The 72,089-nt window shown below is 35.3% G+C and overlaps 1 protein-coding gene across 1 annotated transcript; it reads left to right on the forward strand.

Moving 5' to 3' along the window:
* The first annotated feature begins 214 nt into the window (after nucleotides 1-214).
* On the forward strand, nucleotides 215-52,631 carry LOC120884049 (ATP-binding cassette sub-family A member 6-like). The gene is given in 41 exon segments (XM_040268525.2): nucleotides 215-358; nucleotides 737-894; nucleotides 1,394-1,496; nucleotides 2,769-2,973; nucleotides 4,899-4,997; nucleotides 5,000-5,056; nucleotides 6,390-6,493; nucleotides 7,388-7,614; nucleotides 10,944-11,085; nucleotides 11,636-11,821; nucleotides 12,369-12,516; nucleotides 13,684-13,852; nucleotides 16,360-16,418; nucleotides 18,742-18,852; nucleotides 19,437-19,612; nucleotides 20,784-20,903; nucleotides 21,148-21,286; nucleotides 21,961-22,051; nucleotides 23,629-23,768; nucleotides 27,333-27,449; nucleotides 28,712-28,895; nucleotides 29,287-29,453; nucleotides 31,490-31,623; nucleotides 32,885-33,022; nucleotides 35,317-35,424; nucleotides 36,344-36,517; nucleotides 36,742-36,855; nucleotides 39,636-39,755; nucleotides 41,101-41,178; nucleotides 42,289-42,380; nucleotides 43,260-43,386; nucleotides 43,957-44,074; nucleotides 45,130-45,221; nucleotides 45,648-45,832; nucleotides 46,361-46,436; nucleotides 46,512-46,606; nucleotides 48,441-48,560; nucleotides 48,741-48,881; nucleotides 49,986-50,065; nucleotides 52,208-52,263; nucleotides 52,390-52,631. Coding segments are annotated over 39 exon segments (4,887 nt in total). The 5' UTR covers nucleotides 215-358; nucleotides 737-894; nucleotides 1,394-1,400; the 3' UTR covers nucleotides 52,492-52,631.
* The last annotated feature ends 19,458 nt before the right edge of the window (nucleotides 52,632-72,089 follow it).

Here is a 72,089-nt window from a genome sequence, read left to right on the forward strand (position 1 = left end):
CTAGTACAATTTTCCTTATTTACCATTTCTCCCCTATCCCTGGAGTTGAAAGACTAGATGAACAAACTAGATGAACAAACATATTTTATTCTCAACCAATCACTGAATAGTCATTTCCCTGCAGAATAATTGGTTTAGGGGTTAAAAGGAGAGAGAACAAAACAAGTTCATCATGTGCCGCTTGGCTTGACTACACCCCTCTGTAGAAGCCAATCTGAGTAAGAACTGCTAGGAGTAGCCACCTACTTAGGTAATAAATGTAGCAGCAGCAATACATTTTAAAGTTTTCATTGTTACACTAGGTACAAGAGAACTGTGATTTGCCATTTCCAGAGGAGTTTTTCTAATTTTCCTGACAGTAAGTAAAGCTTTCTTTTTTTTTTTTTTTCCTGTAGTATGCCAAATATGTGGGTGGACACTGTTAAAATCATAATTTTTAGATGTTTTCATGTTGAAGACTTAATGACTAATTTTTTTCTATTTTTTTCCCAAACAACTTTTATCCTGTAAATATAACAGTAAAATATAGGAAAATAGCAAAATTTACTTCTGTTTTCACCAATAGAGAATTGCATAAATATTTTGATATGCAAATCTGAAAGAATAATTAAATTTGGAGATTATAAAAAACTGAAAAACAAAAATGACTTATGTTTGTTTGAGAACACTCCGGTGAAATTACTTTCCCATATAATTCATTCTTTCCTTCTTCTTCTTTTTAAAACTTGTTTCACAGTTTGTTTCCTGAATTATTCAGCGACTAACCTGAGAAATTTAAAGGAAATTGTTTTATTCTTCCTGTGTCTCAGAATCGAATTTTATGCACTTTGAGTCCTGATAGTGATCCCACAGCCTAATTTTTTTTTGTTAAAAGTTGTCCACTCCAATCTGAAGGTAAATACTACAAGAAAATATTTCACTGGGGTCATAAATAATGAATGTTACTTATTATTCACATGAACTGAAGTAATCTGAATTTTGACATTAATTTGATTAGCTTTGAGATTTTCATTAAAGTGCAAGGAGCAAGAAATGACTATTAATAGGAAGAGATATAATTTAATTATTCACATTATTGAATTCTACTATGAAAGGTCAAAAAAGTGAAGTTACAGGTTCTAAACTCAAATGATAGTTTTTCTAGAAAGTGTAGAATTCTGTTGCTGAAAAATGTGAAAACAAATCACTCTACCTCTCCACCATCTCTCACTCCCCCAGATAAAGTGAATATATGTGAGGTGAATCTTTAGTCATGAATTATCGCAATACAATTTTAAATCCTTTTTTTTTACAATTTTTAGAAGTAGTAAATATTTTACTCAAAAATATAATCATGATTTTTCTTAGTATGCTTATTTTTTCTGGTTTATTTCTCTTTGTTTATTTAATGAAGAGGCAAAATGAGAATAAGACAGATAAGTGTGTATCAGCAAACTCAAGCTCTTCTGTGTAAGAATTTTCTTAAGAAATGGAGGATGAAAAGAGAAAGTGCATTGGTATGTAAGACAGTTTGTCTCCTTCTCCAGTTTTATTTTGTTGCTTAATGATTTCAAATGTTACGCTTTAGATAACAGACCAGATATGTTGATTTTTGAGGTTGTCTCTAGTTGTATTTGTTTAATTGAAAAATGCATAACAGTCCTTGAAAAATAACCTAGATTTGTAAAGAGTAACAATACTACTCATATTTTTAAAGAGAAATTCAGTGTACTTTTAATTAAATGGTAAATTATATGAACAGTTAAAGCTACCGTGTTATCCACTTAGAATCAAGAAATTGAAATAAAATTGACCTAGCATAAATTGAGAAATGTTAATTTTATATTCTCATATTTAAGACTGTTAATTTTCTACCTAAAGATTATTTCTGAGAATTTTCAAGTCACACCACTATGGGTTTGCATCAGGCAGCAGGCTAACTGCAGGTAACTAGCCCAGATCTCAGTGGCTTAACAAAGAAAAGATTTGTTTCTCTCTTGTTGTAATCTGAAGGTTGTAGTGGAGAAGTAGGTTGAGTAGATGGTACAATTTTTCTACACAGTCATTCAGAGACCCAGGCTTCTTCTACTAGAGACTGGTTATCTTGCCAGGGCTTATAGACCTGCATGGAATCCTCTGCATCCAGTCAGTAGATGAGAAAAAGGAAGACTTGATATAGAGTATGGAAGGTTGTGTGAAGGTTCCCAAGCCAGGCTTGGAAGTAGCATGTTATCACTTCTATCCACATCCTACTGGTTGGAACTCAAACATTTGGTCTCACTTAATTTTAGGAGGCAGGGAACCTAGTCTAGCATGATATTAAAGGACAAAGAGGTTTTTGACATTGTGGATTCACTAGAGAGACTTAAAACTCAGTTCCTTCTTATTTCCTTTAGTTTTTGATATGAGGATATCATAACAGAGAAAACATTACTATTTGCCTCATGAACCCTCTCTGGAATACCCCATGGAATCTTGAATTGGCTGCCTAGGAGTTCAGAGATGAGCACTCAATTAGGTGTCCTGTTAGTTTCAAATGGCTTCTGAAGTAGTTCATGAATTAGTGCAAAAGTTTAGTTCTAGCATCTGAGAAGGATATATGTGGATATTAACTTAATATTTATCTTTTATTGGATTTTCCTTGCTTTGAAGAGTGGAGAATGGAAAGAGGCCAGCTATATGGGAAAACTGAAATTTGTCATCAACAGTTCTTTGATATTGATTGACTTTAAAGAAATTATCTAAGCTCGTCTCTTTCCTCCTCCTTCTTTTTGTCAAATATTTTATAGGAATGGGGCCTCCCAATACTGCTAGGACTGTATGTGGGTCTGCTTTCAGGAGTCAGAGAAAATGCCCAGTTACCTGAGATACCTCCTCAAGATCTGGGAAGGATAGACAAATTTAATATCTCTTCTATAATAATTGTGTATATGCCAATCTCTAACATAACGCAGAAGATAATGAATACAACAGCATTTGTTCCCTTAATGAAAGGTAGGTGTACTAATGGCAAGAAAGCATTACTGATATCAGTACATAATTTTTGAAAAGATGTATACATGTTAATTTGAGGTGACAATGATATATTCTGCTAACAATTTCAGCATCAAGATAGCATACAATTTTGTTAGGTTGTTTTTGGTGGTGGGGGGGGGCAGTCAGAACAATTAGCTTTGATGAGAGTTAGATTTAGGGAGGCCCACATTCCTACTGGAAAGTAATGAAACACCAGATTTATAATTTCATATTTGCAGAGTAATAAATGGGAGAAATATAACCATTGGTAAATATTTATGGTTTTAACATGGAAATACAATGATTAATATGTATTGCTCATAAACAAAAAACTCAGTAAAAGATTAGATATTAATTATATAACAGTAATCTCATAACTATGAAAAGATAGATAATTTGAAGATTGCTTTTTTCTACACATAGTATAATCAAAAGGTTGTTCTTTTCTGAATATAGTTCAATTCATAAACATCTTTAGAGGTCTTCATTTTAAATTATGTCTTTTTATAACCAAGATGAACAAACTGTATATTTTATTTATGAGCAAGCAGATTTGAATCTATTTACTCTTTTTCAAAATTTAAAAATTTTTATTTTTATTTATATATGACAGCAGAATGCATTTACAATCCTTATTACACATATAGAGCACAATTTTTCATATTTCTGGTTGTATACAAAGTACATTCACACCAATTCATGTACTTTGGATAATGATCATCACATTCCACCATCATTTCTAACTCCATGCCCCCTCCCTTCCCCTCCAACCCCTCTGCCCTATCTAGAGTTCATCTATTCCTCCTATGCTCCCTCTCCCTATACCACTATGAATCAGCCTCCTTATATCGAAGAAAACATTCGACATTTGGTTTTTCAGGATTGGCTAACTTCACTTTGCATTATCTTCTCTAACTACATCCATTTACCTGCAAATGGATTTCATTCTCTTTTATTGCTGAGTAATGTTCTATTTGTGTGTGTGTGTATGTGTGTGTGTGTGTGTGTGTGTGTGTGTGTGTGTGTGTGTGTGTGTATAAACTGGCTCCACAGTTTAGCTATTTTGAATTGTGCTGCTATAAACATTGATGTGGCTGTGTCCCTGTAGTATGTTGCTTTTAAGTCCTTTGGGTATAGACTGAGGAAAGGGATAGCTGGTTCAAATTGTGGTTCCTTTCTTAATTTTCCAAGAAATCTCCATACTGATTTCCATATTGGCTGCACCAATTTGCAGTCCCACTAGCAGTGTATGAGTGTACCTTTTTCCCCACATCCTCGCCAACACTTATTGTTGTTTGTCTTCATAATAGCTGCCATTCTGACTGGAGTGAGATGAAATCTTAGAATGGTTTTGATTTGCATTTCTCTAATTGCTAGTGATGATGAACATTTTTAAAATATATTTGTTGATTGATTATATATCATATTCTGAGAAGTGTCTTTAATACTTATTTTCTAACAAGTGAAGCTTCTGGTTGTTATAAATAGAGTTGTTTGTTATCTTGGTTTCTGCATAGGACAAAGGTCGTATAATTTCTTTTCTTTAGTGAATCTGGAATCTGGAATACTCAGCTGTAGAGTGACTACAATTGCCTCTAAGTTTTCATAACTTCATTGTATAATGTTGACTAATCCCACCATAATATTTTTTTGTATACATAAAACTTTCCCTGATGCCTGTCATTTAAAAAAAGAAAACACTTCATTCTCATATATATCTCCTGATTCTGGAATCTGAAGAATTAAAATAAAAATGTCCACTTGACTTTTATTTCAAGTTTGATTTAAATGGAAAATAATATTAGTGTTGAGACTAATAAAAACATGTGAAGACAGTTGAATATTTTGTGTTGAGGAAACTCAATTACAATTTTCTATGACTATTTTTACCTTATAATTTGCAGGAACGAGAATCATTGGGGTACCAGATAAAAAAGATATGGATGAAGTACTTTTTGAGTATTTCCCGCATGCAATGGGAATTATCTTTAGTGACACTTTCTCTTCAAGTTAAAAGTTTCTCGAAGATATGATGTTCCATTTTTGAGAGATGATTTAACAGGTGACTTTTCATATAAAATTTAATTATGTCTGTCTTCATGTTTTCAACATAGGAACAGGTGGGGATGGGCAATATAGATTTTTTCAATGGCACAGGAGAAAATAGAATAACATTTATTGTTGAACTTATTCCAAGATAAACTAGATAAACTAGCCTCTCAGTAGAAGCTGATTCTAAAAAAAAAAACCTGTAGAATAATTCAACATATATCTATTGAGCATGCATGTATATGACTGGAAGGATGCAGGTGTGATCAAGACTGACAGGTCTGCTGATGGGTCCATGATAGGTGAAATTCCAATTTATCAGGAAAGTCAGATGTTGAAGAATTAAGGACAAGTGCAAGGAAAGGTTCTTGTGGGGACTTAGACTGGTATTCCTGGTGAACTGTGGAATTAGGGAAAGGATGTTTAAACCAAGACCAGAAGACATTGCTTTCAGGGGGCAGAAAGAGGAAAAGCAAATGGGAAAGACCTGAAGGGAGAAAGGGGATCTCTTATTAGATCTCGAAGATACTGAAGAGGAATATGATGGGCAGAGGAAGCTGGATCGAGTCAGGTTGGATCTTCTGGCATCTCATAGACCTCAAGCATTGGATAGCCCTTGAGGTACTTCAGTTGAGGCAACGAAGGTTGTGATTAGGTTTCCAAGACTAAGATAGCATTCCTGATGCAGCCAGAGAATAGATTGTAAAGGACTCAGGGAGAATGTAATGAATCCTGCCAGTGAGCTGACAGGTGGCTGAGCTGATGCTGGAGGCAGCTGAAAGGGAGAGAGGGCAAAAGATTAGAAGACCCTCTAGGAAGCAGAAGCAATGGGACTAGTAGAATCAGTTCTTTCCTACTCATGCTAATTGGGACAGGGGATGGGAGAAAAATCATACCCACCACAAAGTATGACAAAGCCAGGTTATAAGATAAAGAACTCAAGAGCTATTTTATATATCTTATATATAGCTATCAGGAAAGACCTGTTTGATGAAGTTACTTGAGAGGAGATCAGGATGAAGAAGTGAGCCATACGTCCATCTAAAAGGAGAACATTTGAGTGCAAAGAAAGTTGTAGGGCTGGGGTGTTTTTAATATTTTGAGAAATAGCATGGAACACAGTGTTTCCTTTTATTTACTTTTTGTTTTCTAATATCTTCTATGAATCTGTGGTCTTCATGAATAAAATTACCTTTTTTAAACTTTCATATGCTTATTTCTTCTGTGTAGTTAAATATTCTGACTGGCAAAGTCTCCCCTGTATTGTCTTCTCTTAGATTCTTGCTTCTTAGTGTCCAACAGTCTTTGTCCCATACTGATGGTTATTCTTTTCTTTGTGCTTACAGATCATTGTTGGGAAATATATGATGAATATTCATGTGTATTGTCCAGATACTGGGATAGAGGATTTGTGACTTTGCAGACTATCATTAATGCTGCTATTATAGAAGTAAGTACCCACCTGAGAAGGTCTAATGTTCAATGTAAACTAATCCCAAGGGCATCATGATTGTTGTGAAAGTTGATGCTTTTAGTCCATTTATGCTGTGATTTATCAACTACCTGAGACTGGGTGATTTAAAAAGAACAGAAATTTGTTTTTCACAGTTCTGGAACCTGTAAAATGCTAGATCTAAGTGCTAGAAAACTGAGAGTCTATGTTCCTCACAGATGTCACCATCTAAGTGTTCTCACATGGTGAAAGAGCAGAAGGGCAGAAAGGGCCTTAGTTGGTTCCCCACAGGCCTTGATAAGGCACTAATTCATCCATGAGGGTAGTACCACATTCATGAGGATAGTTATCTAATCACTTCCCACAAAGGCCTACCCCTTATATCATCACAGTGATGAAGTTGCAATGTGAATTTATAGAAGGGTCCCATTCAAACCAAAGCGGTGATGTATACTCAGGTTTTCATATAATGAAGCAGGTGTTCAGACAAGAGAACACTGCCTATTTTTAGACTTGTTTTTTGGTACTAGGGATTGAACCTAAGGGTGCTTAACCACTGAGCAACATCCCTAGACCTTTCCATTTTTTTTTTTTCTTTTGAGACAGTGTCTCCCTATGTTGCAGACGCTGGCTTTAATTCAAGCTTCTCCTGTCTGAGCTTCCAGAGTATTTTCAAACTTTTAGTTTTTTAGTAGTTCTAAAATCACAGTAAACTGCTGGAATTTACAGAGAGGTCCATTTTACTAGTCACTCATTTTCCCCTAATGTAAAATCTTATATAGTAACAGTAGAATATTGAAATTGTTATAAGTACAAACTGCAACACTGATGCTGATTTCACCAATTTTGTTTCTTAAATAAAGATTCATATTTTTTTAAATCCTTCTTTAGGTCACAACAAATCACTCTGTGATAGATGAGTTGATGTCAGTCACTGCCATAAATATGAAGACATTACCTTTTATTTCTAAAGACATTTTTCAACGTGAGATGTTCATTTTATACTGTTTGCTTTATTTTTTCCCATTTACATATTTTGTATCACTCAATATTACAAAAGAGAGGAAAAAGTGTAAGGAACTGATGAAAATGATGGGTCTACATGATTCAGCTTTCTGGTGAGTGATACATTCAAGTAGTTCCAGTTAATAAATGGAAACTCTGAAGCAGAAAAAAAGTTATTGCTTCAAAATACCATTGTTTAATCTTGATACAGTAATTACATTATCTTTTGCTCTGACTCCTTGATTTAGTCTGTGTTAAATTTTGTCATGGAAAATAATGATTACAATTTGCTGAGCAATTTTTTCTATGCCATGAATATCTTAAGGTAACTCTGTGATAGAAGAACTCCCTTCCAGTTTGTAAACAAGGAGAGTTAAAATGAAAAAGTGTTGCCCAGCTACAGGTATACATTGAGCGTGTGACTTTCCCAAAGTGTCCTGAAGACACCTCTCCTAATTGATCTACCCACAACTATCAGCTGATTTCTCCCTGCTGCCTCATGTTGAAGACAAAAGTGTGGTCCCATTAAGGCTAAATTATGTTCAGAGACTGGGCCCCAAGCATATATTTTTTTGAGCAAGGAAATATCATATGTTGTTAAATGAAGTAGCATATGGAATGTGCCCAGGAAATACAACACCTACACTGACATGTAGGAGGGGCCTCATAAGAGCATTTGCTTCATATAGTAGTATTTATATCTTGCCCCATTCCACACATAATTTAAATTTTGAAATATATATGTTCTAATTTAAACACATATATAAACACATATACATATCTGAATGTATATACTTATGTATTTATATCATAGTGAAACAAATAATTACATAGAAACAAAGATAGGTAAAACATTAATAGAGGGGCTGGGGATGTGGCTCAAGCTGTAGCGCGCTCACCTGGCATGCGTGGGCCACTGGGTTCAATCCTCAGCACCACATAAAAATAAAATAAGGATGTTGTGTCCACTGAAAACTAAAAAAAATTTAAAAAATTCTCTCTCTCTCAAAAAAAAAAACATTAATAGAAGAGATTAGTAGATAGAAGTGAAAATCACGCAAGCTCTACATTCCCAAAAAGTCAAAACACAATTTTGCAAGACTTCAGTGACAAAATTCATACTGCCTAGAAAAAGGAGAAAAGGAAAAATAATGTATTAACTTTACCCCAAAGAAAATATAAACATATTTTTCGAATCTCTATTTGGTCCTCATATCAAGGAAATATTCTTTATACATATGGAACTACTTGGAATGGATAAAAATTATTATTTGAACAATCCTTTAAAGGCCATATATTCCCTGAAATTAAATGAAGGTGTAAGAGATTTTTATTAGCTATAAAATATATTTACTAACAGTGATTTTTAATTCTAATATGAATGAATTGTGAAATAGAAAAAGAGGAAATCATGTCTTAAGATAGAGAAAATACTTTTTTTGTAGTGAAACATTTAGAAACAGAAATAGCCAATCACAAAATCTGTTAGGTGGAAGAGAGAGGGAACTCTTATAAAAGGGGTTAACACCTACTTTAAGTCCAGGGCATGTCTTATGGAACAGAATGACAGTAGTCACCTGAGATCAGGTAGGTACCAGTCAATCCAATATTAAAGTCAGAAAAGTATTACACATGTAGGTGTGAATTCATTCTCAGGATGATTTCTTGGTATGCATTCACCTAAAATTTAGCAAAATAAATCTCTCTCTCTCTCTCTCTCTCTCTCTCTCTCTCTCTCTCTCTCTCTATATATATATATATATATATATATATATATATATATATCTCCTTAAAACAAAGACAGAAAAAGATCCTGAAATGTTTCTACTAAGTTCCAAATATGTCTATTTGAAACAAATTGTATAACACTCTTTTACTCATATCATAAATGTGAAAAGTAATCACTATTTATTCTTTAATATGATCTCTAAATTGCTTTATTTTCAGCATGAGGGTTTTTGTAGTTTTATATCTCTCCCAAGATTCCTTTCTTCACTCCTGTAACTGGTTCTATTTTTAGGTAATATTATAATCTCTTTCACTTGTAATTCTCCTACATTGTGGTTTTTCAATTCCTACTTAAAGTAGTTCCCTTCTGTACTCAGGAAGTGGATTCTGAAGAATGTGTTATGCTTTTCAAAATTGCTGATGCTTCTCCCACGGGCTGAATCATTGTAATGATGTGAAATTTAAAAAGTCAAGTAAATCATAAATCTAGTATATGCATGTTCTACTGGGACATATTGAATCAAGGTCCTGGTTTTAATATTTTTTTTATATTCTTCAGTTGTTATATTCTTAATTATGCAGTTTTAAGTAGAGGGACAAACTCTGGAGAGAGAGAGTGCTACATATGCGCCTTGATACTGGTTTTACTTTGTGGCCCTGAATAAGGCCACTAACTAATACAAGGATTGCAGCTTTATTATTTATAAAATAAGGCCCTTGGGATAAGGCACACTGTAGTCTTTCTAGATCTAAAATCTGATACTGTGTCTAATATATACTCATAAAAATGGGAACACGGGCACACACAAAGCAGCATGCAAATGTAAAGGTATACTATAATTCATGTCAGTTGCAGTAAAGAAATCATGAGTATGAATAGGAAGAATACATAGGATTAGTGAAGGTATGGATTTCAACTATTAAAGAGAGTGGACGTGCTACCTGTGGAGACCCTTAATAATTATCATATATCCCTGATGTTAGACTTGAGTTATTTGACCAGCATCTGTTAAGTTTCCTTCCAATTCTACAATTAGGACAATTTGATAATATCTAATAAAGCTGAAGATACCAAATGCTTATCTTTTTTAATTCAACAACTTCATCTTAGAGATGTTCTTATGCATTTTCCCATAAAAGACAAATTCTTAGCAATGTTGTTGTAGAAAACAAATGGAAGAAATCTAAATGTCCATGGGCAGGAGAAAACTAGGATATATTCAAGCTATAAACTATTCTATAGCAGTGTGTAATATTGTTAATGTCAAATGATGAAGGCAAGTCACAGAAGAATAAATACAGTACTATTTATATTACGTTCATATTATTTATACTGTGCATGCCTATAGAGCTGATGCCTAACTGGTAGGCATCAGCAAAGCCATGGTGCTCTACACAGTCTTTTAATTGGTTGTGGTATCCTTTCCCATTGGTTGGGCCTGTGCCAGTATTCAATATCCATCATCTTTCTGTGATAAGGCAATCAAACTATGTGAGAATTATGAACAGTACATTTAGAAAACTGGTTACTTTCATGGGAGAATCATAATCAGGAAATGGATGTGCAGTGAGTTTCTGTCATATTGATATTATAGCTATTAACCTAGGTTACAGGTATAAGGGGAGTCATTGTTATTCTTTAGATGACTTTAGATATCCAAAACATTTCTTAAGGAAGTTAAAATAATTTAAGTAACTTTTTGTCTTTGCTTAGGTTGTCCTGGGGTTTAATGTATACCACCTTCATCTTCATCATTTCCATATTCATTACAATTATCATAACATCCACCCAAGTTATACTCATGACTGGCTTTATGGTCATATTTACACTCTTATTCTTATATGGCTTGTCTTTGGTAAGTTTATATGTTTATTTACACTGTCTACACTTGAGTTCTTAGCTACAAATAGTGAATATTAGTGTCCCTGTAGGTTAGTACAGTCCCTTCTTTTATGTCCAGTGTGTGTGCCATTGTAGCCATTCCTAGTTATCACTCTCCTAAATTTATTCCATGCTACTTCCTCTTTCTTCTCTGAACAAGAGCCTCTAATTCTTCTACCTGCCAGAATGATTTCAGCAGTAGGTGTGTAGATAGAAACCCTTCCTTAGAATATTAATTCATTTTAATTTTTCCGAGTTTATATTTGTACCATATCCTCAGATCTTTCAGCTTCCGCCCATTTCCTCAGCAACAAAAGTCCACTGAGTAAGGTCAATAAGGATCCCCTTAAAAAAAAAAAGAACAACAACAACAACAACAACTGTGAGCAGAACAGAATCACTAAGCCTTACTATGTTCATTCTCACTGTTAAATATTTTTCATGATATATAGAGATCCTTATACCAGTGGTTCTCAGTGAACTAAATGTCTGCTGTAGCTAAATAAGTGTGTTCTCTCTTTCAGCTAGCTCTATCATTCCTGATGAGCGTGCTGTTACAGAAAGCTGTCCTCACAAATTTGTTTGTGTTTCTCCTCACCCTCTTTTGGGGGTTTGTGGGATTCACTGCCTTCTATAAACAACTTCCTCCATCTGTACAGTGGATTTTGAGTATTTGTAGCCCTTTCGCCTTAAGAGCTGGAATGACTCAGGTAAAAGCATTGCTAATTAATTATTGAACTTTCAAAAGAACTTGATATTTCATGACTTATTATAATTAGCACTATCTTCAACCAAGAGCCTTTAAGTAGTTTTCTATTTTAAAAGTAACTTTGAAAAAGTTCTCTTATCGTTGTACTAATTAGGTGCTTCAGGAGTTTCTTACGTTCTTTTTAAGATCTGTTTCATTTGTTATATTGAAGACATTTTGCTAAACCATAGTGATTTTATAAAAACAAGCACAAGTCCTAATTTAAATTTTTATACTTAGAACATTGTCTTTTAGAAACCAGAGTTTTCTTATAATTTTCTTTTAGTCATTATAAAATGGATATTTTTTCTAATTGTTTTATTTGCTTATTTATATATTTGACTAATTAATAGTTATTTAAAAAGCTAGTTAGTAATGATAATTCTAGTTCTAATGATAATAATAATAGTAATTCTAATAATTCTGAAAGTAATAGTTCTAACAATTCTTTATACAACTTATATATTTACTAACTTAAAGATATATTATGATTTATGTTGAAATCTTAGATTCTTCATCTGGATTATAACTTGAATGGAGTAGTTTTCCCTGACCCCTCAGGAGAATCATATACAATGCTAGCAACATTTTCTGTGTTGGCTTTTGATGGTCTTATCTACTTGATGCTGGCACTGTACTTTGACAAAATCTTACCCTGTAAGTAATGGTGTTTTTTTCTCTGACATCTCCAGTTAATGATCACATCAAATAGTTTTTCTTAAAGTTATGCAAATCTATTTTTAGAAATGAAAAAAAATTCTCATCTCAGAGCTAATGTACTCTTTATTTTTACTTCAGTTTTAGTTATCCAAAGAAATTTTACATAAAAACAATTATTCTTCTAACTTCCATATAATGTTATAATTACATGATAATGCTATTTATATAACATTATAATTATGTAGTAATGAAATGTTAGTTTTTCAAGTATCCTTGAAAAGTATTTTCAAAGAGTGATATTTAGGATTTGTGTCAGAACAAGCAGAAATTTCCTAAAAGTGATTTGGCTTTGGAAATGCTTATTAATAAATATTTGATTAGCAATATTTTCAACATTATCATGTACTATTCAAATTTACAGAAATATTTACAGACAGTCATATTGTCTTTATCTTGCAAACAATCAAAAAATTTCAGTAAGCCAAGAATACCTGCACACTCACTAGACTCAGAATGCTTTCCCAATACATAATCTTATTCTTGTATATTCTTTCTGCTTTGACTACAGTTAATATTGGCTTGTATATTCTGTGTATTTACTATTATGTATTTCTCTATTTTGGATACTTCTGTTTTATACTGATGGCCCTTAATAACAAATACTACTTCATTTTTTAATCTAGAAAAAAATTGAAAACACGACCATATTTATCCTGAACTAATATGATTTCTTCATGTTTATTTCATTCATGTACCTATATGCAAATACTTGGATTTCAGTATTAGGTTCCACTGTATTGCTATGGTCAAATTGTTTAAGTTCATAAAGGTGTTTCTAATTACTTTTATGTGCCATATTGAGATTTTATATTTTCCTAATATTTCATTTCATTCATTCTTCTAAATACTTTTAGGATCACATTTTATTTAAACCTTTGATCTATATTTTGTTAAAAGTTCCATTATATGTTTTAACTTTTGCAATGTTATTTCTTTTGAATTTTCATTGTTTACTTTATTAACAACTTTTCTTCTGAATAATAGCAAGTGGAAAGGAAAGAATTTTTCTACGATGTTTAAAAATTTATGATATTTTAGATTGTTCAGGGGAAACCTTGTATTCATATTAGTGATCTGATATTATATTGCCTATTGATTAATTAGATGGAAATGAGCACCGCTATTCTCCATTATTTTTCCTGAGTTCATCATCTTGTTTCCGACACCGAAGGACTGATAATAGGGTCATTGAGAAAGACCTGGATCCCGAGCATCCCTCTGATGGTTATTTTGAACCCATAGCTTCTGAATTCCAAGGAAAAGAAGCCATCAGGTAACCATAATTCATGAGTACCGGGCTAAGGAATGGTTACCAATAGCAATGAGGTGAGCCTGAGGCCAAATATTGAAGGGAAAGGAACTGGTCAACATCACTTTGCACTATTCCAAGGCCAGCCACCACCAGTTTCTCCTATCTGCTACCTGAAAGGAGGATATCCTTCGACCCTCTCCATACAATGTTACCTAGTCATGCTCCACCTTGTCTGCTTTTCTGCTTCTGTCTCTTGTGCCCTACCTCTTTTTATATTTGCTATTTTCATTCTCTGAACCCTTCCTTTCATAGTTTTGTCTGGCTTATAAGATGGAAGAAGTAAGAAATTTGGAATCAGAAATTCTTAGAGCCTTGCATCACAATTGTTTCTTATTTGATGTGTAACCTTGGAAAAATAAGTAAGTTTCTCAAGTCTCAGTGTCTTCTGTGAAACAAGAGTAATATCCACTTCATAATATTGTTAAGAGAATTGGTAGGTACCTGGACCATATAAGGAGCACTTAAAATATCTGTGTTCTTGGAATTTCCTTCTTGAATTAGAATTACTGGAATTACAACCACTGAATCCAAGTATTTGTGGATTTTAAAAAGCCCTGTAGATTTTTTTCCTACAAAGTTGCAAAGTCAAGGAATCAGAGCTTTAAATATCAACAATTCATTTATTTTGCAGATATTTATATAGTACTTACTATCTACCAGACTTGTACTTAATTCTTACTAAGAATTAAACTTGTAAGGCAGGTACTTCTATTTTCTCTATTTTAAAATTAGAAAATTGAACTATTGAAAGGTTAAGTTTCTTGCCCAGTATTTTTAATTGGATATATCATTTTCATTTAAAGCTTCCTTTGATTTCACTGTAACATTCTCTTCATACCTTTTTATAAGTGGCATTGATGATGAATTTGGTATTGTCAATCTGTTCCATAGTTATAGTGATAACTATAGTTAACATACTGATTTTAACTTTTGTGTAATATTTTAAGACATGAGTCTCTTGGCTTACTTCTCTCTCTTTAAAAGAAGGATACTTTGATTATTTTTGATTTTTGCTTTTATAAACAAGGCTGCCATGAACAACCTTTTAAGAATAAGCAAGGTAAAATGATGATTTTGTTCTAAGGTGTTTTGTATATGTAAATGTGTGTGTGTGTGTGTGTGTGTGTGTGTGTGGGCGCGCACACACACACACGTGGGAGTTATACATGTGCACATCTAGCAGACAAAAACCATAGCTCTAAGGATGGTGCTGCATGTAACAGGTAGTTTAGTGATTCTCACACATAAAACATGAGGCAAAGGATGCCAAAAGATGTCACAGGAGAGACCGTAAGAGGCAGCTTTATGTCATATGGAAGAATCTTGATATTCCCTCTGAGGCTCATGAGGAAATCCTGAGGAATGTTGAAGAATAATTAAGATGATTTTTAAAAACAACAACCTATTTTCTCTTTAAAGCATAAATTCTAAGAGGGATAACTTAAGAAGAGGAGAAAAAATTAGAGGCAGTATACAATAGGAGAACTGATAAAGGACTAAACAAGATTGATTAGTAGGGATCTAGGGAGACCGTCTCAACATGATAGCTATTTAAGAGTTAAATTTTACAAGAAATATAATTGGTTACATGGGTGATAGATGAGTCTGAGCAATAATTATGAAGAAAACAGCTGAATGTCCATACTGCTAAGTATGATCCAGAATGGTAGTGGAATGGGTTTAGGTGGGAAAGGAAATGAGATCTGTTCTGGATCTGCAAGTTTAGAGCAGTTTTTTTTTCTCAAACATAGCTTCACATTAGAATCACTTGGGAGACTTTCATAGTATCCCAGTCCTCAATCTTCACCCCAAATCAATTAATATGGATCTAATGTGAATCTTTGAGTTAGTTCACAGGCATCAGTTGTCTTGGTATTACAATGTATTCAAGTTGAATAATTCTGATTTAGTTGTGTGTGTGTGTGTGTGTGTGTGTGTGTGTGTGTGTGTGTGAGAGAGAGAGAGAGAGAGAGAGAGAGAGAGAGAGAGAGAGAGAGAGAGAGAGAGAGAAAGAGAGATAGGCAGCCAGAATCAGACAGACATAGAGGTGGGCGGGGGAAGAGAGGATAGAGTCAAGATTGGGTTAGTGTTGAAACCGTAAGAATGGATTAGAAGCTATTAGAACACTCTAGAAGGTGTAAATGACAGAGGCTCTGACTACTGAATAAGAAAGGAAGGGATGGGAGATGAAGGATAAAACCAGAGGAAGAAATGATAATTACAGAGTTTCCTACTTTTCTAAACAAATTATTAGTTGTTTAATTTTGACTTTCTAGAAAGATTCTTTTATTTTCTGTGTCAGAGTAAATATTTCATTGCAAAGTCGTGTCTTTCTGACTAGCCTGGCATTACCATCTTTTATTTCACACAAGTGGCCAGTGGCATCTATCTCTACAGCAGATTTATTCATGATCTATGCTATTTTTACTTCTGTCTTGGCTAAGTAAGCATCCCTTTCGTTATTTCAGGATTAGAAACGTTAAAAAGGAATATAAACCAAAGTCTGGAAAAGTGAAAGCTTTGAAAGGTAAAGAAAAACATTTCATTTTTTCACTGTTATTACAAAAATATGTAAAATTTAATGTGCAAGATTTAAAAATATCAACAAAAAAGAAAAGAAAAAAGTATAAATAATCAAATTCAATTCTACCATTAAGACATTAATCATTACTAAAATAGTGCTATAAAACTCTAGATACTTCATGGGTCTATTAACTAACAAAAATAGAATATAAAATGAAAACTGTCATTTTACTTTGTTCTTAGATTATTGTACTATAGATAATATTTTAATTTTGTATAACTTCTAGACTAAAATCTGATAAAATTTTTTCCTAGTCAAGGAATTTACATAGTTTTTACTCTCTGGTGCAATAATTAACTAAAATAGGATGGGTAAAAACATTGATAGTGAATTAAATTTGCAAGTCAATATGCTGAGACAAACATCGTTTATAACTTTGAACAAATATATTTTGATATTAGATATTCTTAAAAATATGGTTTGTGTAAGCATTAAATTTAGCAAGTATTTTTTCTAGAGAACAATTTTCTTTTATTAAAAATAATCCTTAAGTGGAATAGAAATTATATTTACAAAAGATAAAAAATAAGAATTCATAACCCACTTGAATCAAATGTATGAAATATGATATGTCAAGATCATTTTAATGTTTTGAGCAAACAATAAAAAAAAGAAAAAAAATATGGGGGCCTGGGGATGTGGCTCAAGCAGTAACGCACTCGCCTGGCATGCACGGGGCACTGGGTTCAATCCACAGCACCACATAAAAATAAAATAAAGGTGTTGTGTCCACCGAAAACTGAAAAATAAATATTTTAAAAAAAACTTTTAAGGTAGAGAAGAACAATGAAGGACTATCTTCATTGTATTTACACTGTGTTTCTTCTCTAACAAATACAGTATCCTATAACTCAATCTTATTTATTCCTTTGACATTAGTTCTATACTTTGAGAAATTAATGTATTTTGTGAGCAAGTTTATTCTTCCCTCTAGGCCTGCTAGACTTTTCTCATCAAATACCATTTAGATCTGTGACTTATTTAATTTTGGCTAACAGCATATTAGAGTAATTTATATGTATACTTTAAATTTCCGAACACATCACAACATATTTGTACTCATGAAATAACCATCACTTCGTATTATGTTTAAACGTCTTCTACTTCCATAAGAATTTCTTCCATTTTTAGCAGTACCTTAACAAATTGAAAACAAATGGAGATCAAGACATGAAAATATATGTACAAATTGGAGCCATGTGGAGTTGTTCTTCAGGGAGTAGGTGGGAAGCTGCATTCTCTCTATGCTTTGTGCTCTGCATGAAAGAGTCCCTGTGGCAACTCTGGAGCACCTTTGAGAATACACTCTGAGTACCTTATCTACATCCTGTTTTTCAGTGACTAAATAACATTCTGTTTTATGGATACCATGATTAACTTATCAACACACCAGTGTATAAAATTCAGTTTCACTATCATAGAAAACACTAGTATGATTATCTTTGTTCAGGCTTTATGAAGGTCATTAATTATAACCTGAAGATAAGTTTCTAGAGGCAGAACTATTCAAAGAAATGATATTTTCAAGATTCTTGACTCATATTTCAAATCATTTCCCTTTATGATTGGAGGAATTTATACTCTCACAGTCATACATAATTAATAATAACAAGAACCATAGGAAGAATAGCAAAAAACTCTTAAGGGTCTTTGAGAATTCAGTATGTACTGGGAATTATACTAAGTAATTTACATGGATGTTTTCCACTTAAATTATGAAAAGTATTTTGATGTTTCCCTCACTTTGCAGATGAGGAAACTGAGGCTTGCATTTCATTTTTGCAGTGATGTGGGTCAGTTTCAGGAGAGCGTCAATGTTATTTTCTGTTTACTCTTGAAAACGCTGGGTACTTTTTATTCACAACACCATACATAAAATTTGTACAGTATTTGTGTAGTTGTCTCGATATTATTTATTAAATAATTCAACTTTCTGATAAATTTGAGAGATCACTTTATTAACCTTTATGCGTATAATGGTCCAATTTGGACACCCTTTTCATTAGCTACTGTTATCCTAGTCATTGGTATACTGTACCAGTAGGATCATTTTAATCATGACATGTATTTCACTGTTGTTATTGTATCAGTAACATATTATTTAAGTTAATATAATTCTCCAGTGTAAATATTGAATTTTGTGTGCTTTAAGGTATTGGAATGCTTGAGTAATATACCATTAAACTTGATTGTCTTGTTCTATGTTTATGATCCACCCTGTCTAATACTCTCCTATTTGTAATGTTACTACCTTATGCTAAAACAGGCGTGCTCTTTGACATATATGAAGGTCAGATCACAGCAATTTTGGGTCACAGTGGAGCTGGCAAATCTTCACTCCTAAACATCCTTAATGGATTGTCTGTTCCAACAGAAGGTGAGCACAGAGATATCTCTCAAAACACCATGTCTGATAAGATAACAAGGTCTTATGTTTGATTCTCTCATTTAAAATTTAAAAGCTTGAGAGCAATAATGTTAATCTAAAGTTGTTTCCCTGCTAGGCATGGTGACACACGCCTGTAATCCCAGTGACTCTGGAGGGTGAGGCAGGAGGATCCAAGTTCCAGGCCAGGCTGAGAAACTTAGTGATCCCCTAAGTCAAAAGAAAATTAAAAAGGGCCAGGGATATAGCTCAATGGTAGAACACCCTGGGTTTAATCCCCAGTACTGAAACAAACAAGCAAATAAACAAAAGTTGCATCCCCAAACTATGATTTTGAATATATTTCTTATTTCCCCAAATTTCATGAATATCTTTTCTATTTCATTGTGTGACATTTCATGGGAAATATGTACCACTATAAGTATATATTTATCTTATAAATGATTAGTAATTATTAATAAGTCATTATTTTAGATATTTGTGAATATGACAATATTTTCTTGAATAACATCTCTACAAATTAATAAAATATATTATCTTGCCAACATAAAATTATTTTTAACTTTTTTTCTTAGGATCAGTTACCATCTATAATAAAAACCTCTCTGAAATGCAAGACTTGGAGGAAATCAGAAAAATAACTGGTGTTTGTCCTCAAAATAATGTTCAAATCGACATGCTCACTGTGAAGGAAAATCTCAGCCTGTTTGCTAAGATAAAAGGGATTCGACCACAGGAAGTGGAACAAGAGGTAGACAGGCATGCTTAGATTAATTAAGCTGCTGATCATTGACCAAGTTAAATCATGACCACAGAATTTTTATCAGTGATTTCTCAGTCCTGTTGTGAATAAAATTTAGGCAAAGAAGTCTGCCACAGTCTGGCTGGGCACAATTCAGGAGCCACTTGTCAAAAGAAACGAACTTTATTTTTAGAACCACACAGGCCAAACAAAACAGCTCCTCAGGAAAAACCCTCAGAGCCCACCTGCTACCACCGGCTTCCCACAAGCCTCTCTCCAAACCACAAGCCTCTCCACCTCCCACAATCCTCCTGCTCTTGAGGCCGATTGGCTGGGTCACATGGGCGGAGCCAAAAAAGTCCCCCAATGAGCAGCTCCATGGCCTGAAAGGGCAGGGAAACAGCCCAATAAGCATCACCAGAGAGGAGCCAATTAGCTAGATGTTGCTGGGGCCACTGTGAGCCAACCATCAGCTGGCAGTCTGAAAGTTTCCTGGGGCCCCTTCAGCTGTGGCTCTCAACATCTCCCCCTCTCTGTTTAAACAACAAGCATCTGGCTTAGGGACCGAGCCTGCCTTAGGTTATCCAATATTACATATGGTCCTTACCCGTTATCGGATGAGCTGACCTCAAGGCGTCAGCCTCCTGTCTTAGGTTGGTACCATTGCAATTGGATCTTACCCGTCACTGACTACCGGTCCAGCATACAGCCACACCTGTGGAGAGGTCTTTGTACCAGCGGGGGGGGGGTGAGGTTTTTTGCCTCACCTCTGTTGGCCCCCAAATTTTAGCTGAATGATCATGACAAGCAGAAGGGAGGAAGATACACCAAGCCAATTGAGGGCTCCTTTTGGAAAATTGTACCACCGATGACATCATCAGCAAAAATACCCTAACACTACCACAAGTCGCTGCACCAACAGAATGCATAAAGGTGAATTCACAATGCATACAAGTGATACATGGTCCAGGCAAGTTCTGCAAGCAGTGGCTCACAGTGGCCCCAGCAACATCTAGCTGATTGGCTCCTCTGCGGTGATGCTCATTGGGCTGTTTCCCTGCCCTTTCAGACTGCCAGCTGATGGAGGTCCTCTAAAAAATATCTACCACTTTGATGGGGAGATATTATTTCACAGTATGAATTATTTTATATTCTAAGTTTTATGTATTTACTTGTATAGGTACAACAAATTTTATTGGAATTGGACATGCAAAATATTCAGGATAATCTTGCTATACATTTAAGTGACGGACAGAAAAGAATGCTGACCTTTGGGATTGCCATTTTAGGAGATCCTCAAGTGAGTAAGATTATGTACAGTGGAGAAAGCAGATAGAATGTCATAAAGAGTCAGCTTTTTTATCACTAAATGTGGTAGAGCGCTTCTTGTACTTTATCGAAAGAGAATCTGCTAAGTGTAATGAATAAATACATTGGTGACAAATGATTGACTATTTATTGGTATTTATAATTTTCCATGCTAACATGTGGAAATAGTTAATGTGGAATAGAGAGATGTTTTTGTATCTCTTTGTTCTGTGTAGGTTTTGCTTTTAGATGAACCAACTGCTGGATTAGATCCCTTTTCAAGGCACCAAGTGTGGACTTTCCTGAAGGAACGTAGAGCGAATCGTGTGATCCTCTTCAGTACCCAGTCCATGGAGGAGGCAGACATTCTAGCTGGTAATTATTAGTTTTATTGCAGTATCACAATGAAAAGTTGGGGAAATTTAGGAGAAATGTTTGTTCTCAGGGTAAAAACCCTGTTCTCATTAGTGCCATGTGCCCACTTTCCAAAGTCTGAGGGTTTTAATTTTTTTTTTCAAATTACCTAATAGTTCATTCAAACATCCAAATCTTCTTTCATATATATTTGGTTAAAAAATAGCCACTTGTCCTTTAGCATCCAGAGTTAAACAATATACCCGTGTAATTTGTGGCATTTTACCCTAGAAAATATTGTCAGGTGCTGAAATAGATTGATGTCAATGAGTTCAAATGCATTAATGTGAATGTGTGTTTAAATATTAAAATACTCAGTGCATACCTTTATTTTTATAATTATCCTCTTACTTTATTTTTATTAAATTATTTATTTATTTTAATTTGTCATATGTGATGGTAGAATACAATTTATTTCATATTACACATATAGAGCACAATTTTTCAAGTACACAAAGTATTTTCACACCACTCCTGTCTTCATACATGTATTTATGGTAATGATGTCTAACTCATTCTTTAAGTCCCATACAACACTTCTCCTTTGGAATTCTGAGCTAAATTTCTCATCTATATTTTCTAGAGAGAAAAGAAATGATTCCTAATATCCTTTCTCACTTGCATTTTTTACTCAGATAGAAAAGTGATCATGTCCAATGGGGAGCTGAAGTGTGCAGGATCTTCTGTCTTTTTAAAGAGAAAATGGGGTCTTGGATATCACTTAAGGTAAAGACTTTGGGAAAAGCCTGAATATGTATGTTTTCAGTACTGGTTTATAACAAAGTTGGACAGCTACAAGTGTGAACTGCTCTCATGCTTCATTACAGTTATACCAGATTGTTAAGTGTTTTCTAATGATGTTCCTATTTTCTGGCCTCCTTGTGTCTTTTCTAATATTAGTTCTGGGCACAATGTCAACATTAAAAGCCAAAGCTGCCTTGTCTCATCAGGACTGCTTCATGTACCATAGGTAGCTCTTCTGTGCAGCCTAAATCTCTACCTTCCTCCCACTCTCCATTTTTCTAAGCGGATTTATACATTCCGATCATACATTTTCACCCCTTCATAGGGTTCAATGGCAAATATTTTTGAAAGCCATTTTCAACAGGGATTAAATATGATGTAAAAGAGTGGTGAGACCAGTGTCTAACCAGTGTCTAACTTTTAACTGTATGTCTAGGTTAAAAGAATTGTAAAAGCCCAAATCTATGGCCAAACAAAACATAGATGTGGGCCAAGTTTCTCTGTGAGCCAATAATTTCTTTTTCTTAATTGCATTTATTTTTTAAATACATGACAGTAGGATGCATTACAATTCTTATTACACATATAGAGCACAATTTTTCATATTTCTGGTTGTATACAAAGTACATTCACACCAATTCATGTCTTCATATATGTAATTTTGATAATGATGTTCATCACATTCCATCATCATTGCTAAACCCCTGTCCCCTCCTTTCCCCTCCCATCCCTCTGCCCTATCTAGAATTTTTCTATTCCTCCCATGCTCCCCTTCTCTACCTTACTATGAGTCAATCACCTTATATCAGAGAAAACATTCGATATTTGTTTTTTGGGGATGGGCTAATTTCACTTAGCATTATCTTTTCTTACTCCATCCATTGACCTGCAAATGCCATGATTTTATTCTATTTTATTACTGAGTAATATTCAATTGAGTTATATGCCACATTTTTTTAATCCATCCATCTACTGAAGGGCATCTAGTTTGGTTCCACAATTTAGCTATTGTGAATTGTGGTGCTATAAACATTGATGTGGCTGTGTCCCTCTCGTTTGCTGTTTTTATGTCCTTTGGATATAGGTGGAGGGTGGGATATCTGCATCACATGGTGGTTCCATTCTAAGTTTCTTAAGAAATCTTCATACTACTTTCCAGATTGGTTGTACCAATTTACAGTCCCACCAGCAATGTGTGAGTTTGCTTTTTCCCCATATCCTTGTCAACACTTATTGTTGTTTGTCTTCATGAACTTCATAAAGTTCCCCAAAGGATACACTTCTGTCTAATGTTTTTATCTCCCTCTGTTTATCTTTATACTTGGTATATAGTTTTAATAACAATAATTTATGTATGTGTTTGTTTGTAATTATTCTGAGGTTATATACCTTTTATATATAGATTATATATTTTCAAACCGATGGATTATTGTTTTTTCCTCATATTTTTATTTCATAAAACCAAGTAAAGTAGTGCTCTAAATATTGAATTTAAAAAACCTCATCTGTGTTAAAAGTATAGAAAATACTAATGCTTTTTCTTTTCTTTTGAATGTTAGTTTGTATAAGAATGAGATAAGTGATCCAGGACAAATCACATGTTTCATTAATCATCATATCCCTGATGCTAAATTAAAACTAGAAAATAAAGAAAAACTTGTATATACTTTGCCTTTGGAAAGCACAAGTAAATTTCCAGGTAACTTAAATATCATTACAATGGAATGAACTTGGGGATCAAATGTTCACATTATTATAACAATTTTCATTATTTATGGACTTGAATTTTGCTTGGGCTGGATTATTTGAGAATAATAATTTGAGATAGGAATTTGAGTTTAATACATTTTTTGGTGGTCTTTCCCTGAAAGGACCAGCAAAAAAGTGGAGACATGAGAGAGGGAAGGAAGGAAGCCAAGGAAATTTGCATTATCAAGGAATTTAGCTATTGTATGCAATTCAAGTGCAATATCATAGAGGAAGGGGTAGGGAGAAAAGATTTAAGTCATGTCACCATAAAGGTAAGGAAATTAGGGTAATTACGTACTGCTCTCTATCTATCATTGGTTAAGGGTTAAATCCAGGTACATTAACTGTCTGGTCCTCTGGCTTGCTTTGAACATGACCTTAGCATAATTCTAAGGCTAGAAAAGAGTCTCAAGACAGGTAAGTGTGTTTAATAAGCTGATTCACTGAGACTAGGAGAGTGCAGAACAGGTGAAGGTGAAGTATCAAGGTCTCTGCTACAGGTTTCTTTTTATGTTTTAATTTTAATAAGCTCTTTGGATGATTTGAACATGCATTTATTTTGCAAGGAAAAAAAACATAGCTTATTTATTTTATAGAAGTGTTCAACAAGCCAGACATGGTGGCATATGCCTGTAATCCCAGGCAGAGACAGGAATCTGAGAAAGGAGGATGGCTAGTTCAAGGCCAGCCTATGACAATTTAGTGAGATCTTGTCTCAAAATAAAATTAGAAAGTCTGTAATGAGACTCAGTGGTAGAGTGCCCCTGGGTTCAATCCCCAGTAGCAAAGAGAAAAAAAGGAAATGTTCACCATGGGTTACCACCTGCTGGGTAGAAATACCAAGGTAGGTTCTGACTGACAAATAATCCTAACATCTTACAATGGGTACTATATATTAGGCACTGTCCTTACAAGTTCATATGTATCAACTCATTAAGTTCTGACAGAGATTCTTGGAGGTGGGTGATATAATCTTCTCCATTTTAATATATATTATATATATATATATTATATATATATATAATATATATATTATATATATATATATAAAGGAATATATTTTAGTCTCTTGTGATTTAATAGGCATCTTCCTTTTGGCTTAAATATTTAATTCATCAAATATTTAACCATAGGTCTCATTTAAATAAGCCATTTTCAATGATTTAGTTCATTAGGCAAATGCTTAGGAATTCAGATTTTAGCTCCACTTCCAAATATGACAGGTCTCTCTAACCTCGAAGTAGCATGGAAGATGATATTCTAAACTATGTTGTAGTGTTCTTGGACTAAGCCCCCCTAAAATGGACCTGGCCTAACTTCATTTTGGGGTAGAGAAAAAGGATAGGGAGGCATTTGCTGGTACCACTACTGGAATATGCCATGTAGCTAGAGTTTCTGTTTTTGATGTCCCAGGACACAGCAACCTTGTTATACACACACCAGGCCTCTGGTACTCTAATGCCATACCTACGTCCATTATAGGATATGTGACTCCAGGTCCCCTGAAAGCCACAGGTAGACCATAGGAAATCACAGTGCTTGTTAGAGCCTTGTCCATCTATTTCCTTTCAGTAAGGATGGTGGCCCATTACCCTCCTATTCAGAAGTTAGATTGAGGGAGCCTTCTCTATGAAATTCACAGTTTCATCCAAGTACCCCTAGGAAAGAGATACATAGTAAACAAATGCTTAATGTAAATTCATTATCTGAAAGAAACTACTTCAGGCACTAAAAATACAGATTAAATGAATCCCTACCCTCATGGAACTTACATTCAACTGGGTAGTGAAAGTGGGAAAATAAATAGTATAATAGTTGTATGATAAAATAATAAAGCTACATGAGTTAGAGTGGTGTCTGTTGTATAATTGGAGTTTATGTAGAGTGGTCACAAAAAGGCCACAAGAAGGAAATGGTCAGTTGTTCTTCAAGTAAAGGGTAAGCGTATGTCTAGAGGGCAGTGATGAGGGAGGAAAGTGGTGAGTAGGGGTGGGTAAGGTGGTGAGGTTAGATGGACAGTGGCTCTCCATCTCCATGAGCCAGAGAGGCTTTTGTGTTGACGTTGATTGATTAATGAGGGGTTGATGTGATATGACTTTTGTTTTCATTCTCTGGATAAAGAAGATCTCTGGATGTAGAGAAACAAGAGTACACACTAGGAAACTGGCCTCAGGGCCACTTCGGAGGTAGAAATAAAAGATGATATTGTATAGGCTAGATGATAAGGATGGGAATATCTTTGAAAGGTATTTGTTGGTAAAGCTGGAAAGCCTGACTGATGTGTCTTGCACACATGATTGTGAAGAAAAGTGTGAAAAACTAAGCGGGATTTCTAGAATTTTGGCTTAAATCACTGGGTAGAAAATGGTGGCATTTATTGAAAGTCATGGTTGGAACAGTTTGACCAAAGGGGCAGGGAAATCAATGTTCTGTTTTAGGAATGGTAACCTGCAGATATCTTTCGACTTCTCAGTGGTCAAGTATATAGTTGCCACAAGGACATTAGAAATAAAAGACAAAGTGAGACTTGAAAATTTGGGAGTCTTCAGCATATAATTAATTGGGGAACAGATATGCATGTATGTAAAGAAAAAGTGGTCTAGGGCTGAAACCTTGGAAGAGAGCAGAGTTTGAGAAGCTAGGAGGGATGTCAATTGAGAGTTCTGAAAGAAGCTAAAGGAAAAATAGTATAATGTGTTCATAATCTCGAGGGAAAATGTTTCCACATGTGGGACTGGTGAACTGTTTTGAATGCCACAGGGTTAAAGAAAAGGGAATGATTGAGTTAAAAGGAAACAAGAAAAATAGACTTGTTCACTACGTTTGAAAATGCAAATATTTTCGTGACCGGAAAAAAAAGAAAATTTTCTGTAGAAGTATATGAATAGCATTGGGATTTGAGGGGGTTAAGTATAGCTAGGAGTGACAAATAAAGGCAGAGAAATCTGTGGAGGAAATAATGTTGTTTTGTTGCTATTGTGTGTATTTGTTCAATGGATTCTATATAATTTTGGGTTGTTGTTTGAATGACCCAGAATATATTGAATAAATTAAGGATGGAGGAGAGAAAAAGAAAAGATCACTTTGGGAAGTCTTTGAAATGCTGAGACTGGAAGAAATTTGGGACTTAGGTGAAACAGTGATATCTTTCTAAGGAACAGCTGCAAGTCTTTCACTCATACAGAAGGAAGACCCAGGATTTAGAAAGAGGTATATGTGAATTTATAGTGTGAGGTGAGGAAATAATGGTCTTCCTAATTGCTCATATTGTTTTCAAGCAGTCTTCAGGATATTTGTAAACTATGGGTTGAAGATAGAGAGAGGCCGTTTGAAGAACAAGTCTTACAGACTCAGAGATTAAGAGCCTTTCAATGGAATTTTGCTTTTGATGATGAAGTAACCTAAAGGCATACATTTTATGAACAGTATTAATCATATTTCAGATAAGAGCTAATTTACTAGGTTTAGCTACTGATGTTTTCAAGAATGTATATTTTCTTGTCTGTTGCTTTAGACCTTTTCAGTGATATTGATAAGTGTTCTGGCCAGGGTATGATGAGTTATGACATCTCCATGTCAACTCTGAATGAGGTCTTCATGAACCTGGAACGAAAACCAACGATGAGACAAGGTCAGATTATTTGCATATTTCACAGAAATCAATTTCCAAATGATCACGTGTCAATTTGATGTTTATACTATCTTGTGCATAATTCATACTAAGGAATATGAGTTTTTCCACATTTGGCTCTGCTGTTAAGATGGGATGCTTGTTGACCCACATCATCAGTAGGACTCAATACAGAGCCCTTCCTGGCTTTTACCAAATCCCTTTTAGAAACCATCAACTTCCTGTTTGGGTAGTTTTCCCCCATCCCTATGTGCTCACTACTGCTTCAATGCTTTGAGGTTGTGAAAGATCTTAATTAGAGGAGTGAGGTCAAAAAAGATATTTCTGATAAAAAAATGTTCTCAGTTTGTTAATTCAAATTTAATTTCAGTAAATTCTAAATAGAGAGAATTCTCAGTTTCAACTCCTGAATATTTAATTGACAATAAGAGCTTTCATTTTGGGTGCTCCTCCTATACCAGATAGCTCATAATATTATATGTATATATGAATGTATATACATTCATATATACATATAATATTACTTCACACCAAGTGTCATTGACACCATCTTACAGATGAGAAAATAGAACTAAGAGCAGTTAAATGACCTTCTCAATTTCATGCCACTTGTAAATCATGGGTATGAGATTTATATAAAGGTTTGGTTGTTTCAGAGCTGATGCATTTCCAGCTGAAATCCTAGATTATTGATAATGTTCTAGTAAATATTGAGGCTTTAGTGATTGCTCTTACTATCAAAAAGCTTTTTTTTAAAGTTCTCAAATATTGTTACCTTTGGATTGAATTTTCAAAAAACTATACATAGCAAAATCACCCCTTTCCTGAATTCTTCTTTTGGTATGTAGTTACTATGTTTTCCTACAGAGGTTACAGAATTTGGATAATTATTGTATGTTTCTCATATTGTTTGCATTGTACCCACAAACGTTCCAAAATATTTTTATTTAAAAGTTTTAATATGCATAACCATTGGTAATTATACCTGCAGAAAGAAAATATTAAAGAGTGGGGATACATAAACTTAATATATAATAAGTTTATGTTTAAACTTGTGTAAATATTGTATTGAATAATTCTTTTGAATAAGGCTATAACAATAAAACCAAATGTAAAATAATATTAAAAATTTTTAAGAAGAAAATTACTATGATGCCCTAGGATGGCATTAATAATAATAATGATGATGATGATGATGATGTGTGTGTGTGTGTGTGTGTGTGTGTGTGTGTGTGTGTGCGTGCACGCACATGTGCCTATAGATTTTGAACAAACAGACAAGATAAGAGACTCAGAAAGCCCAAGTGAAATGGATCCAGCTTGCTTTTCTCTCCCTGAAGTACACAAGACTGTGAGCGACATGGGCCTCTGGAGAATGCAAGTCTGTGCGATAGCACGGCTCCGTTTTTTAAAGCTGAAACGTGGAAGAAAAACACTTTTGACCCTGTGAGTATCAGAGTGTTGTGATTTTGTTAAACGAGGAGTTTCAAAAAAGGCTCAAACCAGAGGAGAATTTAAAACTAGAACACAATGCCCAGCATTTCTGCTGGAGAAAAGGTAAATGTGGAATTGGATTTTACTGACCGTGGGAATACCTGTAGATTAGCTCTTGATTAGGATCATACATAAAAGTGCATTTAGTTTTCATAGTTCTATGACCTATGTTCATGTAGCATTTATTTTTTAGTCCTGGGTATCATGATGAGACATAGCTCAGAATGTTTGTACCTGGAGGAATTGTCCTTATAGATATGGCACACAACAAGTAGTTGTGGAATGTTTTACTGAGGAAATAAAATTACTGTATATTCTTATGGTGATTTTCTTTATTGTTTAGGCTATTGGTTTTTGGAATTGCACTCTTTCCTTTGATTATGGAAAAGATAGCTTATTCTATGATAGATAAAAATGCAGACTGGGAGTTTAAAACGGAATTATATTTCCTCTCTTCTGGACAACTTCCTCAGGAACCTCGTACCAGCCTCTTGATCATCAATAACACAGGTGAACAGGAAAACAAAATTTACATCCAGAAAGAAGTTATTTCTGTTGTCAAATAACACATGTGTTAGAGGAAACAAATCCTAGGAGAAGAAATATGCATTTATAGGAAATAGTTTATGAAGAACAGTGCATATTTGCTCTGATTTTAGAGATCACAGAATGATGGGGACAAGTGTGAATGCACCTGGGTCACTATTTAATCTGATAGAGTAACTTATTTACATGATAACCTGAAGCTATGAATTAGAGAGAAATAAACTTTTATCTTGGTGGAACCACTTCATTTTCAGACCTGTTACAGCACCTAACCTATACCATACGTATGATACATGCTGATTGACATGCAAAGATGGCTGTCTTTACCCCACACTCTACTACTAATTTAAATAGGATTCAGGAAGACCACTTATTTTATAATGGCAAAGACTGGGTAATTGCTTATTTTCTAAGTGTTTAATTAACTTGAAGGGGAAGTTTATATGTTTCTACTTAAGATGTTAAAAATAAACACAGGGTCAGAGTTCTCTCTTGATGAGTTCCTTGCCCAGTCCAGGGTTATAGATATTTCCTCTTTAAAAAAAACAAGGTTTTTTCAATCCTGTTTCTCATTCTTGTTTTCCACTTGGGTTTTGAAAAGTAAGTTTCCTTGTTGCCTTAGAATAGAATTTTTCTAATTGTACATTAATTTCTAAGATCTACAGTTTTTTTTCACCCATGAGCATAGTGTTGTCTCATGATGTTTTTACTCTCCAGTCTTTAGCTAAAGATATTTATTTTTTTCTTATCTGTACTCAATTGTTAGGTATTTAGAGCCTTAAGTTTGGTACTTCTGTGCCATTGTGTTCCTCTTTCCTTAAAATCTGGTGATTATTGGTAGCATGTTCATGTTTTTCTATGGTCCCCGTTTGGTTAGATCCTGCTGTGAAGATGGAGAGGCATGTGTGGCTGTCCCAGGATACAAGGAAAGCTTGTTTTCCATGGATATGTCCTTCCTATGTGGGGAATTTTGAATTTTCCTGAAGTTTGACCCTATTTGTCCATTCCCAGAGCCTCCTCCATGCATCCCAGTATGGACTCCGATTTCAAGCTAAAATATGGCAAACGAGCTTCTTTTCCTTTTTTTCCACTCCATCTTTCCCTGATTGTGGGTTGGAATTACTTCAAATCTTGCCTGACTCTGTAAGAAATACTGTCTCTTAGAAGGTAAAAATAGCACTCTTCCCTGAGACAGATGCAATATTGCCTGCTCTGTGAGTCATGAGGAGGGGCCTGACTGGTCACCTTGCTCCAGGTGTGGCAAACTGGTTAAGGACCCTGACTGTGGCTTCCATGCCCACACTGTCCCCTTCTACTCATTTCCTCTGAGCTTTGATATCCTGGAAGCTGATTTTACCTTGGCAGCTATTTGCTTCTGCGTGCTCCAGGCTGTGCATTTCCTCAGCTCTTTTATTCTCTTTTAAAGAATACCATTTGCTGCCTTCTTTAGGAGCACATTAAAATTTTTGGATCAATAGTGGCCCCCTTTTTATTTCCCATTTCATTAGAAAAAAGTACATATCCATGCCATATACAGGAGTGCAATGTATATGCAAATATATTAAATAAAATAAGAATATTTCTGTATTATACATGTACATTTATATGTTTACTTTCTATTACTTCAAAGAATAAAGGTGAGAGGAGAGTATTATCATCAGGCTGGACAATCTAACATACTCCTATAATTGTATCTCCACAAATCACCAGTTCAAATGTATTTTTTAAAAGAAAAGTCATGAAATAGAACTACTTTATTTTAATGATCACACATCAATTTGCAATAAAGGGAATTAAAAAGCTAATTCATCATAGCATAATATTTGTTAAATAGAAGATGATAGAGTGAATGATTTCTTTTTCATGGCACAGTATTATTGTGATATCTATAGAGACAGCGTGCTATAAAGTATCAACTTCATGTATGGGGTTCACTAGGAAAACATTTGTAATCTATTTACTCACCTTTATATGGCCTTTTGTTATTGATATCCTTATAGAATCAAATATTGAAGATTTTATACAGTCTTTAAAGCATCAAAATATACTTTTGGAAGTAGATGACTTTGAAAACAGAAATGGCACTGAAGGCCTCTCATACAATGGCGCTATCATAGTTTCTGGTAAACAAAAGGTACGTTTGTCTCTTGAGTTTTGCTTTTATGACTGCACACAAATGCACAGAAAGTGCTATATTTTAACTATTAAAAACTTCAGAAAATCAACCCAGCTAGTATATAGTAGCTTGACTCAGAAAAACGTTTTTAGTCCATATTGAATAAACTGTGATGTTTAAATGGGTGTTTTTGAAACATTTTTCTCCTCTTGAAATAATTTTTACATTTGAAAGAAACTAAATTAGTCATATTGTTCAAACTCAATGAAATATTACATCTTAATATCTATAATTATGAATTTAGGGAATTCATTTAATAGCTAACTATCTGTATGATATAGTTGGTAAAACATACTATACTAATAATATACTGTACTGTACTAAAAATATTATAATATCCACACAGATTCTTGGAGAGAAAAATATTCCTCATATGCTATGTTAGTGTATTTCAATTTAGGTAAAAGTGAATGAGCCACAGAAATCAAGAAACCAGATGAAAATCCAACCTAATCATAAGTAAAACTTCTGAGTCTCACTTTACTAACAGTGCAGTTTTCTCTTTATTTATTGCCACAAGGTAAATAAAAAACAAAAACTTTTGAAGCTGTATCATTGAACTCTAGACTACCTAAGCTAAATTATGAATTATGAATTATTAAAAATATAGTCACTCTCTTCCAACTTTGGGAAACTGCTTTGGCGGCTCCTTTGTCCTAAATACTTACTACATGAACAATTGTTAATGTTTAAACAACATTGAACCTCTTGATGAATGCATGAACATTTTCATCAACATGAAGTACATTAACCTAGTCTTAGAGAGGGTGGAAAAGCTTTGCTGACAGTGTAAACATAAATAATTAATAAACTCCATGTTTATCACTTGCTATGATAAAATTCCTTTTCTTGCTCATAAACTGCCAGTGATTCCTTGTCCAGGCAACTTTTAAACTCCATTGAGATCTCCTCATCAAGACAATGGAGACAAAATCATAACTATTTAGCATAACCAATAAAAATTTGTATGAAGTGGATTCTCACTCTGCACTATCCACTGTGCTAGGGCCTTTTATATATAATCTCATTAAATCATGTAATGACCCATTTAGTATCCTCTCTCACAGATGAGGAAACTTATGCTCATGAAAGTTCATTAACTTGAAGATGGACACATAGCTGGAATGTGACACTCCAGCTTCTTACATATAAAAACTGTGCCTTTGTTCTTCAAGGACTTAGAATTAACTTTATTGATGTTGTTTTTGTTTATTTTAAGGATTATAGATTTTCAGTTGTGTGTAATACCAAGAGGTTGCACTGCTTTCCTATCCTCATGAATATTATCAGCAATGGGCTACTTCAGATGTTTAATCATTCACAGCATATTCGGATTGAGAGAAGTCCACTTTCATGGGTAAATATTGAATTTAGTGATCCTGAAATTAAGAATTTGATAAGTAACCTATGTTTTTCTTCTTTAAGGTTTAAATATTTATATTTAATTATTCACCCTAAAAATTACTATTGTGTCCTAACATTTTAAACATGTTTTATCAAATAAAATATTTTTTTATTGCTAAGTTATCATCAGAGAAATCATTGGTGAATACTTTTGAATATGTTTTCATATTCTTCTGGGGGATGCTGTGGAAGTTGTAGAGACATTCCAGGAAGTAAATTAAAGAGGAGACAGAGACAGAAAATACTGAATTAGAAATCAGGAGCTTTTGTCATGCTGCTTTCATTTTATAAATTTAATATAATTTACTAATGGAAACTCCCTTGACTAAGTGAGTAGATTGACTAACATTAAGGAGAATTTGCCAGTCCTGGGATGTAATGCTTTCTGATGCCTTCCTTCATGTAACCATAGTTCCTCTGTGTTGCAAAGATGTCTAATACCGATGAGTTGAGCTTCTGGGATTTTGGCTACAGCCTGTCTTCAGACAATAGAGAAAACAATGGCTTGGAGATAGAAAAGCAGAGGGCCTTCCACATTGGGCTCCAGTAATATCACCTCTTTCCTTTTTCCCTGAAGCCCAGAAGTGACAGTGGCTTCCCATTTCATCATTCTTCTTGGATGATGATCCCCCATATAACCAATGCATGATTATTAGAAAATAATAAGTATTTAAGATCTTATAGTTTTCTGGTTGATACCAAAGGGGTCTCTTGAAACTGATTCCAAATGTTTCACACCAAAAGTTTGAAAGAAAAATCAGCAGCATTAAAAATGGACCAGTTAAAAAGGAAATTCCACTTTATGACAAAGGTGTTGAGTTCCATTTTGGCTCCATTGCATGGTTGTTACACTCAAGTGCAGATTTTCTGTAGGTAATGGGGAGAATGAGAATGGAATAGACTTGAGAGGTAAGTGATGTATGTCTACATCCATGAGTTGAATGTGATCAGGGGGAATACAGGATGGTTTAGCACAGAAGTGTCTGAAGGGAACTCTTCTAAAAGTGGAACCAGTGGATGGGACAGTTACCCTTTCTTGGTTATTCAGTTTTCTCATGTCTTTGCCTGTTTGCTCAGGATCAAAATGGTCCTAAATTCTATGGCTACTCTCTTAATCACACCCCATCCCCCAGTTGCATACTCCTTCATTCCTATGATGACAGTAATGCATTTTCCCACCTGGAGAAAAATTGAAATTTATAGATACAGATTCCAAAATCTTAAAATTTGAGAATTGGAGAATTATTCTGAGACAGACTTGTGTTGCTCCCCTCTAATTTTATCCATGAGGTAGTCCTGTATGCTGCTTGGACACAGGCCCAGTCTCAGACAGACACTGATTAGGGGGTAGTGATTTAAATTTTATCTCTTCAAGGATGCATTCATTGGCACCAACTTTCCTTTTCAGCTCTGTGCTAGAGAATGTATCTCTCTGTTGCTAAGGACTTCACATACCCATCTGTGGTTTGCTGAGAAAGACATGTTGCCTAGGCCTGAGTTTTCTGTTAATGAAGAGTCACAATTCACAAATTATTGTTTTTCATCATGGTAAAAACACATAATATAAAACTGACTATAATAATCATTTAAAGCATACAAATCACTAGCATTAAATACATTCACATTGTTGTGAAATAAAGTTCTAGAACTTTTATATCTGGTGGAAGTAAAACTCTCTATCCATCAAACAGTTCCTATTCCTATCTCCTCTCTTGCTCCTGGGGAGGAACCATCACTCTACTTTCTATTTCTATAAATCTGACTACTTTAAATACCTTAATATTTATCTCTTCTTGACTGATTTATTTCACATAGCATAATGTCCTCCATGTTCATCCATGTTGCAGCATGTTACAGATTTTCTTCCTTTTTAGAGCTGAATAATGTTTTATCATATGTATATATATCATGTTTTATTTATCCATGTATCCACTGGTAGACATTTGGGTTGGTTCCATCTCTTGACTATTGGAAATAATGGTGCTATCAACGTAGTGTGCATGTACCTCTTAAAAACCCTGCTTTGTGTTCTTTTAGATGTATACCCAAAAGTGAGACCTAAATCATTTCTGACTTGTGTTTTTCTTGGAGTTGAAGCCCCATGTCAAGTAACAAGAAATCACTTTCCCTTCTTGGATGACTGTTAACTAGAACTATATTTTGACTTCTCAATATTTCAAAAAGCATATTCTTTGATTATTAGTGTATGTTTCATGAAAAAATTTACTATTATGTTTTTGCTTCCAGAACCATCTGTACATCTGGACTGGGTTGCCGGAAAGTTCTCCGTTCATGATTTTTGTTGTGTGCTGCCTTTCTCCTTACATTGCCATGAGCAGTGTGAGTGATCACAAAGTAAGAGAAATCAGGGAAGTTCAGGGATTTAAGTAATTGTGTTTTAATATTGTGTGTTCAAAATGTTTTCCTGTGAGAAAAACACTTAACTCTACTTTGGGTAACATTGTTAATCATTATTTCTAGTAAGTCAGAAAACTTACTTTTAAAAATGCAAAACACTTTTTACTTCAACTTTTTGGCATAAGTACAATGATTTTTTACACTTGATATAAACCTTTAGAGGGCAATATTATAAAAAAATCTTTGGACTACATTATTTCCTAACTCAGGAGGAAATCATTGATGTTGAAATTGAAGACCATATTTAACACTGTGTTCCCTCTGCATTCTGTAAATGCAATTTTATATTGTATTTGTGTTTAATTATTCTCATTAACCAAACAAAACCTGAAAATAAGATTTAGATAAGTCTGCTTTCATCATCTTGAACCAGTAACTCTATGGAAATATATATATGCATATATATATATAAAATTTTTTCAAGTCACAAGACATGTCTTTGGAAGGAGTTTAATGCTTTGAGAAAATATCTGAATAAAGAATAGAAAAGTGATATTAATCAAGTCTACCTAATAAAAAAAAGTACATTTTTTTAAAAAAGTCGCCTTTGTGTAACTGTAGACCTCAGTTTCCTGAACAATATGTAAACTATAAACACACAGTATGCAAACAGTAAATACACACACACACATATGTACACATATATACAGTATACAAAATGTAAACACACACATATTTATACACACATATAGTATAATAACTTTATATATATATATATATATATATATATATATATATATAGTACATGTTATTTTTTAAATATTAGGTTAGATTATATATCTTAAAAATACTTTCAATATATTTTTTGTATTTGGATTTTATTTGAACCTATATATATCCTGTGTTCTCTCATCAGAAGAAAGCTAGTTCTCAGCTATGGATTTCAGGCCTCTACCCCTCTGCTTACTGGTGTGGACAGGCAGTGGTGGATATTAACCTCTTCAATTTAATTCTCCTTTTAATGTATTTAATCATCTACATAACAAACATGATGGAAATTTATATTTCAAGTCAAGGTTTATTTGCTATGGTAAGTAGCATATTAAATAGATCAAATTTTATAAGGTAATTAATAATTTTTTAAAAAATTAATATTTTCTATAATAATGGTAATTCCATCTTTATTTTACCATAAACCAAAAGAATGCTTGTAAAGTTTATGTGCAATAACATATTTTTAATATATTTGTAATGTGATTTTTTTCTTCAGGTAATATTTTATTTTTTGATTATGACTTTTTTGTATTTCTTCAGGTTGTTGTATCATTTGGTTATTCAGCTTCTCTTATCTTCCTGACATATGTGATATCATTTATTTTTCGTAAGAGTAGAAAAAATAGTAGCCTCTGGTGGTTTTGCTTCTATATTGTAAGTACACATACATTATTATACATACACACTAGAGACATAGTTATTTCTAAACTGTCGATGTAATGTCACACATAGTCACGTTTGTCTTAAGCAACTTGTCTTAACAATAGAAGTTAAAATTCAAAATCCAAAATGCTCCAAACCCAAACACTTATGGTCCCTAGAATTTCAGATAAGGGGTACTTAAACCTGTACTTTAAAGCTGCACCGTTGAAAGGAGGACAAAGTTAACTCGGTATCGAGTTAGTGATGTTCCTAAATAATTTAGTTACAACCCTATCAATTGAGTTCATAAAGAACTTCATAGAAAACCTGAAATATAAAATATACCATTGAGTGTATAGATACTTTATGTTTTGGAGCTTCCTGGCAACACTAGAACAAAAACTCATCCTAGTCTCACCTGTTTCTAAATGAAAACTTTAACATAAGTCTAAGACATTAAAACTTACAAAATCTATACCTAGAGTTTTGAACTTCAATCTTGCATTTGCTGTGTGGTTTTAAACCCTAACATCTCTTATTGTCTGACCATCTCAAACATCTCTGAACCCTAGATTTCTCATTTATAAATAGAATAATAACAGTTAGTACATTATAGAGTAATTGTAAGGATTAAAGTAAGTAATTCAGGCTTTCTTCATTTCTGGCATTTATGTAATATTCAGTGAACCTAGAGATTAGAATTTTTATTGAAATAGTACATTACTAGATCTAGCAGAGGTTTAATTTAATGCTTAATACATATTTGTTGGCTGATAAATTGATCCTAAAAACAGAAAAATAAAAAGTTATTTTTATCCCCTTCTCCCATTTACCAGTATTCTAAAAGAAAATGAGTCTATTGCTATGAAAATGCACAATCTCAGAAAAAACACTTACTTGGAACTGGGGCGAAATGTATTAGGCAGGACAATGGCAAAGTTTTGTGATAGTTTGGTGAGAGGCAAAATAGTAAGATGGATTTTTAAAATAACTGCCCATGTAACTTTCAATTTATACAGGATTTACATATTACTCTTGTTACCTTAGCTTTAAAAAGCTCTTTCCTCTTTTTATCCTGTTATCTTGGGTTGAATTGAATACTGGGTCAGGAAGTCTATTTGGTCATTTTAAATATCCCCTTAATCTTTTTTTTTTAAGAGAGAGAGAGAGAAAGAGAGAGAGAGAGAGAGAGAGAGAGAGAGAGAGAGAGAGAGAGAGAGAATTTTTTAATATTTATTTTTTAGTTTTCGGTGGACACAACATCTTTGTTTTTATGTGGTGCTGAGGATCGAACCCAGGCCACACGCATGCCCAGGCGAATGCGCTACCACTTGAGCCACATCCTCAGCCCTCCCCTTAATCTTCAATCTCTTCATCTATTAGAAATTTTCTTGTGAGACTATAGTTGGCAAATATTTTCCCCCACTCTATAAACATCTTCTTGCTTTGTTGATTGTTCCCTTTGTGGTGCAGAAGTTTCTTCATTTTTTTAAAATGTTTTTAGGGTCATATAGAAAAGACACAGGATTAATATCCAGAATATATAAGGAACTCAAAAAATTTCACGACAAAATAACAAGTAATCAAATAAAAAAATGGGCGAATGATATGAACATATACTTCTCAAAAGCATACAAATAGACAACAAATATGCCAGAAAGAAAGAAAGAAAGAAAGAAAGAAAGAAAGAAAGAAAGAAAGAAAGAAAGAAAGAAAGAAAGAAAGAAAGAAAGAAAAAAAGAAAGAAAGAAAGAAAGAGAGAGAAAGAAAGAAAGAGACTCATCATCCATCAGGGGAATGCTAGTCAAAACTATTTCATAGGTGGATGAGGTGGTGCATGCCTATAATTCCAGCAGCTGGAGAGGTTCAGGCAGTAGGATATCACGTTCAAAGCCAGCCTGAGCAATTTAGCAAGGCCCTAAGCAAACTGGTGAGACTATGTCTCAAAATAAAAAAGGGATGAGGGAGGGTTCAGTGTTAAAATGCCCTGGGTTCAATTTTTGATACCAAAAATTAAAAAGCAATGAAATCTTTGTATTTGCAGCAAAATGGATAAACCTTGAGGACAGTTTGTTCAGTGAATAAGCCAGACACAGAAAAACAAATGGCATATGTTCTCTCTCATATGTAGAAGCTAAAAAAATACTTGCTTTGAATGAAAGTTAGTGATTACTGGAGCTTGGGAAGGATGAGAAATGGAGGGAAAATAAAAGAAGTTTGGGTAACAGGGACCAAAACAGAATAACTTGTGGTATTCAACAGTTCAGTAGGTTGACTAAAGTTCTCAACAATATTATGTATTTTATGAATATCTAGAAGAGAGGAGTTCAAAGGCTCCAAACATAAGGGATTATTCCCCTGATTAGGCAGTACGTGCCATATTCATGTGCTGAAATACCACTGGGGCTGTGGGTGTAGCTCAGTTGTAGAGCACATGTTTAACATGAGTGAGACTCTGGGTCCTGGGTTTAATCCCAGGACCAAAAAAAAAAAAAAAAAGGCAGGAAAAGAAAAACAAAGTTTATACTGAACTTAATATGTGCTATTAATACATGTTAACAAAAATAAAATTAAAAAATTTTCTGTTGGGAAGCTAAAATTCATGTATGTTCTCATTAACAAAAGCTCCTTTTCCCCTTCTCTCTCCGGAAAGAGGCATAGTGATAGCATGTAATTATGTTTGCATATGGAAAAATTATGACATGTGATAAGAACATCTACATCTTAAATTATTTCTCAAGTGAATATGGGTGGAGTGTGTCTGATGTAATACCATTGGACTTCCCTTGTAGGTCTTGAACTTCATACCTTACATCATTTTTATCAATGACTTCAAGCTAACTATGATCATTGTCTGTATGGTGTTACTTCCATCATCGACCTTGGAAGTATTTCTTTTCTTCCTGGAAAATGTAAGAAGTCTTACCATCTGTGCCCTTAATAATGAATATGTAGCCTTATGGAAGAGCTTCTTCAAGATCTACAAGGATAGAAAGTGAATTAGTTTGAATTGGAAGTGATAGCAAATGACCATGAAGTATTTCTTTGGGATGACTAAAATGTTCTAAACTTGAAGTATGATTCTCCACAGCTTTGTAAACTTAAAAAACATCTTGGAGTTGTGCACTTAAAATGGGTAAATATTATGGCATGAAAATTGATCCTCATAAAGCTATTAAATAAAGCCTTCTCCTATGCACTTTGCAAAAATATATGCCCCATTAAATGCTATTGAAATCTAACATCAGATTTAAAAGAGCTCTCTGGGTCAATGGGTATTCATTATCCACTCTGAGGATAAATTCATGCACCATACCATCTAGGTATTCAAAAACAGGTATCAAACACTATTCTGCTAAGCATTAGGACACCTGATGAATAAGATCAGTGCTTCCATAGTCCTTCTTTTCACAGAGTTTAGAGGAGACAAAGATCAACTTCCAGAAAGTGAACACAACAAACCTAAAGGTTACAAAGGAGAAGGGCAGAGGGCCAAGGGAGAACATGCAAAGTTCAGCCAATGTGCTCTGGAAAGTCAGAATTCTTCTGGAGATTTGATGTTCCCATACATTCCTAAAGGATAACTAAGAGTTAATGTGTCAGGGAGTGAGGCAGGGAGTAAGCATGTTCCACAGAGGGAAGCAAAGGCATCAGAATAAAAATACTTCTCCATCAACTGAGGGATGTCTGGAGTTCTTGACTCTATACTTAGCCCTTTGCTTAAAGCATTTTGCTTTTAAAATACAAGTAGAAACCAGCAAGGGGAAATCCATTAATCTAGATCTATCACATATTAGGAGGAATGAGTTATTCTCTGAATGAATTGACTGATGAAGAAAGAATAACATGATAGTGCTATTTATTATGATGAGAAATGGTCACCGTGTGGGGAGAAGTAACCCTGTGAACAGGCTTCCAAGGGACACTTAAGACAGGTATCTCAACTCCCGGAAATTTTCACAATGCCTACACCTCTCTCTGCCTTGCTTTCAATGGGCTTTTGGCAAATGTTTTTGTTTTAAACCAAGAGATTTTTTTTTTAATTGGAAGAGTGGAGATTACCTGCTCATTGAGAAACAGCAAGACTTGAGTAGGAGATTCCCCTGTTTCTGTGCAGGGAATTTATCACCAATGTACATAGAGGAATTGAGATAAATGAGAAGATAGTCAATCTGTGATATTTCATATTATTTAAGTGAAAATTATAAAGATGATGAACTTTCATTTATCCCCCATCCCTTTTTTTTGCCTTTTCAGAGAACAGAGGAGTACTCTGAAGAATTTGAAGACTTCGTATTTCACCTGAGTGCTGTTGATCTTCTAGTGTGCCTAATAGTAAGAGGACCTTATTACCTCACCACATATTCTTTTGAATGGCTGTAATTTACTATAACTATTTAATCTTGCTGGGATATGCCAGATCTGAAAGTATTTTAAATATAGTCTTAGATAAATCAATTACATTTGGATATGATCTTAAACCTTAGAATAACTTCTTATATGCATGACTAGAATGAATAAGACAAGAATTCAACATAAAATTAATTTTTGCTTCTACTGTTTACTGCCCCCATAAAATTTGAGAAAGATTGTAAAAAATACAGATACAATATAAATTAAATCTTTTGAATTACAGATGAAAGGGGAAAAGTTGAATAGACTGAAAGGAAAAAATTATTACATTGGCAAATTTAGGTTGAGAAAAACTACTATCTTTAAATACTCTGTATCAGTACTTTTCTAGGTGTAAAAAAAAACATAGACATCCCTGTTCTCAGAGACCTTATATGTGGGTGAAGTATATAGGCGATAAGCTAATTAAATTATATGTACTGTGTTAGATAGGTGGCCAGGAAAGGCTTGGAGAAGAACATTCCAGGAGATGGCAGGAGTGACCTTTGTTTGTCCCAGGGTCATCTGGGAGGCCAGTGTGGTTTAGGCAGAGCAAGCGAGGGGCAGAGTCATAGGAGAGATGGTCACAGAGGCAGTGGAGCAAGTGTAGAGTTGGGAGAAGGAGTCTGAAGGGTCTTAGGCAATGCGGTACAATCAGACTTATGTATTGAAGAATAGCTCTGGTGACTGGTGAGAAGGGATGTGTAGGTGAAGAGGAGCTGAGAGAGACCAGGTGGGAACATGTTGTAATTATCCAGATGACAAATAATAATGACCCAGGTAGGAATAACACAGTAGGGGTGAGAAGTAGTTGACTTATGAATAATTTTGAAGATGAAGCAGGCAGAATTTACTGACAGACTGAATGTGGGTTGTGAGCAGAACAAAGGAGGCAGGTTCAGCTAAGACAGATTGTGACTGAATAACTAGGTTTGCCCACTGACTTATAAGAATTCACAACAATGTTACCTGACAAACATCACCAATTTCACATGAATGTTTAAGTTACATTTCTGAACTGATGTTAAATAAAACTCTTTTCTTGTCTCTTAGCCTTATGTCCAGGCTTTGCTATTGGTGTTTATTTTAAGATGCATGGAACTAAAATGTGGACAGAAAGTAATGCGAAAAGATCCTGTTTTCAGGTTGGGAAATTTTTAATTTCATATTTTATATCATACTTTAGTGTTCCTAGATGGTGGCTATACTATCATCGTGTGATTATGGATTTATGTGTACAATCTAAGCAGTGTGATGTTTGGCATTATGATCAATGGATTTCTGATTTACTGCCAGGAATTCAGAGTCCTGGGAGAACTTGGCCTCTAAGCTGTTGAGGGAGACTTTAGTTTCTCAAAAATATGATGAGCATCCAAACACACCATTAGCTCATCCAAGAATGTGCACCCTTGAACAGACTAGGTAGGATGAATTGATTTAGCAAAGTAGTTCATAGTATTTCACAAGTGGAGGGACTCTGGAAAGACTGAACAGTGAAAGATGTGAAAGATGGGCCTGATGAAAATGGGCTCAGAGCAAGCAGAGGCATGAAAATGAGTTGCATTGTCAAGAGGAAGGAGCAGTATTTGCTGATGAGTTTGATAGGTCAAATCCACTTACTGGAAGAGAGGGATTCTGGCTAGTAGGACGGGAGTTCTCAGCAAAGCAGAAGAAACACTGGCAGTTATAATCACCACCAGTCTAATAAAAGAAAAGACATTTGAAAAATTACAGGGACACTGACTTTTTTTTTTCTTTTGGTACCAGGGATTGAATTCAGGGGTGCTTAATCACTGAGTCACATCTCCAGTCCTTTTTATATTTTATTTAGAGACAGGGTCCTGCTGAGTTGCTTAAGTCCTTGTTGAGTTGCTGAGGTTGGCTTTGAATTCTCAATCCTCCTGCCTCAGCCTCCTGAACTGCTGGAATTACAGGCATGCACCACCACATCTGGCTGAAACAGTGACTTTTGATATGTCTTTGACAAGTGGAAAACCACATGTAACATTTCAATTTTTCTCCAGAATCTCCCCACAAATTCAAAATGTTCCACTTAATCCAGAAACGCATGTAGATGAAGTTGAAGATGAAGATGTTCAAGCAGAAAGAATGAGAGCATCAAGTGCCCTGACCACTTCAAACATAAATGAGGTAGAAAAGCAAGAAATAAAGCGTATATTACTGGAAATACCCAAGAAGTATCCAACTTAGAGTTCCATATCTTGGTTTTCATTTTGAATGTTTGGAGTTTGGTGTGTTTTTAATCCTTAAATATGCAAACATTTCTTTGGAAGATAAAAGAACACAAAACATAGTGATTTTATTCTTCTTTTGAGAAAATGAGTTTTGACAATTAGTGCTTGCATTTTAAAACTGAACTAATCTTCTTGAGTGGAATAATTAATGTGAGATTTGTTATAAAATACTAAGTGGAGATTAAGATTTTAAGGGTTAGTCTTTCATTCTGTGAGTTGGAGGTCGTGATGTTTCCATGAGCTTGGCCACTCTGTTCTGGCAAGGTCATGAGCTGAGTTCCATGAAATTCATATTTTCTCAGTCTATTTAGAAATAGGACACTATTCGTGCTAATGAATGCATATTACATTTGTAACAAACATTATGGATTACTCTTTCAAAATACGATCTTGTCTATGACATATAAGTCATGAAAGGTCCTAGCAGAGAGATCATAGCAACACACCATGCTGTTATCTTTTCTAGAATCCAGTCATAATTGCCAGCTGTCTACACAAAGAGTATGCAGGCCAGAGGAAAAGTTGCTTTTCAAAGAGGAAGAAGAAAATAGCAGCAAGAAATATCTCTTTCTGTGTGAAAAAAGGTTTGTAATAACCACATTTTGAATTGACTGTTGTATTTGGAAATAGCCACTGAACATCTATTCTGTCAGCATTCTTTAATTTGCAAAGGCCTTCATTCACTCATTTATTGGACAGGCTTTTTAAGTGTACCAGGGGTCATTTTAGGTTCTGGAAATGGAAATATGAAGAAAGTAGGCAAATTTTCTCCCCCAGCAAGTTTTACATCCTAGAAGAGGATTCATAAATAAACATAACTTACAAAGAAAAGTATCAGGTATCGAGTAAGTTAATATGGAAAACTGAAATATTTGAAATGACATGAATGATGTGGAGCAGTGTTTGAATAGGGTCAGGGAAGACATTTGGGGGAAGGAACATTAAAGTCAGATCTGGTGATAAGAAGGTGTGAGCCATGCAAACATTAAGAGATAAGTGCACCCAGGTAGAGGAAACTGCAAGAGCAGGGACTCATATCAACACAGGAGGAGAATTTGAGTCTCAGAGAGGCCAGTGGGTGCATCTGAGAATAGAAGAGATGAAATCAAACAATGGGTGGGATGGGTGGGATAAGCTTTTTAAAACAGTTAGAAATTCATATTTCATTCCAAGTTACGGACTGTAATTGGAGGACATTTAGCAGGCCCGTTTTATGGTTTAATTCATATTTTGAAAATATACATGCTGACTACTATTTGTTCCTGAATTTATATCAGCATGGAAGAAAGGACACAGTAGTTTAGACTTGGGTGATTGGATTTGGGATGAAGTGTCCCTGACTTCCCAAATGCAGGAATCACTTATATCTGTACTACTATAGAAAACAATTTGGGTACATTTTTAATGGAAATAGGAAGTCTCAGTGAATGAAGATAAATGTATTGACATCAACTTCATAAACTTTTTGCTAATATTTTATATAATCACAAGAATTAATGTTTTGGCAACTTGGATTACATATATATTACAAATTATAAAATGATACCGTCAGCTGCACAGATGTGATTACATTGAAGAAACAGGTTTATGAAAACTGTGAATTCACTTCCACTATTAATAGTCTGATTCTTTTTTGCAGGTGAAGTTTTGGGATTGCTAGGACCCAATGGTGCTGGTAAAAGTTCTTCTATTAGGATGATAGCTGGGATCACAAAGCCAACAGCAGGACAGGTACTGAGAAGCAAAGAAATGCCTTCCAATCCCAGCACAGAAATTTCATGATCAATATAGGTTATATCATTGTAAGTCAGTAGTTTTTTTGTATTTTAGACATTTTTATTTTCCCTCTTTTATTACTTTCTCCAGGCATTTAAAGGTTTATGAAAAAGTTGGGATGTCCCCAGAAACCAAGTACCTTTTCTTCATCACAATATCTTGGAAACCCCTGAGGCTTATTATGTCTCCCAGCTCCCTACATGTCAGAATGTAATTTTATATTAATAGAGTACATGCTTTCTGTAATAAATATGAAGCAATTTCTAGGGTATTCCTTGGATGATCTGACAGTTTAGGCATTTTAGCCATGTGTCAGTTTTTTGATTACTTGTATCACTGGAGAAAAGGCTACAATTTTTAAAAACTGTTTTACCTTTGTAGGTGGAACTGAGAGTTGGGGAATGCAAGTCATTTCTGGGTCAGCAGGGAGATGGCATGGTCAAGTTCCTGGGGTACTGTCCTCAGGAGAATGTGCTGTGGCCCACCCTGACAATGAAGGAACACCTGGAGGTGTATGCCACCGTGAAAGGGCTGCAGAAAGAGGATGCTGCCATTGTCATTTCACGGTACAGAGAGGTCCTGCGATTCCTTTTTGCCAAGAGGCAGGGAAGCTGTATCATTGATGATGAACTCACTAATAAAGAGTGGAGAGTGGGAAGGCATTTACTCCTTATCAGAACATTGGTGGTAGAACAGGGATGAAGGACAAGATGTGGTTTCCTGCATCCCTGAAAGAGGGAATTTTAAAAAATGATTATATAAATTATTGCCAAGGAATAAGTTAATGAAATCATGAATAACCATTCATTTTAGTTTTCTAATAAAAAAACTGGAAACTGAATAAACATCCATTTTCAGTTTCTCATTCAGATTTCTAGAATTTTAGTTTTCTTTAAAACTCTTTTTTTTAGTTGAAAACTATTGTGTTCCAAAGTAAATAGTTTTTTTTCTTTACCATGACTTAAAGTGTTGGGCATGACTTAGCATTTTGAGAATAGTACGGCCATATGTTCCTTCAGTTCTGTTAGAATTGTAGACTTGCATTTCCCAGAAATTCCTGATTGTCCTTATATATTTATCCTGTTTTCTATCAGACTAGTGAATGCTTTCAACCTGTATGAGCAGCTAAATGTTCCAGTGCAGAAATTTGCATCAGGGACCACAAGAAAGGTACATGTGATATTTGTGTTCTTCTGAGGGCTTGCATGACATGGAGCCAAACAGGGGTGTTTCTCTGCATTGCAGCTATGTTTTGTGCTGAGCATCCTGGGAAATTCGCCCATCTTGCTTCTGGATGAACCCTCTACAGGCATAGATCCAACAGGGCAGCAACAGATTTGGTGAGCATTATCGTAGGCCTCAGAGCCATAAGTATAAATGTTGTGTGAAGTAGTGCCTATAAACTGATCTTGGAAATCAATACTCAAATCTACTGGTGTCTGATTCAGTGGAAACTGTGTCCTAATCTGCTGCTATAGTTTGGATCTTGAATATCCCCCAAAGGGCCCTGAAGGCTTGGTCCCCAACCTGTGATGCTATTGAGTGGTGTGACTTAGTGGAAGAAAGTTTGGTCATTAGGGGCATGCCCTTGGATGGGATACTGGGATGCTGGCCTCTCCCGTCTCTCTTCTTCCTTCCCAGCCACCATGAGGTTGTCATCTTTGCTCCATCCCATGCTCCCTGCCATGGTTCTCCACAGTGCCACAGGCTCCAAAGCAACAGAGCCAACTGAATATGAACTGAAACTTCTGAAACTGTGAGCCAAAATAAACTTTTCATCCTTTTAAAGTTATTCTCCTACCTATTTTATCACAAGAATGGAAAGATCATGTGTTAGTTATTCATCATCTATCATTATAATAAATACCTGAGAGAATTAACTTATGAAGAGAAGAGATTTATTTAGCTCATCTCTTTGGAGGCTGAGTGCATGATCATTTTGCCCCATTGCTTTGTGCCTGTGGCAAGGCAGCATGTCATGGTGGAAACGTGTGACAGAGCAAAACTGCTCACCTCACAAGCCAGGGCAACAAAAGCAAGAAAGCAAGAAGGGAGGTGAGGATCCACAATCTCCTTAGGAAGACAAGCCCCAAAGGACACAAAGATTCCCACTAGGTGCCCCACCTCTTAAAGGTCCCACTTCCTCCCAATGGCACCACCCTAGGTTCAAGCTTAACCTATGGGCTTTTGGGGACATTCAAGATTCAAACCATAGCAAAGATAATTCATATTATTGAGCAAACATATATTTTGCAAATCTGCATCATATTTTTCTAGTATTTAGGCTTAGAAAAGATCCTAAATATTTTGTTGGAGTCTTAGAGTTTGGGGCATTTTAATTTGGAATATATTAATTTTTGAGATGTTTACAATTATCTCCTTCTACTCTATTTTCCTAGAGACTGTTAATTTACTGACATCATTTCCTTTCTGTAGACCCTTTTAAAGTACTTTTTAGTTGTTGAAGGACTTTTATTTACTACTTATTTATATGTGGGGCTGAGAATCAAACCTAGTGCCTCACACATGTGAGGCAAGCACCGTACAGCTGAGCTGCAACTATAGCCCCTCCTTTCTTCCCCTTTTAATTTATAAAACTGTTTATTCAACTTTTCAATCTTTTCCTCTTCTTACTTTATTTTCTATGAGTTACTCTTTGGATTAATAAAATCTCCAGTATAGTTTCATATTTATTACAATCCAATATTTTTCCAACTTTAAAAAACTCCTTTGTTATGGAAATTTTATGCAAATGTACAAAGAATCATTTACAAATCTGCTGTATCCATCACTGAGTTTCAATAGTTATCAATATCAGGCCAACTTTTCACATACACATTCATCTACTTCCTTTCCCTATCTTCCAGTTATTTTGAATGAAATATGAGGCAGCCTACCCTTTTATTTATAAATATTTCAGTTAGTATCTTCAAAACATAAAGAGAATTTTTTTAAAAAACCTTTACAACAATAAGATCAGCATATCTAAAAATATTAAAAACTTTCCCTTAGGTTATCAAAACATAGTATTCAGTTTTCCCTGGTATTTTTAAATTAGAATCTGCATAAGATTTAAAAATTATCTATAAAAATTCTCCTCCATTTTGTTCTCTGTTAGTCAGTGTTGTTTTGTATTTTTGTTTTAAATGCTGTTACTCTCTTGGCTCACTTCAGGCAGGCAATCCAGGCAGCTGTTAAGAGCACTGAGAAGAGTGTCCTCTTGACCACCCACTCCCTGGCTGAGGCTGAGGCTCTGTGTGACCGTGTGGCCATCATGGTCTCTGGAAGGCTGAGGTGGGTGTCACTCCAGAACCTGCACTTGACACCTAACACAAGAATCCCTGTGGAAAGGGCAGAACTGCAGTGAGCAGCTGGAGCCTTTCCTTTCCCTTTCCACTACCTTGGGAATTGAAGAATTGCATCCAAATGTTAGTGGTAGTGTTTTTTCCAACATGTTCTCCTTCTTACCCATAGATGCATTGGTTCCATCCAACACCTGAAAAGAAAATTTGGCAAAGATTACATTCTAGAACTCAAAGTGAAGGAGCCTTCTCAAGTACCTTTGGTCCACACCGAGATTCTGAATCTTTTCCCCCAGGCTGCACAGCAGGAAAGGTGAAAAGGGTTCTGACTTTGGAGAAAGGTGTGGGCTTTACCCTCAGGTTTTTTTTTTTTTTTCCTCTGGGAGAACTTCATTGTGATTTCACTTCAAATCATAGTTAGGGACCTCAGGAAAGGATTTATTGACTCTTCCTTGTTAGAAAAGGCTTGGGAGTTGTCCTGTAGCCCTTCACAATATAAAAGAAACTGCAATCAAGATAAAGAATCTCCCTTTGATGGAATTTTCATGCTTTCATATGAAGAAAAGTAAGGAGAGTGTGTGTGTGTGTGTGTGTGTATGTGTGCACAAATGAGATTGGGGGAGAACAAGAAGACTGAGTGGGAGCTGATTTTAAGACAAGTACATCAAAGAAACAGGATATAAAAATTGCTATTTTTATTTTAGCAAAGTGGAAATGTAATTGACTAAGGTATGCTTCAGGACATGTAACTCAGTCCTGTTCTTAGAATTTTGGTGTCATAGATTAGATAAGAGGTTTTGATATACATGGAAGACCATGGATGGTAAGATGGAAGGAGCAGGGACTGGTCTGTAGGGAGCCTGTCCTGTGGGTGTGGTCAACCTTTGGGCCATGTGTGAGCACCAACCTCGTATTTGGTTAAGAGCTGAGAAGAGGGCATGAGATTGTGCAACCAGAAGTAGTACATGAAACAAGATGTCCCAAATCAATTCTGACTGTTCCTTTGAGGCCAGTGAAGTCTTCAGGTCTTTTATGTCCCTTTCTCCCAGCTTCAATCTCTCTTTACAAGTTAGCTTTCTGGTGACAAGTCTGAACTTTCATTTGAGATTGTTATCGATATAATTGAAACTCATCAAAAGGAAAAGTTTAGAATATTTCTCTGCAACAAGGTAACAGTTTGGGTAAACTCAGCATAATATGTAACTATGCCAGATCATTACTAGAAGAATCTACAATACCAAGGTACCAAAAATGATTAAATTTTTCCATTGATGAATGATAAATGATCATTTTTATTTTAAAAAGAAAATTGTTGTTTTAAAAAAGGAAATTAGTGATAATAGTAGTATTTATTTTGATGTTTGTCTTTTCCCTCAATTGAGATTCTGAGTTGAAGATGACATTTTCCTGTTCCCAGGTTTTCTTCCTTGTTGACCTTTAAGCTGCCCATAGCAGATGTTTACCCTCTATCTCAGGCCTTTTACAAATTAGAAACAGGTAAGAATGACCATATTTAAACAAAAGTCTTGAAGGATCAATTCATACTTGGACAGTAATTTAGTTGGAGATGATTGATTGTATGATATATTTTTTAAACAGACCCAGCAGGGCATGATTTTTAAGAATGGTAATTGTAGATGATGATAGGTGTGTTAGTCACTTTTCATAGCTATGACCAAAATACCTGACAATAACAATTTAGTGGAAGAAATTTTCAATTCTGAGATCACCGTTTCAGAGGTTCAGTTCATGATGGGCCAATTCCATTGCTCTGGGACTACAGTGAGGCAGACATCATGGTGGAAGGGCTTGATGGAGGAGGGCTGTCAGCTTGTGTCAGCCCAGAAGCAAATACAAAAAGCAAGGAGCCAGGGATAGATATAGTCTCCAATGGCACACCCCTAGTGACCTACTTCCTCTGGCCATACCCTACCTGATTACAATTACCACCCAGCAATCCATTCAAGTGAATAATCCATCAAATGAATTAATCCACTGATTAGTTTATATCTCTTATAATCATTTCATCTCTAAATATTTCTTACCACATGAGTTTTTCAGGGGATCCCTCCCAATCAAATCATACCAATAATTAATCCAGCTGTCTGGAAGGAGGTTAATCTCCAGTGCAGGAAGGGAAACTGCGTGAAAACACACAGCCATGCTTGACCATTCTTACTGGGCCTCCACAACATTACCCTCATAAAGCCCTTTGGTGTGGCTTGCTTTTCCTACTTATACACAGTCCTTCACACCACATGTCCTAATGAGTGCTTCACCCCTCTTCTCCTTCCATATCCACCTCCTTCTCACTTTCCTCCCTCAGTTGATGTCCTTTTTCTTATATTTCACTAATAAAAGGAAAGCAATAGAGAAACCTTCCATTTGTCCATCAACCACCTCATATCTGTGCTTGTGTTCTCAGCCTTCCTGTGGCTTTGAACGGTAGCTCAGGCTATTCCCTGACTGAGCATAATTTCTCTTGCTACTTGCTATCATTTTTCTGCTTTCAAGTAGGTCATTCTCAGCAGCAGACCAGTGTGGTGTAATTTCTCAGCACAACATAGTGGTGAAGAGTTCAGAGTCCAGAGCCAGTCTTATTGGTTCTCATGCCACTGCTGTTGCTTACTACCCAAGAGACATTAGGTAAAAATTGCTTGATACCCCTGTGTAGATGGCTCATCTCGACAATGAGGAATAATATCAGTGCCCTCTTTGCCAGGTTGTTCAGAGTATTCAAGAAGTTAATTTCGAGTACCTAGAACTGTGCCTGGTTCATTGTGCTTGAGATAATAGAAATCTCTGCTGTGCTCCTTTCACGCTAGACAATGGACTTCCTGGCTCTTCCTAAATGCTGCCAGACATAGTGTTCCTGCCTCAGGACTTAGTATTATGGAATTCTTACTAAATATCCAAGCTGCTTCTCCACTGTTTCTGGTTTCTGCTCAACAATCACCTTATTTCTGTGACCTCCCTGAACATCCTATTTAAAAAAGTGCCCAGCACACCCTATTTTATTTATCTGTTTTCTTTTTCTCTAGAGCCACTATAATAATTCACTCTGTTATATACTTAAGGGTTCATGGATTAATGCCCATATTATCCCCACTAAGATGCAAATACAAAGGCAGAGGGTTTTGCCTGTTTCTTTATTGTTCTGTTTCTGGCATCTGAGAGCACCTTTCATATAGGAGATTCTTAGGCTGTACTTGATAAACCATGAACATGTGAATATGAGAATCCAGTGACAAATATCATTCAGAGTTTGTGGTGGAGAAGACTGGCAGAGACCTGGTGTGGCAGAACCTACTAAGCGGAGTAATTAGATGGGTGTGAAACAAGAACAAAATATTCCTCATGTAGTAAGGATATGTCAATGATGTATTTCCTAAAGGAACATGTGTAGTTCCCCAAACACATATGCTAATATCACAACACATATTATCAGACAATATATGAAAAAAACCCTAATAATGAGGTGAATTTAGTATGCATTTATATTAACTCTTTATGATGTTTATTATTTCATCCTTCTGCAAAAAATATTTCCATTAATAACTTGCATATTTAGTTCATATGACTTGGAAAAAAATCCTGGTAATAAATTGAGCATCTATACCTAGTCCTTTTTTCCCCCAGTGAAACATAACTTCAACTTGGAGGAATATAGCTTCTCTCAGTGCACACTGGAAAATGTGAGTCTACCATTTGACTTTCTATCATCTCTGTAAATTTTACTTGCAAGCAACATGAATTTTTTCTCTTTATTTGGAATACAGCCTATAACCTGACTCTTCCTTCTCCTTCTTTTCTTCTCTTAGGTATTCCTGGAATTTTTTAAGAAGCCAGAGCCTGAAAATGTTGATGAAGAAGTTGATACAACCATGAGATGGAAACTCCTTTCTTATTCAGATGAACCCTAAGTCCTCAAACCCAATGTGCTGATATGCTATTAACATTTATTTTATGTAATAATTAGCAGTATATGATTTAAAGGATCATTTGCTATCAGGATCAGGTATATGTTGTCTGTGTAGTCAATAAATGATAAATTTAAAAGTTATTCCTTTTAAAAGTAATAGAAAGACTGTTAAGGACTAAAAGGACTAAAAGACCCTTGAATTAAAAAATGAACAAACATGCACATTGGAAAAGAAGCTCTAGTATACCTTTTGGAAACAAGAGAAGTTATAATAATATTTGTTCAGAATTTTAAAATTTTGAATACTAATCTTATGTTCTTACGATTACCCTCACTTCCTCATCAATAGTTTTAAATGTATTTGCTATTCTTGTAAGGTCATTTCTCCCTTTTTTTGCATATGTGCATATAGTATATCTATATACACACATCTTCTGTATGTCAGCTTCACATATTTTTATCCTTAAAGATAACTATATCCTTCTGTATATCACAAGAAAACTTTTTGAAATGTTGAAAATTTTTTTCTGCTTTATTTTTCTAGTGACATATCACATAATTTAATGATATTTTTATGCTCAATAAGGAAAATTTATATAATGGAAAATAATATAGAAATTAAATATAATTGAATAAAAAATTGCCACAATTTCTCCATACAAAAATTCAACTATTTCCTTCCTTCCTTAGTGCATTTTTACACAGTTTTAACCATATAGCATACATAATTTCCTAAAAAGTTATACACACTTACTTACATACCATTGCAATCATTTTAATTTACTTTCAAATTTATGGTAAGGTTGCAGATTTTTATGTTTTTATTCAATTTTATGTTATTTGTATTCCTTGTTCATTTATATTGATTATCCAATCTTTTCCGTATCCATGTCATAAGATTTTTATATAATTAAATATTTTACCTGTATATTTTATACATGTAGGGTTAAAACCACTAATTTGAAAACTTGAGACTCTAAATGTTCCAAAATCCAAGACTTTTGAGCACCAATATGGTGATACTAGTGGGAAATTCCTACTGGCCTCAAATAACAGGTCATAGTCACAATTCTTAGGCACACTAAAAGTATTATACAAAATTGCTTCCAGGCTATGTGCATGAGATTTATATAAAACATAAGTGAATTTTGTGCTTAGACTTGAGTCTCATCTCCAATATACTTTATATATTTGCAAATATTTTAAAAATCTGACACAAAAAAACCCCGAAATCTCAAACCCTCTGGTTCTCAGCATTTCTAATAAGGGATAATCAACCTGTACCATCATTACCTCTGAGGAGTTATATTTCCAAATCTATGATAAATGATGTATAGTTTGCTGTTTCTTCAGGAGCTGTTGGTACCTTATACATTCATATCAGTTGGGTTTAGCTGATCTAGGAAGAAGCCAAAGAGATGGTAGTGTGGAAGAAGAGAAAGGTCTGAATATTTCTTCCGTTCTCTCCCTACTTTGGTGCCAGATCTCTAGAACTAGAACCTTCTAGGCTTATAGCTTTATCTCTCCTCTGGTAACACCCTGACACTCTTGACATCCCATGACTTTTGACTTAAGGAATGTATGTGCACAGCCTCCAGCAGTTAATTAAAATCACCACTTAAACTGTCATCCCTAACAATTTATGATTCTAGTGGCTTCTGCTCAGGTAAGCTGATCTTGGGTGTGGTCCTTTGCATTCACTTGTCTCCATGATTTCAGGGTTATTATTGGCTCTGAAGCTGTAGTCTCTTTAGGTCCAAGAAACATCAATTTTCTGTTTTCTTAGATTTTTCTTATAAGGAAAGAAAAGATGACTTCCAAGCTGTTTATATATCAGAGCTAAAGAAACTGGATTTTAAATCTTACGACTTTTTAATTAAATTTAAATTTAGATCACCACCTGAGGCTAGTGTCTACTATATTAAATTAGTTATTTGAAGTTAACTAGAATCTCTGTCCTCATCTTAAACTATGTTTTGTATGGTACTCAGCTTAAATCATGCCTCTCCCTGCTATAATTGTTTTGTTTTATTTGGTACCAGGGATTGAACTCAGGGGCACTCAATCACTGAGCCACATCCCTGGCATTATTTTGTATTTTATTTAGAGTCTGAGTTGCTTAGCTCCTCTGTTACTGAGGCTAGCTTTAAACTTGTGATCCTCCTGTCTCAGCCTCCCAAGCTGCTGGGATTACAGGTGTGTGTCACTGTACCCGGCTGTAATTGCTTTTTTATATCATAGATCTTCACTATCTTCAACACCCACCCTGAGAAAAATTAGTCATTGTCATCATTATTTTATGCAGTAAGTATTTATTTAGTCTACAAATATATTGATTAGTCTCTAGCATCCAACTATTTCTTTCTGGGTTTGATTTCTTTTTTCTTGAAGGGTTTCTTATTAGTAGATCTTTCAGAGAAATTCATTTAAAAAAGCTGTCTCATATTTTTTATGGAAAGATATGTATCTCTTATCCCTTTATAATGAATGATGCTTAATTATTTATAATAATAAATATATTTAATATAATCTAGCTGGCATATTCATCAGCCTTTTCAATACCACTCCAAAACTTATTGGGCTTAAAATAGCAATCTTCTTTTAACTTTGTTTTCTTTCATTTTTCTTTCTTCTTTCTTTCTTTCTTTCTTTTTTTATTTTGGTGGTACTAGGGATTGAACCCAGGGGTGCTTGTTCACTGAGCTACATCCTATCCCTTTTTATTTATTTATTTATTTTTTTCAGACAGGGTTTCCCTAAGTTTCCCAGGTTGGCCTTGAACTTGTGGTCCTCTTGCCTTAGCCACCTGAGTAGCTGGGAATACGGGTGTGGACCATCACACTCAGTTAACTTTGTTTTCTTGATTTGTTTCTGGCATCTGCACTATTTATTTTTTCTTTGAATTCAATGTTTATTTTTGTTATATCTTAACATTTTATTCATATCTTTATGAAGAAAGCATTCATATCAGCATAATCTGAGAATTCATAGAAATTATTCTAAAATCACACTATATATTATTTAGGTATAATAAATTTAAGGTAGCTGGCACTATATCTTCTTCAGTTGTAAGTTTTACTCCAAGTATACTAGGAAACTTGCAAAAGGTACTCATCAAGTAGGTTCACAAGATTTATGATTTGTGTATTGTAAACAATCTTTTATTTTTATTTTTTAATGAAGTGAGGTGGTTTTTAAAAATTTGTTCTAATTATACATGACAGTGGAATGCATTTTGACACATCATATACAAATGGAGTGTAACTTCTCGTTCTTCTGGTTGCACATGATGTAGAGTTGCAAAGGTTATGTAATCATATATGCACATAGGGTAATAATGTCTGACTCATTCTGCTATCATTCCTACACCTCTGCCCCCTCCCCTTCCTTAACTCCCTTCTGTCTAGTTCAAAATACCTCTATTTTTCCCCACCACCATATTGTGAATTAGCATTTGCACATCAAAGAAAATTCGACCTCTGATTCTTTGGGATTGGCTTATTTCACTTAGCATGATATTCTCCAATTCCATCTATTTACCAGCAAATGCCATAATTTCATTCTTCTTTAATGCTGAGTAATATTCCATTGTGTATATATTCCACAGTTTCTTTATTCATTTACCTGTTGAAGGGCACCTAGGTTGGTTTCATGGTTTAGCAATATGGAATCTCTATACTGCTTTCCATAGTGGTTGCACCAATTTGGAGTCCCACCAGCAATGTATGAATGTACCTTTTCCCTCACATCCTCGTCAACATTTATTGTTGCTTGTATTCTTGATTATTGCCATTCTGACTGCAGTGAGATGGAATCTCAGTATAAATAATCTTTTTAGATGATTGAATACATTTTAGTTTGCAGTTCCCATTGAAAGTTTAAAAAATGACCGAGTGACTGAGCTTCTTATGTTAACAGTCAAAAATGATTTGTATGAAGAAAAAGAAAAGTCACAAAATTTAACACACATTAATTAAATCAAACGTCTGAAAGACAAATATGTGTTAGAAAGGATATTTGCCAAAACTATTGTGGATCGAGGCCTGGATTTCCTGGTCTAGTAGAGGGAAGGATCTGAGATTTCCCAGGGTTTCCATTTAGGCTTTCTGCTCAGGGAATGGAATCACTTTACACATCAACTCTAGCAAAAGAGGAGAAGAAATTCATTGGCAGTAAAATTGAGTAAGGCAAGAGTAAAAGATTATCATACATAGACCTAATGACCTTTGTAAAATCAACTTTGCAGATATTAATAAAATATTAAATCATATTTGTGCACTGAGCAAATTACCATTGGTAAAAAGAATGAAATAAATAGCAAACCTATTATGAAATTTAACAATGGATGTGTCAGTTTATATGCTGTTTTGCATTACCATTGGTGTTGATGTTGGTGAGTTGAATTTAAGTAACTCAGCTTGTTTGATAACTATGTTTTCTTTCCTTACTCATTTTAAATATTTTTGATGAAGTTTTTATGTCTCATTATTTATCAGTTTCATATCCCTTAATAATTTATTGATCCATTGCTGTTTTCAAGTAATGACTGAAAATTTTTGAAATGTAGTTTTGAGCTATTAACTTAGGAAAAAATTTTACAAATATTCTTAAATTTCAGTAGCACTACCTACACAGCAGGACTTTGAGCAGGACCCACAGCTCCTCACATGACTAAGGTAATCTTCCATTCTCGTTGATGCCTATTTCTAGAATCCTGAGGCTCTGCTCAAACTGCTCAGCACACCTGTTGGTCTACCCTTAACATTTGCTCCCTTCTTCACAGAAAAATATCTTGACTCTCAAGGTTGAAACTTTTGCTTTATATCGTTGTATTTAAACATTCTCTCAGCTCTCACTGGCACTTCCTTTATTTCTTACGACCGAGAACAAAATAGCCTTCTCCTTTTCAATGTTATGCTTTCATCTTGGTTCTGACCCACTCCCTTCTTATCCATGCCCCTTTGAAAAAAGAAGCTCTCCATCTGTAACTTGATTTCTCCTTTGTTTTCAGCATTTTCCCTTTCACTTCCCTTTCTAAATTTCATTTAAAAATAAAAACAAAAAACCTTTCCTTGAACAAAGCAATTCATTTTGGCTACCATCCAAACTTTCTTTCTCTCATAATCAAGATTCTGGAGGGGGGCCGGGATTGTGGCTCAGAGGTAGAACGCATGCCTACCATGCGTGAGGCACCGGGTTTGATCCTCAGCACCATATAAAAATAAAAATATTGTGTCCACCTATAACTAATAAATAAATAAATATTTTTTAAAAGATTCTGGAGGAAAAAATGATACTTTTTTTTGCTTCTTTATTTCATATCCAGTGTTGTAGCTCAGGACCTATGTTTTGAGCAACTTTCATGTCCCCGCTCTGGGAGGAATACAGCAGTGAGGGTTCTTCATTAGTCAGATGTCTGCAGTATGGAGTGGGAGAGAAAAAAATATCATTAGTTTAAAACAAAGTGAGGTGCATTCTGCAAAAGCACAGCCATGGAATGCTGTGGAAGCACCTGGGAGCAGTACGTGATCCATGTGGAATGAGACAGGCAGGGAGATTTCAGAGCTAAAATTCAAAGGACTTGTAGGAGCTAGGCAGAGGGATGTGTCACCAGGGAAAGGCCAGCAGAGGGTAGGGCTTAATACTAGGAGAGCAAAGAGATGTCTGAAAACAGTCATGTTGGATCTGGAGAAGGGGACAGGGCCAGGAGGGTGGAGAGAGGAGCAAGACCAGGGGATAAAAAGTTATTTGTATTTTCAAGGTAAGCAAGGCACTGTCAAGACAGCAATGAAAGTAATTTAATAAAAATTTTATGTCAGAAACGTCTAAAGATGGCAGCGAGAAGGGAGTGAGCCGCCCCCGTGCCCAGCGCCGCCGCACCCGCAGCATGTGTTGTCGCTTCTTAAAAGAAAAAGTAGAGATCATTAAAGGAGATCTGTCGACAAAGACTAAGCACCGTGTCAAGAAAGGGGCCTGGTGGAGTGAGTCCGTCACAACTCTGGCTCCAGCGTAAGGCTGCAGTCCCCGAGCCTCCCGGCTCTCTTGGTCCCTTTTCCCCCTCCTCTCCGCCTTTCCGCCTCGCTTCTCTCCCGCTGTCTCTCCTCCCTGCGATCGCTCTCTGAATCTCAATCTTAATTTCTTTCCCTGGCTCTGCCCGCTCTCTGGCGTGCCCAGTCACCCGACTGGTGCGCGGCACTGCCTCCCCTCCCCCAGCCCGCACCCCCTCCCCAGGCGTCCCAAGGGCGGTAGCTGGGCCGCTGCCCTGCCGCTGCTTCCTACAGAGCTTGTTAGAGCAGACTCTTCACCGCTGGAGTGAGCCGCTGACCCGCTGAGCAAAATGGAACAGATGATAAGAAGAGTGACAATTTAAAATCTAAGGGATCCAACATGGCAGGGGGCGTGGAGAGATCAAGTCTCTGACCCCTTCAGCTGCGCGGGCATAGGGAGATGTAAATTGTCTAAATGCTGTTTGCTCAGGATCACTAGGCAATGCTGAGCTGACGTGGATCTGGGGCCAACAGTCTGTGCCTCTCGGAACACACCGAGCCCGGATCGGCTGCATTCAAGCTCCGGTTCTCCTGCTTCTCATGACTCAGCACTAACAATCCCACTGAAATAACTGGTTGGCCCTCCTGAACTTACAGAGGTAAAAGCCAACCGAGCCTTCATAGGCACTGGCCACAGGATTGAAACGGGGCTTGAGAGAGACAGTCAGGACCCACCCGTTGCATTGGTCACCCGGCAAAGGGAACGATCGGACACCATTTGCATGGGATACCACCATGGCAGAGAACTGATGTCACGGACAGAGGAGATAACTTCATCGAAACCAGCAGCAACAGGTGTGTAATCCCCTAGCCATCCCTCTCCACACAGCGGGGAAACTTTAAGGGCCTCTGCCAGCTCTCCCGTGAGCGCGATAGCCGGACGGAGGGAATCAGGAGTGGCGTGGGACTAGCAGCGCGGAACTCCTGGCTACTGCTCCCACCAGTGCTGACAACTGAGGTCCCTTGCACCAGCTACCGGGGAAGTGGTACCGGAGGGCAAGCAAATTCACTGGGGGTTCTCAGCCCCAAGCTCGACAAACTTAGGGTCTGAGGGAGGCAAACAGGGAGAGTGTGCCCAGGCATTCATGAAAACGGGGCTCCCAGGAGCACCAGACCTGGCATGTAGCCAGTATTGTGGTGAGTGTCACAGGTGAGCGGGGCCTGGCTTGAGGAAACACAAGAGAAGGCCATAGGTACTCAGGATTGGAGACCTGCACAGTCTAGGAGAAAGAGCTGCTGCACAGTGATTGGTTGCCACCTATTGAGAAGAGAAGCTTGGCTCAGTGGGCACAGCTCCACCTACTGGAAGAGAAGTTAATCGAGCTCTATGACTGCATTTATTATTATTATTTTTTTCTTTCATTTTTATTTTTTTGTTGTTGTTGTTCTTTAACTTTTTTTAAATGTTTTCAATTTTTTAAATTTTTAAATTTTATTATTATTAGTTTTTTTTAAACTTTAATTTCCATTTTTTTAATTGGCATTATTTTTTTGTATTAATTTTTTTTCTTTCTTTATTTATTTTCTATTTTTTCTTTTGTCTTTTCATTTCTTTTCAATTTTCTTATTTCCCCCTTCCTTGAATTCTACCTGCCTACTCTCATTCTCTTTAGTGACTTCTTCCCTTCCCTTCTAATATCTTTCCTCCCAAGCATCAAGTAAATTTATAAGAGGAAACAGTAACTCAGCAGTCAAACAGAACAAGAATTAACATGAGCAGCATAAAAAAGCAAGGAAGAAAAGGAGTATAAACGATGAAGGACAGCCTAAATATTCAGGAGGACCTAGAGTCATCAGAAAAATGGTCATATAAAGAACTCAAGGAATACCTTAGACAAATGGAAAGGAACCTTAAAGAGGATAAGAGACAGCAAATCCAAACAGTGAAAGAACACATTGAAAATGAATTACATAAACAGATAAAAGAAGAAGTTAATCATCTTTATCAGGAGATAGAGATTATTTAAAAAAATCAAACAATAATTCTAGAAATGAAGGAAACAATAAACCAAATTAAAAACTCAATTGAGAGTATCACTAACAGAGTGGAGCAAGTAGAAGCCAGAACGTCAGATAATGAAGACAAAATATATCATCTTGAAAAGAGGCTAGCCAACTCAGAAAGGCTGGTAAAAAATCATGAGAAAAACATCCAAGAGATATGGGATAACATAAAAAAACCAAACTTACGAGTCATCGGGATAGAGGAAGGTACAGAGATTCTAACCAAGGGAATGAGTAACCTGCTGAATGAAATAATTACAGAAAACTTTCCAGAAATAAAAAAGGAAACAGATATACAAATTGTAGATGCATACAGGACACTGAGCACACAAAATCACAGTAGACCAACGCCAAGACACATTGTTATGAAGATATCCAACATACAGAACAAAGAGAAAATATTAAAAGCTACAAGAGAAAGGAGGCAGATTATATTCAGAGGTGAACCAATAAGGTTAATAATGGATTTTTCATCACAGACGCTGAAAGCAAGAAGATCCTGGAACAACGTATTTCAAACACTGAAAGACAATGGATGCCAACCAAGAATTCTGTATCCAGCAAAATTAAGCTTCAGGTATGACAACGAAATAAAAATCTTTCATGATAAACAAAAGCTAAAAGAATTTGCAGCCAGAAAACCAGCATTGCAAAGCGTCTTGAGCAAAACACTACACGAGGAAGAAATGAAAAACAACAACCAAAACAATCAGTGGGAAGTGCCTCGGTAATGACAGAGGGCGGGGGGAGAGCTAATCATGGAGAAACAAACTAAATTAAAAAAAAAGATAAATAATCAAACATGGCTGGCAGTATAAACCATATATCAATAGTAACTCTAAATGTTAATGGCTTAAACTCTCCAATAAAGCTACATAGGCTGGTAACATGGATTAAAAAAACAAATCCAACAATATGTTGCCTCCAGGAGACACATCTGATTGGGAAAGACATACACAGGCTGAAGGTGAAAGGTTGGGAAAAAATATACCACACACACAGTCCTCGTAAGCAAGCAGGGGTGGCCATCCTCATATCGAATAAAATCGACTTCAAGACTAAGTTAATCAAAAGTGATAAGGAAGGACATTATATACTGTTAAAAGGAACCATTCACCAACAAGACATAACAATTATCAATATTTATGCACCAAATAATGGTGCTGTGACGTTCATAAAACAAACTCTCCTCAAGTTCAAGAATCAAATAGACCACAACACAATAATTATGGGTGACTTCAACACACCTCTCTCACCATTGGACAGATCCTCCAAACAAAAGTTGAATAAAGAAACTATAGAACTCAATATCACAATCAATAACCTAGACTTAACTGACATATATAGAATATATCAACCATCATCAAGTGGATATACTCTTTTCTCAGCAGCTCATGGATCCTTCTCAAAAATAGACTATATATTATGCCATAGGGCAACCCTCAGTAAATATAAAGGGGTGGAGATTATACCATGCATTTTATCTGATCATAATGGAATGAAACTGGAAATCAATGATAAAAGAAGGAAGGAAAAATCCTACATCACGTGGAAAATGAACAATATGTTACTGAATGATCAATGGGTTACAGAAGACATAAAGGAGGAAATAAAAAAATTCTTAGAGATATATGAAAATACAGACACAACATATCAGAATCTATGGGACACAATGAAAGCAGTTTTAAGAGGGAAATTCATCTCCTGGAGGTCATTCCTCAAAAAAAGGAAAAACCAACAAATAAATGAGCTCACACTTCATCTCAAAGCCCTAGAAAAGGAAGAGCAAAACAACAGCAAATGTAGCAGAAGACAAGAAATAATTAAAACCAGAGCGGAAATCAATGAAATTGAAGCAAAAGAAACTATTGAAAAAATTAACAAAACTAAAAGTTGGTTCTTTGAAAAAATAAACAAGATCGACAGACCCTTAGCCATGCTAACGAAGAGAAGAAGAGAGAGAACTCAAATTACTAACATACGGGATGAAAAAGGCAATATCACAACAGATGCTACAGAAATACAGAAGACAATTAGAAATTATTTTGAAAACCTATATTCCAATAAAATAGAAGATAGTGAAGACATCGATAAATTTCTTAGGTCATATGATTTGCCCAGACTGTATCAGGAGGATACATACAATTTAAACAGACCAATATCATTGGATGAAATAGAAGAAGCAATCAAAAGACTACCAACCAAGAAAAGCCCAGGACCAGGTGGGTATACAGCGGAGTTTTACAAAACCTTTAAAGAAGAATTAATACCAATACTTTTCAAGTTATTTCAGGAAATAGAAAAAGAGGGAGCTCTGCCAAATTCATTCTATGAGGCCAACATCACCCTGATTCCAAAACCAGACAAAGACACCTCAAAGAAAGAAAACTACAGACCAATATCTCTGATGAACCTAGATGCAAAAATCCTCAGTAAAATTCTGGCGCATTGGATACAAAGGCACATCAAAAAAATTGTGCACCATGATCAAGTAGGATTCATCCCTGGAATGCAAGCATGGTTCAATATACGGAAATCAATAAATGTTATTCACCACATCAATAGACTTAAAGATAAGAACCATATGATCATCTCGATAGATGCAGAAAAAGCATTCGGCAAAGTACAGCATCCCTTTATGTTCAAAACATTAGAAAAACTAGGGATAACAGGAACTTACCTCGACATTGTAAAAGCTATCTATGCTAAGCCTCAGGCTAGCATCATTCTGAATGGAGAAAAATTGAAGGCATTCCCTCTAAAATCTGGAACAAGACAGGGATGCCCTCTATCACCACTTCTATTCAATATAGTTCTCAAAACACTGGCCAGAGCAATTAGACAGACGAAAGAAGTTAAAGGCATAAAAATAGGAAAAGAAGAACTTAAATTATCACTATTTGTGGAAGACATGATTCTATACCTAGAAGACCCAAAAGGGTCTACAAAAAAACTACTAGAACTAATAAATGAATTCAGCAAAGTGGCAGGATATAAAATCAACACGCATAAATCAAAGGCATTTCTGTATATCAGTGACAAAACTTCTGAAACGGAAATGAGGAAAAACACTCCATTCACAATATCCTCAAAAAAAATAAAATACTTGGGAATCAATCTAACAAAAGAGGTGAAAGACTTATACAATGAAAACTACAGACCCTAAAGAGAGAAATAAAAGAAGATCTTTGAAGATGGAAAAATATACCCTGTTCATGGATAGGCAGAACTAACATCATCAAAATGGCGATATTACCAAAAGTTTTCTATAGGTTTAATGCAATGCCAATCAAAATCCCAATGACATTTCTTGTAGAAATAGATAAAGCAATCATGAAATTCATATGGAAAAATAAAAGACCCAGAATAGCAAAAGCACTTCTAAGCAGGAAGTGTGAATCAGGTGGTATAGCGATACCAGATTTCAAACTATATTACAGAGCAATAGTAACAAAAACAGCATGGTACTGGTACCAAAACAGGCGGGTGGACCAATGGTACAGAATAGAGGACACAGAGACCGATCCACAAAGCTACAACTATCTTATATTTGATAAAGGAGCTAAAAGCATGCAATGGAGGAAGGATAGCATCTTCAACAAATGGTGTTGGGAAAACTGGAAATCCATATGCAACAAAATGAAACTGAATCCCTTTCTCTCGCCATGCACAAATATTAACTCAAAGTGGATCAAGGAGCTAGATATCAAATCAGAGACTCTGCATCTGATAGAAGAAAAAGTTGACTCTGATCTACATATTGTGGGGTGGGGCTCCAAATTCCTTAATAGGACACCCATAGCACAAGAGTTAATAACAAGAATCAACAAATGGGACTTTCTTAAACTGAAAAGTTTTTTCTCAGCAAGAGAAACAATAAGAGAGGTAAATAGGGAGCCTGCATCCTGGGAACAAATTTTTACTCCTCACACTTCAGATAGAGCCCTAATATCCAGAGTATACAAAGAACTCAAAAAATTAGACAATAAGATAACAAATAACCCAATCAACAAATGGGCCAAGGACCTGAACAAACACTTCACAGAGGAGGACATACAATCAATCAACAAGTACATGAAAAAATGCTCACCATCTCTAGCAGCCAGGGAAATGCAAATCAAAACCACCCTATGATACCATCTCACTCCAGTAAGATTGGCAGCCATTATGAAGTCAAACAACAACAAGTGCTGGCCAGGATGTGGGGAAAAGGGTACTCTTGTACATTGCTGGTGGGACTGCAAACTGGTGCGGCCAATTTGGAAAGCAGTATGGAGATTCCTGGGAAAGCTGGGAATGGAACCACCATTTGACCCAGCTATTGCCCTTCTCGGACTATTCCCTGAAGACCTTAAAAGAGCACACTACAGGGATACTGCCAAATCGTTGTTCATAGCAGCACAATTCACAATTGCTAGACTGTGGAACCAACACGATGCCCTTCAATTTATACGCAGCACTAAAAAATGACAAAATCATGGAATTTGTAGGGAAATGGATGGCACTAGAGCAAATTATGCTTAGTGAAGCTAGCCAATCCCTAAAAAACAAATACCAAATGTCTTCTTTGATTTAATGAGAGTAACTAAGAACAGAGCAGGGAGGAAGAGCAGGAAGAAAAGATTAACATTAAACAGAGACATGAGGTGGGAGGGAAAGGGAGAGAAAAGAGAAATTGCATGGAAATGGAGGGAGACCCTCATTGTTATACAAAATTACATATAAGAGGTTGTGAGGGGAATGGGATAATAATCAAGGAGGGAAATGAATTACAGTAGATGGGGTAGAGAGAGAAGATGGGAGGGGAGGGGAGGGGGGATAGTAGAGGATAGGAAAGGTAGCAGAATACAACAGTTACTAATATGGCATTATGTAAAAATGTGGATGTGTAACCGATGTGATTCTGCAATCTGTATTTGGGGTAAAAATGGGAGTTCATAACCCACTTGAATCTAATGTATGAAATATGATATGTCAAGAGCTTTGTAATGTTTTGAACAACCAATTAAAAAAAAAGAATGAACAGACATTATTACCTTATGTGTGTGTGTGTGTGTGTGTGTGTATATATATATATATATATATATATATAACGATATGATTCTACAACATGTACAATCAGAAAAATGAGAAATTATGCCCTATTTAAGTATGATATATCAAAATGCCTAAGTTTATTCTCCTGTCACATATAACTAAAACAAATTAAAAAATTATAAAGTAAAAAAGATTAGGCTATTAAAGAAAGAAGGTATTCTGATACCTGAAAAATGCATTTATTCATAGATGTGTGAGCATGTGTCTGTGGGGGGGAAAATGATCCCTCATCAAAAAATAAGAAAATGAGGTCACTGATGCAAGGAAGGCTGTGTGCATTTGAACACTTCAATAGGCAGGATCCTCAGTCAAAGACTCTGAGTTACTCAAGTCCCACATCAAGGTCATCTGGTGCCACATGCATGAGGATATGGAAACTTGAGGTAGAGGTCACCAGCTGGAGCACTGAATCCTAATTTGGCTGACAGAGGGATTTGTCTTGGCTACTGTAGGGTTTCTTCTTAGTAATCAAATTAGTGAGAAATGTCCATTAAATAAAAAAATCCTACACAAGAAAAAAAATATTTATGTCAGGGTGAGTCTATGTGGTGTGAAAAAGGATTGCTTTTACATTTAATTTTTTTATTCATACTTTTTAAAATTGATTTTATTTTTTAAATACATGACAGTGGGATGCATTACAATTCTTATTACACATATAGAGCACAATTTTTCATGTCTCTGTTTGTATATAAAGTATGTTTACAACAATTCATGTCTTTATACATGTACTTTGAATAATGATGTCCATCATATCCCACCATCATTAAAAATGGAGATTTGGCATATTTCAAATATCCAGTAAACTTCCAAGAACAACAGAAAGTAGGAGGGAGTGATATTTGACAAAACTATTGACTGAAAATTTCCTTAAAAAGATTCAAGTTCTTTGATTGCAAATAACCACAATGTACCATGCAGGACACACACCCACACCCACACACACCCCAAAAAAGAAGAAACACACACACACACACACACACACACAATGTAAGCACACTGTTGTGAAATTTCATACACTTGTGGTTAATGTTCTAGTGAGAAAAAGAAAAATCCTCAAATTAATGAATGCCCAAGTTATATAAGCATTCTTATCAGCAGAAGTAGATGTGAGACAAGGCAAACACATGTTATTTTGAAAGTGAATAATACATGATATTTTTAGTCAGGATCAAAAATTAAAAACACTGGAACAATTGAAATACATATATATGGGTGGATAATATGGAGAGATGTATTCTAGTCAAAAACATGTTGGTGGAAAGCTGGGTGTGGTGGTGAGAACCTGTGGTCCCTGTTACTTGGGATGCTGAGACGAGATCACTTCAGCCCAAAAGTTCAGGGCCAGCCTGGGCAGTATAGTGAAATCCCATCTCAAGTATATGAGTGTGTGTGTGTGTGTGTGTGTGTGTGTGTGTGTGTGTGTGTAGAAAATAAGTTTATTATAGTCTAAAAATTTACATGGTAAAAAATTATTTTAAAATATGCTTGCTATCATAAGAAATCTAAAATGTATGTTGTCAAGGTGGCATATTTTTAACAATCACTTTATTAAAATTTAAAAATACCTACAATGTCCAGCTAGCATTTATTGCATAAGCTCTCACCCTAGGTACGGTACCTTTTTATCTCTGTCTTTCCCCGTCCCTCAAATCGTAAGTTTTTAAAATTCTAAAAAGAATGCTGTTTGGATACCATTGTAGTCTTGCTGGGTACCATTGTATGATCTGGGTCTCTCAGATGAAAGTTGCCTGTCATACAATGGTTTTCTACATTGCTAGAGTAATATGGGTTCAAACATGCTTATTAACAGTTAAAAGTAATCACCAGTTGACCAAATATAGATCCAGAACTTTCCAGGCAAGAGACGGGGATAAAGAGGAACCTAAAATAAGGAACAGAGAAAACAGGCTCAGTGAAGAAATGGAGAAATGGAAAACCACAGGAAAACTTGAAGAGCTTTTGAAATGTCAGGAGGAAATGAATTCATCATCTTTAGGACTTACCTTCTCTCTGTGGAAAGCAAAACAATTGTAGACCAAATCAAAAGAAAAATACAGTTACACTGTTTTGAGTTGCATCTCATAGGCAAGTGATAGAGATTTTTCAAAATGTACCTGAGAAATGCAAAGGCAGGTAGAAGTGGAGGGTTGGAATAAAGATATTTCAAGGGATAGATGCATAAAACAGGACAAATTGGATTTATTGATGACATCCTTAAGGAAAAAGAGAAATTTTTGGAGGGTACCTGACTAAACTCATAGGCAGGGAGTGCAGCTGGGTCTGAGAAAGTATGAAAAACAAGAATGTAAAAGCCCCTGGGAAATAAGCAGATGTTCTCAGCATCTATCAGGAAGCTGGACTGCTTCACTTTTCTTTCTTGGCAAATCAAGTTTTCCAGCTCTTGTACCACAGTGTTGAGAAGAGCACAGGTCCCAGGATGACAAGTACTCTGCATATACAATGAGCATATATATGCAGGATCCCAAAGGAATGCATATTTATATATAAGGATTCCAAAGGAATGAATATTTATATATAAGGATCCCAAAAGGAATGTTTTAACATGCTACAAAGAACATCACATGAAATTTATAAGGCTTCTGGCAGTGGAAAATATTTCTGCAAAGTACCACAAAAACTGTAAAATGTATGTACATAAGTGAGAATAATGAGACCACAGTGTAGCATTCATAACAAGCTCTAGATTCTGGAAATGATCTGGCTTTAGCCTAAGTTCTGCTCCTTGTTATTTGTGTGAATTGCAGTGTTATTTAAACTCTAAGACCACACTCTTCCCGTTTAGAAAGAAGGATAAGTTATAATAGTATCTACCTCATGGGGCTACTATATGGATCAAATGTGTTACTATTTAAGTGTGAGGGTGGGGATTTAGCTCAGTGGCAGGACATTTGCCTAGCATGTATGGGGCTCTGAGTTTGATCCACAGCACTGAAGAAAAGTTTGTCTGCCTGTCTGTCTGTCTATCTATCTATCTATCTATCATACATATATATCAGTGCATATATGTATTTAAATATTGAAATTTTTCTTATACATAGGAGATGCTAGAAACATATGTAAAATAAATAAATTGTGATAAAAATCAGTGACATTCAATTTTTGAAATTCTGTTAGTTTTTGTTTGTTTGGTTTTACGATTCCTGTTTGATTCCAGAGCACTTCGTTGAGCCACATTCCCCAGCACTTTAGTCCTTTTTATCTTTTATTTAGAAACAGGGCCTCCCTAAATGGCTTAAGTTCTTTCTAAATTGCTAAGGCTGGATTTGAACTTGTGATAGTCCTGCCTCTGATGCCCATCACTGAGTAACTGGGATTACAGACCTATGCCACCTTGCCTGGCCCCTTTCTCTTCTTCTTCTTACTCCTCCTCCCCCTTCCCTGTCCTCCTCTTCCTCCTTCTTTTTCTTCCTCCTTTTCCTTCTGCTTCCCTTCCCTTTTGCAGTGCTGGCAATCTAATCCAGGACTTTGAACATGCTGAGCAAGTTCTATGCCACCAAGCTATATCTCCAGCCCTAAGATTTGTTTGAATTAGTAAGCCAATTCTAAAGCTTATTTAGAAGAGTAATGACACGTAACTTAAACATGAAAATCTTGAAAAGAAGATTAGCAAAATTGAGCTTGCCTTGTTATGGTGCCACAGAGTACACAATAAGGAGCTTATGAAGGAAGAAACCAACACATGAAGAAACAGAGCTCAGAACAGAAAGAGGACAAGAGCCAGAACTTATAAAAACTTAGACACAAAGTTCTTCTAGGAAACACGAACTTCCTAAATTATATTCTCTGTACACAAAATGTTAACAATGTTATTATACGTGATAGTTTTTATCTCTACAGAAGATAGTCGACATACAGAAACAATCAAAGTTTGTTTATTGTTGTATCATGGATTGATGAGTTCAATATGCTTCTACAGATTTGCTTGGGGGGAAATTTCTGTATCTCATATAATTAACAGAAGAGTAAATATAATTGAACAAATATTGAAAGAACGGATGATAAGTAATGGGACACAGATGAGAGTCTGCTTTAAGAATTGTATGCATTTACTGTTTCCCTTCAGCTGTGTGCTCAGGAAGTAATTTTAGCATACAAGAGTTTAACAGACATTGGCTATAAGCAAAAAGATAATGATTCTTTTTCATCTTCCTTTTTAGCCAGACAAACTCCATGAATTTCAAGAAATTTTGGAATAGACTTGTCTTCAGCTCAAAAAAGAATGACACCTATCAGTTGTATAAATTTTTTCTAACATTGCTGGAAACAGGATATACTAAAAGCCAGTGGTTGCCTATGGGGACATAACTTGTTTCCTGAGGCCTCTTACAGAAATAACAAGTCTGTAGGCTTTAGGAATACACGTATTTTTTTTATGACATTCTGCAAACTTTCTTCAACTTTTTATCCCATTGAAGATGCAATGTAACTGAGATGCAGATGAAAATTCAGCATTTACTTTGCTGCCTGGAAAAAAAATAAACAATTTTATCACCATGCTTCTAGATTCATTTTTTAAGAAACCGTGGAAGGTTTTGAGATATTTCTGACTCAATTTGTGTATTTATACTTGTCATTAAAAATAAATTCCTTTCCAGTTTGCTATGCTCTGCCTTGTCTGAATGTTTTGTTGATCATTATTCTAAAGATTGTATTGAGGGTTAACTCTCCCATTAAGGCCCAATATGTAAAAGAAAAAAAAAGAGAGACAGAGAAAGAGAATGACAAAGGCTAGATTCTCCTTTGCTTTTAGTACCTAATGTTTGTAAACTCAGCCAACCATCTGCAACTGTGAACTCCCTGTAGAGGAACTGGATTGAGACAAGGAAATGGAAAACAGCACAGGAGTCACTATGTGAGCATAGAGCTTTTGGCAGTCTGACTGCATGGAGACCTCTTCAGAACTCTAACACGGAACAATTTACAATTCAACATGAAATTAAACCCACGATGTAGAATGATCCAAAGGAATGTGAATTCTTTAGGACATGGAGACCCAGGAATAAACTGTGCTTCTAGATTTTTGCTTTGGCTTTCTTGAGAGTAAGTTAACCCCTAAATTGTGATTCTTTGTATTTAGAAATACAAAGTAAGACTAGAAAGAGAGATGCCAAGCATTTAGAAGAAAATAATTTAAATGCAGTAAATTGTTTTTTAAATCATCTGAGTATTTTTTATTGTGTGGCTAACTAACAGGTTAGAGAACTAAAAATTTCCATTTTGCCCTATGACTAAAGCACATTTGGACAAGTGCACATATAATAGAATCCTCTATTGGATAAATTGAAAGGAATATTACTTTCTGTTGCCTCTTTGCAAGTCTGAGCTATTTCCAAAGATATTTGAATTACTTAGTTTTTTTTTTTTTTGTGGGTTTTCAGTTTCACTGCCAGATGAATGTTAAATGTTGAAGAATATGAGATTTTCTGGGCTTTTCACTGTTTTTAACTGACTTGAGAATAGTTTCATCAAGAAAACTTAGGGAAATACTTTTGTTGACCTTGTTTAAGATGCTACATGTATAAAAAATTTTTTTATTACATTTGTTGTACAAATGTGAATAACAAGGATTCTGCCTGGGAGATTACTGGCTTGTTATAACCAATTTATTACTTCTACATTATGCAATTTCCTATTCAGAACTATTTAAGTGAACTTGATGTTTTGTACATAATGGTGAGTGGAGGTTTTTATTTCCTGATATTTACATCAAGTTGTGTAGTGGAAAAAGATAAGTCTTAATCAGAAACAACCACACTTGCAAAAATTAGATGATGCAATTGTTTTTATTTATAAATATTTCCTTGCACATTTAGTAATTTGCAGGAAGAAAGAAGAGCAGTCACTTGGGCAATAGGTTTATTACTTTTAGACACCAAGCTTGCCACAGGATCTCTTAACTGGGAATGCTGCAGTTTGGTGCTAGTCAAGGTTCCTGGCTGTTGTAGCCTCTTGATGGCATCATTAGAGGGAGCTCATCTACTTAGCTGGCAAATCCAGCCCTAATTCTCTAAAATATCCATCTCATTTTCTATCTGCTTTCCTTTGATTTTGATGCTGTTGGGCTTGTGTTTTCCTTCTGGTTGTCTTGAGATTTTTTTCACATTTTAATTTTCAAAGATCAAGGAATGGTTGAGTTAATTATGCTCTTGAGTATGTGATATACAAAGTACCTGTCTTGTTTGGGTTATTTATTTCCTTTAACTTCTATCCCCCATTTCATATCTGATTTCCATTCTTACTTCCCGCCAGCAAAAAAGCCTTCCTATTATACTTGATGATGATCCATATGTTCCTGGATGTTTTAGGAAAATGTGTATTACACATAGTGTGAATTTATACAAATAATATTGTGATATAACTCTCAACCATTTATTTTGTCTTATTTTTGGATTGGCACGAATTTTAAAAATTTCTTCATGTTTATGGG

The sequence above is a fragment of the Ictidomys tridecemlineatus genome, chromosome 3 (genome assembly GCF_052094955.1).
Source record: "Ictidomys tridecemlineatus isolate mIctTri1 chromosome 3, mIctTri1.hap1, whole genome shotgun sequence".
In the NCBI taxonomy this organism is placed as follows: domain Eukaryota; kingdom Metazoa; phylum Chordata; class Mammalia; order Rodentia; family Sciuridae; genus Ictidomys; species Ictidomys tridecemlineatus.